Raw genomic sequence first — 72,089 nt, 5'->3', positions numbered from 1 at the left:
AAGCATGAAATTCTCTCCCTCACTTCACTCTAAATCAATTAAATACTTAACTAAAATACAACAAAAATCCAAAATTACAAAAATTATACATGTAACACCCCCATACTCCAAGTGCCTTACCAGGACCACTCAGGTATGAAGATATTACCATCTCGGTTACCCGAGGCATGATATTCATAAGACAATAACGAAACAACTTAAATGATATAACTTTTAGTGAAAAGTACAACTGAAACCAAATCCCACAATACGGGTACAAGTTCTTAAAACCAACTGTCTACTGAAATACTGAAATGTCATAAAACTAAAAGACTACAGCGGAAGACTTCTATCGTCAGACGGTGGCACCTCCCAGCTATCCCAGTACTCAACTCAAACCTGCTCATTCTCGCTCACCATCCCCGAATTGATCACCACGGGTTTACAAAACAACAACCGGGTCGATACTAATCACACAACTCAATATATATCATCAATAAGATAAAGCAGACCTTAACCGTCACACACACAACCACACCAATTCCAACAATCTCAATCACCGATGTCCACTTGACCTGGGATCCCGCCGCTGGGGACCGCAGCCGTACCCACCAAATCCCCGCTCCTCATAACGAGCGATAACCCTATCCATTAATGTGCACATCCCCTTCCGTGGCGGGTTCCACGAAGGGCGAAACTAGGGCGTGAAGTCACTCCCGCAAGTGACCCCACTCAGCCGAGGACACGCCTCGAGAACCAGAGACAAACAATCACAATCAACAACCGTCACAATACAATTACTATATTATTCAATCAACCACAACACATCAACAATAATCCCATTATGGGACTAATAATGAGTAGGAAATCCTACCTGAAAAGCACAACTATCAGACGGTCTCTACAGCTGAATCAAAAAGCTTCTTCTACGAACCCTCCTCCTATCATACAACATACAAATACTACCAAATCACAAACTACTCAAAAACCCCCAAATCCCTAGATTAGGGTTTAACCAACTTAAAGGAAAGACAACAAAAAGGGTACATAGATCTTACCCTTGACGAAAGGATCTCAACGGTATAACAAACGATGAAAACCGACCTTCCAAACTCCGGGATTTGCTAACAATGCGATTAAGATGATGAACGTACTTGCTTTCTCTCTTTGACAGTAAATTAGGTTTTGCAAAAGTGTTTAGCATAATGACGAAAAAGGTTATATATCTTAATCGCATAATTAACAAAACCCGAGAAAAACTCCCCGTAAACCGGCTACTCGATCGAGTACCCAAGGTACTAGATCGAGTACCCCCTTACTCGATCGAGTATCCTAGTTACTCAATCAAGTACCCAACAGGTCAGAAACTATTTTAAAATGCAACTCACCCTTACTCGACAGAGTAAGGCCTACTCGATAGAGTACCCAAAGACTCATAAATACGGAGTATTACAGTTTTCCCTCCTTAAAAAGAACTTCGTTCCCGAAGTTCAAACCACTACTAAACAAAGGTACTCTCTCAACACTTCCGACTCAACAACCAAAACAAAACTCTACATAAAACGTGTTACTAACCCAACTCATCCCGACACACATACCGACACAACATACAAAAAGGGTATGAAACTCTTAAAAACTCGTCGCGATCATCTCCTACCCCCGTAAAAGAAACAAGGTTACGTCCCCGTAACCATACATACCTGATCAAAAAGAAAAGGGTAACGCTCTTTCATAGCTTCCTCTGGCTCCCATGTAGCTTCCTCAGTCTCGTGGTTAGACAAAAGGATCTTAAGCAAAACTGTCTCACCACTCCTGGTCTTCCTAACCTTTCGGTCAAGAATCTGCTTAGGCACCTCAAGATATGATAAGGACTCATCTAGCTCTAAGTTCTCTGCCTCTAACACATGTGACGGGTCACTCACATACTTCCGCAGCTGCGATACATGAAACACATTATGTACTCTCTCTAGCGCAATTGTAAAGCCGACGATATGCAACTTCCCCAACTCGCTCTAAGATCTCATAAGGCCCGATAAACTTCTGACTTAGCTTGCCTTTCTTCCCAAATCTCATAACTCCACACATAGGAGACACTTTCAAAAGAACCTTGTCCCCCACTTGAAACTCTATATCCCGGCGATGTAGATCTGCATAACTCTTTTGCCTATCCTGAGCTGCCCTCATCCGTTCCCTGATCATCTTAATCTGTTCCACCATCTCATGCACCATCTCTGATCCTAAAACCACGCCTCAAAGACTATCGTCCCAACAAATCGGACTCCTACATCTCCTCCCATACAAAGCCTCAAACGGTGCCATACCAATACTAGTGTGATAGCCGTTATTGTAAGAGAATTCTATCAAGTCTAACCTCTGTTCCCAGCTACCACCAAAATCCATCACACAAGCTCGCAACATATCCTCAAGAGTCTTAATTGTTCTCTCAGTCTGTCCGTCTGTCGCAGGATGAAATGCTGTACTCATCTTCAAAGTTTTTCCCAACGATTCCTGCAACTCTTTCCAAAACCTTGATATAAATCTCGCATCTCTGTCAGACACTATGTCCTTAGGGACTCCATGCAACTTAAGCACGTTCTTTCGATAGGCCATAGCCAATTGTGCTTTAGTCCATGTATCTTTCATTGGAACAAAGTAAGCTGACTTGGTCAGTCGATCCACTATTACCCAAATCATGTTATTACCTTGTTGACTCTTTGGCAAACCCACGATAAAATCCATGGAAATGGATTCCCACTTCCACTCAGGTACCGTTAAAGACTGAATCTTACCTTGTGGTCGTCGCTGTTCCCCCTTAACTCTCTGGCATGTCAAACAACGGGCCACAAACTCAGCTGTCTCTTTCTTCATCCCAGGCCACCAAAACGTGTTCTTCAAATCCTTATATAGCTTGTCACCACCTGGATGTACTGAATACGGTGTGCAATGTGCCTCTGTCATGATAGTCTTTTTCAACTCCTCATCATTAGGAACACACCACCTACCGTCAAACCTCAAACTACCATCTGTGTGAATGGAGAATCGAGACACTGTCCCTTTCTCTACTCCAGCTCTCCACTCCACTATCTTAGGATCCAACGCCTGCTTACTTCGAATGTCATCATAAAACTCAAGCTGCACTGTCATATCACCCATGGCATCTCCTTTCTGCATCATATGTATCCCAAATCTCGCTACCTCATCTCTCAACCTCATCAAAGATTGAGCTGTATACAGAGAATGTACACTCTTCCTACTCAAAGCATCAGCAACTACATTGGCCTTCCCTTCATGGTAGATAATTTCCATGTCATAATCGCCAATCAGCTCCATCCACCTCCTCTGTCTCATGTTCAACTCCTTTTGAGTGAAAATATACTTGAGACTCTTGTGATCAGAAAATACCTTAAAGATTGCTCCATAAAGGTAATGTCTCCATATCTTGAGAGCAAACACCACTGCACCCAACTCCAGATCATGAGTAGGGTAGTTCTCTTCATAAGGCTTCAATTGCCTAGAAGCATAGGCAATCACTTTACCGTTCTGCATCAACACACATCCCAACCCGTTCTTTGAGGCATCTGTATAAACCTCAAAGTTCTCGATCCCTTCAGGCAATGCTAAGACAGGAGCTGTGGTCAAACGCTCCTTTAACGTTTGGAACGCCGTCTCACAACTCTCATCCCAACGAAACCTGTTCTCTTTCCTCATCAACGCTGTCATAGGTCTAGCTATCTTGGAGAAATCTTTCACGAACCGTCTCGTAGTACACAGCTAAACCTAAAACTCCCGATCTCAAAGAACATTCTTTGGTGCTTCCCACTTTGTCACTGCCTCAATCTTCGCCGGATCCACAGCTACTCCCTCCTTAGAGATCACATGCCCCAGAAAAGCAACTTTCTCTAACCAGAACTCACACTTCGATAGCTTAGCATATAGCTCATGCTCCCTCAAAGTTTGCAACACGATCCTCAGATGCTCCTCATGCTCCTCCTTAGTCTTAGAGTAGACTAAGATGTCATCGATAAACACCACTACAAACTTGTCCAAAAACTGTCTAAAGATCCTATTCATCAAATCCATAAACACTGCTGGTGCATTAGACAACCCAAACGGCATCACCACATACTCATAATGGCCATACCTCGACGTGAAAGCTGTCTTTGGTATGTCCACCTCTCTAATCTTCACCTGATGGTACCCCGACCTCAAATCGATCTTGGAAAAGACCGATGCACCACTCAACTGATCAAACAGGTCATCTATCCTTGGCAAAGGATACTTGTTCTTCACCGTCACTCGGTTCAGCTCCCTGTAATCTATGCACAACCTCAAACTCCCATCTTTCTTCTTCATGAAAAGAACTGGTGCTCCCCACGGCGATACACTAGGTCTAATGTATCCCTTCTCTATCAGATCATCCAACTGTTTCCTAAGCTCCTCCATCTCCTTAGGACCCATACGGTACGGTGCCTTAGAGATTGGCCCCGTCCCTGGTTTCAACTCTACTGTGAAATCTATCTCTCTTCTCGGCGGCAACCCCGGAATCTCCTCTGGAAACACATCCTCAAACTCTCCCACCACCGGTATCTGATCAACTGTCGGACTCTCTATCCGGTCATCTCTCACATGGCACAAGATCAAAGAATATCCCTTCCTCAGGTAAGACTTCAAAGTGACAGCTGCAATCAACTTAACTTTGGGTTTGACTGGAAACCCACGATAAGACACTAACACCCTTAGGACCTCTTAAAGACACTTTCTTTTGATGACAGTCTATCTTAGATTTATACTTTCCCAGCCAATCCATCCCAACTATCATCTCAAAACCGTCAAAAGGAAACTCTAGCAAGTCTACAGGGAAATCAACTTGCCCAACTATCATAGGTACATCCCTATATAACCTCCCACAAGATACAGACTCACCCGAAGGTATAAAAACTTGCTCACTTACAGACTCATATACCCTCAAACCCAACCGTTTAACATGACTCGAAGATACAAACGACTGAGAAGCCCCCGAATCAAACAAAACAAAGGTATGAATACCATTAACAAGAAAAGTACCGGTGATAACGTGTGCATCCTCCCTCACCGCTTTCTTCTCCATCATGAATAACTTTCCATCGGTCTTCCGTCCACCTCCCCTGGACAATATGGTGATGTGGTCGGCTTAGCACCCGACCCTTGATTATTGTTGTTGTTCGTTGGTGGTTTCCGATAAGAATTACCGCCGTTGCGGTTGCCTCCACTCGGTAGCTCGACTTCCCCGTTTGGCCATGACCCGGCCCGGTCTATTGCTCGCATAGCTCTGCGCAGGTCTCTGGAAAGTTCTCGGTGCACTTTTGCACTCATGTCTCTTGTGGCCTACACCACCACAACTATAGCAGGTCACTCCCCAACTACCACTAACACTTCCACGGCCACGCCCAAAGAAAGCCCCAAAGATCGAACCCCGACCTTAAGAAAACCCTTTAGATCGATTGTGGTTGCCTTTCTTGTGATTAGATTGGCCACCACCCTCGCTCTCAGACTTCCTTTTCTCACCACCTGACCTCTCCTGAGTCATCTCCACCAACCTCTCAGCTCTCCCAGCCCTCTCATAAGCTTCCTTAACATCAGTAAGGACTCCCACGGGTAACTTATCCATAATCTTAGGGGTCAACCCCCTCTCAAACCTCAGCCCCAAATTCTCCTCACTCAAACCCATATCCTCAGCATACCTAGACTTGTAATTGAACTGCCTGTAGTACTCGGCCACAGACATCTTGGCGGTCATCTTAAAACTGTCAAACTCTTCCCTCAACTTACTCCTCACATGCTCCGGTACAAACTCTTTTCTCATAGCCCTACGAAACTCTTCCCAAGGTATAGTATGTAAACCTTGGTTCACATACAACTCCTTAGCACTCACTTTCACCGTATCCCACCACTTACCAGCTGTCTCCCTCAGATAGATTGCAGCCTGTTCCACTCTTATCTCATCAGGACAGTGAACCAAATCTAATATGTTCTCCATCTCTCTAAGCCAGCTATCAAGAAGGTTCGGCTCCCCAACTCCCTTGTACTCTTTCGGGTTAAACCTCGCTATATAGAGGTTGATTTTAGAGTGATCAACCTCTTTCTCCTTATCCTTATCCTTATCTTTCCCCACAGTCTTTAAAGCCTCAGTAAGAGCATCCTTATGCTCCAACATCTTAACGATGTCATCTATGTTCATAAGCTCAGCTCTCGCATACAACGCATTCTTCTTGGGCGGCATCTTGAAACTATAACAGAAAAAGGGGTGGATATAAACATACGCGCCAAAACCTCAAAACACGAAAACAAGCTGCCCAGACCCTACTCGATCGAGTTCCGAAACATACTCGATCGAGTAATGTGCTACTCGATCGAGTGTCCACTATACTCGATCCAGTGCCCCAACCTCAGACCCCAAACTGACCTTCTGATCTCTAATATACTCGACCGAGTAGCTAGGCTACTCGATCGAGTGACCCCCTACTCGATCGAGTGCCCTAGGTACTCGATCGAGTGCTCAAAAACACGATTCTGGACTCAAAATCGTCAAAAACCCACCCGATCAAGTCAGTCCCACTCGATCGAGTCATGCTAACTCAGAAACGCTACCCGCATGCTATATCATATGCTAACATGCTAAAAACTTTATAAAACCAACATTATATCATAACTAAGCATATAATGCTACGCATCTTTTCATACGATCTACGAAATCATTATATCATGTTATTAAACGCCACATTGTAAACACCCAACATGTTTTCGTTCTAACTACAATTCTACATATATCATCAATCTTTCTTTCACATTCCCAACTTCCTACCGCAAACACCCAACAGTTACACACACTTCATCACATTCACACACCAGCTAACCAAACAACGCATTCGACCTTGACATACACCTCCCATGTGACCGGTTCAAAATTGTAGGGCGAGTTCGCGACTTCAGGACGTCTCCCAAGCCTTTGCATTAGCTCCTACAACCTTTATCCCGGGTTCATTTTAATTGACTCCCTATGTTCATTAGGTTCATTGGTTACATGTTTCAGGATCGTTGCTTTGATACCATTTGTAACACCCCCATACTCCAAGTGCCTTACCAGGATCACTCAGGTATAAAGATATTACCATCTCGGTTACCCGAGGCATGATATTCATAAGACAATAACGAAACAACTTAAATGATATAACTTTTAGTGAAAAGTACAACTTAAACCAAATCCCACAATACGGGTACAAGTTCTTAAAACCATCTGTCTACTGAAATACTGAAATGTCATAAAACTAAAAGACTACAGCGGAAGACTTCTATCGTCGACGGTGGCACCTCCCGCCTATCCCAAGACTCAACTCAAACTCGCTTCATTCTCGCTCACTATCCCCGAATGGATCACCGCAGTTTACAAAACAACAAATGGGGGTCGATACTTAATCACACAACTCAATATATATCATCAATAAGATAAACAGACATCTTAACCGTCACACACACAACCACACAAATTCCAACAATCTCAATCACCGATCGTCCACTGGACCGTCCCGCCCGATGGAGGACCGCAGCCGTACCCACCAAATCCCCGCTCCTCATAACGAGCGATAACCCTGTCCATTAATGTGCACATCCCCTTCCGTGGCGGGTTCCACGAAGGGCGAAACTAGGGCGTGAAGCCACTCCCGCAAGTGACCCCACTCAGCCGAGGACACGCCTCGAGAACCAGAGACAAACAATCACAATCAACAACCGTCACAATAAAATTACTATATTATTCAATCAACCACAACACATCAACAATCATCCCATTATGGGACTAATACTGAGTAGGAAATCCTACCTGAAAAGCACAACTATCGACGGTCTCTACAAATTTGAATCAAAAAGCTTCTTCTACGAACCCTCCTCCTATCATACAACATACAAATGCTACCAAATGACAAACTACTCAAAAACCCCCAAATCCCTAGATTAGGGTTTAACCAACTTAAAGGAAAGACAACAAAAAGGGTACATAGATCTTACCCTTGACGCAAGGATCTCAACGGTATAACAAACGATGAAAACCGACCTTCCAAACTCCGGGATTTGCTAACAATGCGATTAAGATGATGAACGTACTTGCTTTCTCTCTTTGACAGTAAATTAGGTTTTGCAAAAGTGTTTAGCATAATGACGAAAAAGGTTATATATCTTAATCGCATAATTAACAAAACCCGAGAAAAACTCCCCGTAAACCGGCTACTCGATCGAGTACCCAAGGTACTCAATCGAGTACCCCCTTACTCGATCGAGTATCCTAGTTACTCGATCGAGTACCCAACAGGTCAGAAACTATTTTAAAACGCAACTCACCCTTACTCGACAGAGTAAGGCCTACTCGATAGAGTACCCAAAGACTCATAAATACGGAGTATTACAATACAATAAAATCCGGGCTGCCTCCCGGTAGCGCTGGTTTAAGCTGTCCCGCACGACCGGATTACCTCATCAGCAAGAGGAATCAATAGTGAAGAGGTCGACAACCTCTATCACTCCAACGAATGCACCATCATAATAGATCTTCAATCTTTGTCCATTCACTTTAAAAGTCTCTCCTTTGTCGGTTTTCAGCGTAACCAACCCAAATTTGTTTACTTCAGCAACAGTAAACGGTCCTGACCACCTAGAACGGAGCTTACCTGGAAACAATCGTAAACGAGAGTTAAATAACAATACCTTGTCTCCAACATGGAATTCCCGCTGCAAAATGTGCTTGTCATGCCACTTCTTGGTTCATTCTTTGTAAACTAGAGCACTATCATAAGCATGCAGTCGAAACTCATCCAGCTCATTCAACTGCATCAATCTTTTCTCACCCGCCAGTGAGGGATCCATATTCAGCTCTTTAATGGCCCACATATCTCGGTACTCAAGTTCTACTGGAAGATGACACGACTTCCCGTAAACCAGACGGTAAGGAGATGTACCAATTGGAGTTTTAAATGCAGTTCGGTAAGCCCACAGAGTATCATCAAGCTTACGACTCCAATCCTTTCTATTCTTGCTAACTACTTTCTCCAAAATAGATTTCAGCTCTCGATTAGAAACCTCCACTTGCCCACTTGTTTGGGGATGATAACCCAATCCTCTACGGTGTGTAACGCCATATTTCTTCAACAAAGAATTTAGATGACGTTCACTAAAATACTTCCCTCCATCACTATTCATAGCACGAGGGACTCCAAACCGAGGGAATATAATCTTTTGAAACAGTTTTACAACTGCTTTAGCATCACAAGTAGGGGTGGCAACAGCTTCCACCCATTTGGATACATAATCCACGGCTACCAAGATATACTGATTCCCATGAGATGACGGGAACGACCCTTGATAGTCTATACCCCAAACATCAAAAATCTCAACTTCCAAGATCCCAGTTTGAGGCATTTCACGCCTTTGCGTAATATTACCCGTTCTTTGACATGCATCACAAGAACGGACGAAAGTAGTAGCATCCTTCAGAATAGTTGGCCAAAAGAAGCCCGACTGCATTACTTTAGCAAAGGTCCTAGACGGACCATGATGACCACCGTAAGAAGAAGAATGACAATGAGATAAAATAGCATATACCTCACTCCTTGGGATACACTGTCTATAAATACCATCAGCACATTCACGAAATAGATACGGGTCATCCCAAAAATACCGCTTCACATCATGCAAAAATTTCTTCTTCTGTTGATATGACAAGTCAGGAGGAAGAATACCCCCCACTAAGTAGTTGGCAAAATCAGCAAACCATGGAGAATTTGCGGTGATAGCCAATAGATGGTCATCTGGAAAAGAGTCATCGATCACATCTCCTCCGTCAAATCTCAACCGAGATAAATGGTCAGCAACAACATTCTCAGCGCCAGACTTATCCCTAATTGACAATTCGAATTCTTGCAGCAATAGAATCCAACGAATAAGCCTCGGTTTAGCCTCCTTCTTGGCTAGCAAATGCTTCAAAGCGGAATGATCAGTATACACAGTCACCTTAGAACCTACAAGATAGGCTCTGAATTTGTCTAAAGCATAGACAACTGCAAGCAACTCTTTCTCTGTAGTAGCATAATTGATCTGTGGATCATCAAGTGTCTTACTAGCATAGTAAATAGCGTTAAACACTTTATCTTTCCGCTGCCCCAAAACAGCTCCAAGGGCATAATCACTGGCGTCGCACATAACTTCAAACGGTAGATCCCAATCAGGAGACTGGATAATAGGAGCTGAAATAAGAGCTTGTTTAATCCTATCAAAAGACTTAACACACTCATCAGTAAACACAAACGGGGCATCCTTATGAAGGAGCCTCGTTAAAGGTTGAGCAATTTTAGAAAAATCTTTAATAAAGCGGCGATAAAATCCTGCATGACCAAGAAAACTATGCACACTTTTAACATTAACCGGGTACGAAAGTTTTTCTATTACCTCAACCTTAGCCTTATCTACCTCAATACCACGTCCGGACACCAAGTGACCCAGTACCACTCCTTCAGTCACCATAAAGTGGCACTTCTCCCAGTTCAGTACAAGATGAGCCTCCTCACAGCGCTGCAAAACCTTAGACAAGTTTCTCAAGCAAACATCGAAATCAGTACCATAAACACTGAAATCATCCATAAAGACTTCCATGATAGACTCTATGTAATCAGAAAATATGGCCATCATACAACGCTGAAAAGTAGCTGGGGCATTACATAAGCCGAAAGGCATCCTCCTATAAGCAAATACACCATATGGACATGTGAATGTGGTCTTTTCCTGATCATCAGGGTGTATGGGTATCTGAAAGAAACCGGAGTAGCCATCTAGATAACAGAAATAACTATGACACGCAAGTCTTTCTAACATCTGATCAATATAAGGTAAGGGAAAATGGTCTTTTCTAGTAGTGAATTGACTTCCCGTAATCTATACACATCCTCCATCCCGTCACAAGTCTAGTAGCGATTAATTCATTTTTATCATTAGCAACTACTGTAGTACCTCCCTTCTTAGGTACAACCGGATGGACTAACCCATTTTGAATCGGATATAGAATATATAATACCGACATCAAGTAATTTCTGCATACCTCTTTCCTTACCACCTCCGCATAGGAGGATTTAGCCAAATCTCGACCTTGCGCACTAGGCCTTTGACCTTCTTCCAAATAAATACGGTGCATACAAAAATCAGGACTAATACCCTGTAAATCGTCAATGCTATACCCAATAGCTTTCTTACGAGTTCTCAAAATAACCAACAAAGCAGAGAGTTGGTTTTCTGTTGGGCTAGCATTAACAATTACAGGATTCATCTCACAAGTATCCAGAAATACATACTTAAGATGAGAGGGAAGGGGTTTAAGTTCAGGTTTCTGTACCTTGGCAGCCTTTGAGGGGCTACCTAAGCTCAAAACCTTATTTTCTTTGCATTCCTCTCAAGTCAGCAACTTCTCTACTGCGAAAACTTCTAGACTCCATGAGCTCATCTCAATAGCTGGATTAGTCAGCAGGGCAATCTCCAGAGGATCCCTATCCAAGTTTAAAGAAAGAGAGTCATCAACAGTCAAATCAATAATATCAATTCTATTACAAGTTTCCTCAATCATGGGTTGCTTTAATGATTTTTCTAAATCAAAAGTGATCCTATCATCTCCTAAAACTATTGTCAGTCGGCCTCTCCCCAAATCTATAATGGCTCCTATGGTATGAAGGAATGGTCTGCCTAGAATGGTGGGGATGTGGACATCTTCAGCCATATCAAGAATAACGAAGTCAACTGGAATGAAATATTTCCCTATTCTAACTGGCACGTCTTCTAAAACACCTAAAGGGCGTTGTAGAGAACGGTCAGCCATCTGTAGAGTCATATTAGTGATATTAAGTTGACTCATATTAAGCTTTTTACATATTGAATACGCCATAACATTGACACTAGCTCCAGAATCACAAAGAGCTTTACTAATAGCTAAATGACCTATATGACAAGGGATAGAAAAACTCCCTGGATCCTTTAGCTTTGGTGGAATGGTAGCGTGCATCGCAGCTGTGCACTTCTGAGTGAATGCAACCGTCTCTACTTCATCAAAGGATCTCTTCCTTGTTAATATGTCTTTCAAAAACTTCGCATAAGCCGACACTTGAGTGATCAAGTCAGTAAATGGAACACTCACTTGCAAGTTCTTCACTACTTCCATGAATCGCTTCAGTTGCGTATCAAGTTTTGACTTCTGTTGTCGATGCGGAAAAGGTAGTGGAATAGTAATTGGCACGGCTTCCTTTGCAGAAATCGACGAAACATGCACATCAGGAGCTACATGAGACAAAACTCGATCGCGTTTATGGAAACTCGGTCGAGTTTCATCTGAAACTCCAGTGTCATGACCCATGGCAATTCCAGTAGCATTAGTGACAATTTGAGACGAAACTCGATCGAGTTTTTTGGAACTCTGTCGAGTTTTAGATAAATTAGCTTCTGCCTCGTCCTTCTTTTTCGTAGGAAGTGCTGTATCATTACTGGCATCTTTCTCATCGTCGCTCAATTCCAAATTCCCCAATCCTTTAGAATGCATAAATGGATGCTCTTCTTCCTCAACGGGCATTTTCGGACCTTCATAGGTAGTGCCACTCCTCAAATGAATTACATTTGCATGCTCATGAGCTTGCTTCCCTTATGGAGGAAGGGTACCGGGCTGTTTAGAGTGATTTTGGGTAGCCATCTGAGCAACTTGGATATCTAGAATCTTGTTGTGTGCTATGAGCTCGTTAATTTGAGATGCTTGCGTCTGCTGATTCTGTAAACTTTGTTGCAACATAGCTTTCAACTCGGCCATATCATTATTAGGAGCTAGGGGAGGAGGTTGCAACGGCTGAAACTGTTGTTGACGTTGATTATTGAATTGATTACCCCCTTGATTGAACTGATTTCCCCCTTGATTCGGCCTTGGATTCCCACGGTTTTGAGGAATAGTATATGTTGAATTTTGTTGTTGTGGTTGCGGGTTCTGCATATTCTAGCTTGACCATTGGAGGTTCGGATGCTCTCTAGTCCTTTCATTATAAAAATTAGAGAAAGGATTACCTTGCTTATAAGATTGGAAGGCATTGACTTGCTCAATTGTGCTTAAACATTCAGCAGCAATATGACCCTCTAAACCACAACGAGCACAAGATTCCTCTTGCTGAGTCATAGCATTAATCGTCTGCTTATTTCCCAAAGATTGGGTCGTCTGCAACTCAGCAATTGCAGCAGTTATAGTGTCTAACTTTGCAGCAATTGTACCATCAACACCAGTTCCTCGCGTGCTTCCCCTAGGATTTCCATACCTAGCAGTATGGGGTGGCAATATGATCAATTAACTTCCACGCATTATCATCATTGGTGTTGTCCTGAAACCTCCCATTAGCAAAAGAATCCAAAAGGGCACGATGATCATTGTACAACCCGTTATAAAACTGGTTGCAAAGAAACCACTTAGGGAAACCATGATGGGGAACTGATCGGACTAAACGTTTGAAGCGAGTCCAAGCTTCATTCAAATCTTCAGTAGCTCCTTGCTTGAAACTGGTAATTTGACTTCTCAAAGCATTAGTCTTTTGAGGTGGGAAGTACCTCTTGTAGAAAGCAAGAGCCAAGGAATTCCAGTCTGTAACTCCTTCAGTATCCATATCCAGATCTCTCAACCACTCAGCAGCCCCATCTTTCAGAGAGAAAGGAAAGAGCACGTGCTTAACCTGATCTTGTGTCACTCCAGCTGTTAATGGAATAGAACAGCAGTAGGTGACAAATTTCTCCATATGTGTCGCAGGATCCTCAGCAGCTGTCCCTCCAAACATATTTCGTTCCACCAAATTGATGTAAGATGGCCGAATCTCAAAAGTTCCATTGGTAGTAGTGGGCAGCTTAAATCCTTGTGGGATAGAAGCTAGGGTCGGTTCAGAGTGACTGGCTAGAGTAGGCATAATGGTAATTTCGGGAACAGCAGTTACGACTGGGATTTCGGGAATAGTAATGTCGTCCTCTTCAAAGGACTGATCGGAAGAGGGAATGTCGTCCTCTTTGAAAGACTGATCGGCTAACTGTGTTGAGCTCGCCGTCTCTACGTCAAGTATACTCAAGTCTTCTACTTGACCCACTTCTTGATTAAATTTCCGTCTGTAGCGAAAAGTCTTTTCTGGTTCAGGATCAAAAGGAATCACCTCGGACCTACTAGACCTGGGCATACACGGAACTAACAAGAGAAGTGTGAGAAACAGTCTCAAGGAACTGAAGTTCCCTGAGACAAAAGACAAACTAAATAATAAAACAAACAGGAAATTGTTGCCTCCCCGGCAACGGCGCCAAATTTGATAAGGGCAAAGTCGTCTTCCCTAAATCAAAGTAAAACCTATGATACTACTAACAATAGCTAGTGGCAAGAAAAGGTATCGAATCCACAGGGAGGCTGTAAAGTCTAGTTTGCTTACTAATTAAGTCCGTCTGAAAAGTAACAGTTTCTTGAAGATTTTGATTGTTTGTATCTAAGTGACTAATTAAGCAAATAAATAAAGTTTGTAAACAATAGAGATTAAAAGTCTAGGGAATCGGGTTCGCTAAGTTGATTATCCGGGGACGCAATTTAGTGAATTAGAAGGTCAACCAAGTTATCTAAGGTCACAAGATCTATCGAATCAATTATGCCCTTTATATTCAGATTAACATGCGATCGCTATAATTAACCTTTACCTATCTGATTACCGTAGCCTTTATGGAAGATAACCCGGTCGGTGAAATATCAATTCGCTATACTAATTAGAGATTCAGGCCTAAATCAAATAATTAGAATAAAACAATAATCAAACGATAACTTAAGCGGCCTTACTAATAATTAGTTCATTATTCCCCTTTTAATCAACCAAGATCCCCCTTCTCCCTAGATGAAGGATTTAGCTACGCATACTAATTAAAATAACAACAATAATAATTATAGAAGACATGATTGAAAGCAACAAAGAAAATAATAGATACTAATAATTGAACAGAAACTAAATTGATTGATAGTAAATAAAGATAAACAAAGTACCGTAAATTCGGATGCAAAGAATTCTAGATCTGAATGCTAGAAAGTTTTCTTACTGCTAAAAAGTTCTTCTAAGAGTTCCCCTGGTATGAAAAGCGTAACCTAAAATAATTCGTCCGAGTACATATTATAGAAATTAGGTAAAATAGAATATCCGGAAATAAAAGACACGTCAGCCGGTTCAGGCCGAAACTCGATCGAGTTTGGTGAAACTCGGTCGAGTTTGGCTTCTGTTCTTCGGTTCTTCGAACAAGTCCATGTCAAATATTGTCTTTATCTTCCTAGAAATCCGTGCCATGCAGCGTGTGTCCTATATGCCAGCTCCGCGGTGCTCCGCTATGCTCGTTTGCTCCACAAGTTCATGATACCTGCATTTAAACACCAAAACACGGTAGTAACTAGATTCTAACTTAATAAGCATGTAAATGACATAAAATAACACGGAAATCGTCTCAAATAATATAAAGGGGAGGCATAAAAGTGTATACAAAAGTGATTCATCAATAATAAAATAAAGTAAAAACCTTGAATTAATTGAAACAAGGAAGTAAGAATAGGGTGAAGGGAGCACGACGGCGGCTTAGGGCGACGGAGGGCGGCGGCGGCAGCAGTAGAGGGAGAAAAGGGAAATGGGAAAGAGAAAGGGAAAGGAAAAGGGAAAGAAGAAAGGATAGGGGAGAGAGGAAAGGGTGATCGGAGTGGGGTGGTGGTCGGAGTGGGGTGTCGGCGATATTTAGGGATTTTGAAAAATTTTGGGTAAAAATAATTGAAGAGAGATAGGGAGAGACGGGTGAAAACCCGTGTATAATAAAAGGCTGCGACGGAAATTCCGTCGCAAGGTTAAAAAAATATTTTATTTGATGTGCTGTAAAATCTGGCATTAAAAAAAGCTGCGACGAAATTTCCGTCGCAAAAAAAATAATATTTTATTGTAGAGACGGAATTTCCGTCACAGAATTTAATATTATTTTAATGTTGCGACGGAATTTCGGTTGCAGGCCTTCCTGCCATGTCAGAAACTTTGGCGGTCTGTGATATTTGGCTGCTACGGAATTTCCGTCGCAAGTCCGTCGCAGACTTAGTGGTCCCTCGCAAGGTCCGTCGCAGGATTTCATTTGCTACGGGTTAAGTGTCCGTTGCAATGTCTCCGTTGTATCGAAACTTTTTTTTGTAGTGTTATGTGGAAGCAAAGCATGCCCATTTCCTGAAACTTCCGGCAAGACACTACTACAGATACAGGTTATAACAACGGTCAAAAACCGTTGTTATATAAAAAAGCGGACGTTGTTAAAGCGTCCGTTGTTAAAGGTTGTAACAACGGTTGGTTTATCTAAGAAGCTCTTTGTGAAAACTATTAAGAACGGTTAAAAACCGTTGTCGTTACGAGACATTCATTGTGGAAAGTATGACTAGTTTTTGGTGGGAAAGTTATAACAACGGTTAGAATAGAAAAAACCGTTGTTATAACTAAAGACAACGGGTTTTTTTTAAATAAGCGTTGTTGTTGATTTTAAATAAAATAAATAAAATAAATTATATATTACTAGATGCATGCATTATTACTGCCCCTTTATGCTTCCGATGCATAATATGCATTATTATTGCCAAATCCCTGCATGTGAAAGGACACAATATATGGAATGAGAAGGGTTATAAGATTTGGCACAACTTCCTAAACATATTAATTAAAAAACAACTCAAACGACACATTATTAAGTATAAATTCATGCATTATCTGAATAACCATTCCATTATATCACTATCTCCATCCTAAACTCCAAACCCTAAATCTTTAAAACCTAATAAACTCCAAACTTCCTTCAACAATGAATGATACCGTTCGTAATACATGCATTATGACCGAGTACAACAAGAGTTTCATCCGCCGGTTGCTGGAAATCGAGAGGAGGTACAGGAGCTACCTTGAGGAAGCTCGGATCGCACTCAAGGACGCCAAAAAAAAAAGGCTTGTTAGAGCCACAGATAATGCAGCTATATGACGATATAGCATATGCGGAACGAAACCTCCAATTAGCAAAGGAGGAGAGGATGAATATCATAGAAGAGAATGCATCCCTATATGAACATCTAAGAATTGTATTTTTAGCAATGAAATAAGTTTATATGTATATATATATCAATTAATTAAGTTTATGCATTCCTCTCCATCATAATCTTCTTTGTTTTATTTTATTTAATTTGTTTTACTAATAAACGCAGAAAAACTAATTAAGCGAATAATAATTAGAGAAAGAACAATAATGATCGATAAAAACACATGCAAATAAAATAATTAGAGAAAGAACAATAATGACGGAGATGACAAAACCTAAAACCATAAAGTGATAGATATTTACCTGATAATTAGAGAAAGAAAGAGGCGATGACAACAACAGTGACGGAGATCATAAAGCGACGATGAGAAAGAGACGATGAGAAAGAGTGTGGTTGTGTGTTTGTGTTTGTGGCTATAGGTGATCTGTGTTTGTGTGGTATATATTGTGGAAAGTATTGACAACGGTTTTTACACATAAACCCGTTGTCATTAGAGAATATATTAACAACGGGTCCTTAGAAAACCGTTGTTAAAAAGTATTAACAACGGGTTTTAATATAACCGTCGTAATTACTTTTCACTAATTTTGCGCCAAATTATTAACAATGGTTATAATGTATTACAGAGTAAACTGTTGTTATTAGTTTTTATAATTACAACGGTTGTGCAAGTTTGACCCGTTGTTAAAACCAATAACAATGGTTAACAACACATAACCGTTGTAATTAAGTTTAGTAAAATTCGCGCCATCCATTCTACAACGTCTTATGGTGATTTTCGTGAATAAGCGTTGTTAAAGGGCCGTTGTGGTTGCCTGGATTTGTAGTAGTGAGAGCACTCTACCATGGTGTTTACGCAATCAAAAGTCACGTAATGAGTACTGCCGGAAACCCTGCAAGGTGGGTCAACACCATACAATAGAATTGAATCTTCGGTTGAAAGTATTTCGGCCCTTGTACCCATAGCCACGACAAACTCTTTCTCAAATAAGCGAAACAATTCAATTGTGTACACCTGAGAGGCATGTTGTAATAAGTCGACTAAAGGATACACGGAGGTAGGGGTTGACCTAATACAGTTGAACTCTTTACGCTCCTCTTCACCTCTCCACCGCTTAACTATCCCTTCATATATATGATAGAACTCGGTCAAAGATGTTATTTTGGTAGCCTGAAACCCCATAGCATGGTTGGTACTCTCGCTCCTTTGGGAAGATAGTATACCTGCAGAGAAGTACTCCTTATTCAATACGGTTGACCATTTCTCTTTTAATCCATACAATCTTTTAAACCACTCATTATTTTGCAGGCCATATTTTGATATCATTTTTCTCCAGGTTGTTTCAAATTCGATCTCACTATAGAAGCCGTTCAAAAATTTGTTGACTGTATTCTAAATACACGATCATGTTTTAACAAGCCAAAGTGAGAGATCGCATTCTGTTGGATGTGCCACTGGCATAACCTATGTCTTGATGATTTGCAAATCTGCAAGCAGCGAATAATATCGTCATGATAATGTCAAAAAAACGCCTACAGACAAATTGTAACCAATTCATGCAAGTATGTTGCTATTGTAACCAATTCATGCTAATATGTTGCCATTTAAAACGCAGTGAATAATATCGTCATCATAATGTCAAAAATGCAAGCAGCTATTACAACCAAATTGTAACCAATTCATGCTAATATGTTGCCATTTAAACAAAGAAAGGTACCTCCTCAATTGCATTCTTCATTACTAGGTTTTGATCGGTGAAAATAGAGACCGGTAGAGTGTCCGGGCCCATAGACTCATTGAAGACCTTGAACAACCACTCAAATGATACTTGTGTCTCCTTAGCCAAGAAAGCACACCCGAACATAACGTTTGACCAATGATTGTTTATACCAACAAATGCACCACAAATGAGGTTGTACCTATTTGTTCGGTACGTTGTGTCGAAAATCACAACATGATGGTATATAAAGTAATCCTCTTTCATCATAGAATCCCGCCAAAACATGTTACATAACCTCCCATCTTCACCAAACTGAACTCGAAAAAAAAAACTAGGGTCCTCCGCTTGTCTACTCGCCAACAAAGTCATTAGTGTTGACGCGTCACCACCCTCAATAGCTTTCATCTTAAGCACATGAACGAAGTTGATATGGTGTCTTTTTGTGTGGCCCCCCAAATCATCACCACCAGCCGTTTTGGCGGCGATCTTATATTGCACAGTAGCGGGGACCATAGCTTCGGTCATAGCCTTTATAAACTCACCCTCAACATCCGTAATTTTCCTCTCGGAACGATGGTGATGCTACCACTCAGATGGGGTTAGTGGATGATTGTGTTCAAGAACATGGCTCAACACTTCCCATACTCCCTTATCATTCACTTGGACCCTTACATTAGCTTTGCAGGAGCATCGTGTCTTAACATTTTTCTTCCCCTGTCCATTTGTAGAAAGACTTGCTTCCAACTTTTTCCCATTACCATGCTAACCTTCACAAGAGCACACAAAGTATCTCTAAAATTCAGGGGCTCCCAGAACGTTAGCCCTACGAAGTCCGCTTTTCCTAACGCTAAATCCAATTGCTTGAGAATGCTTTTTGTATAACTCGTATAAATCCTCCCACTTGTCAGCCACAACGCTCACTAAAGATCCTGAAGCATCAGTGACTGGATACAAAGACAAAATGGTAATATAATTACACAATATGTATACAATCAGGGTTCAACTATATCACCGAACAATTATGTTGTAACTGATGACATATGTTTGAAAGAATGCATTAAATGCAACAATTTAATGCAAAGAAGGATATTAATGCTCCAATTATTAGCGATCATCATAGTACAATCAGTACATTCATTAAATACAATATTGGATAAAATGGTAACATAATTAAATCTTTCTCATAATTAAAAGTTTCATAAACAATTAAAAGTTTCATAAACAATGACGCTTCAACTATTTCACCAGACATATGAGCCAAAAATGGTGACATATATTTCAAAACATGGATTAAATGCAACAATTAAATGGATTAACAATATTGATACTCCAGTCCTCAGAACATCATCGAATTATCGTCATCACATTGTAAATACAATTATTGTATAACAAAAAGTATCAATAAAAAAACTATTATACACATATTATCTGTACACAAATAAACCATAAGTGGCAACATGTTTTGAAAAATTCGATTTAATTGTTTATGAAATCCTCATTAAACACAAGTAATTCTAACAACACACATTCATTCATTCAAATTATTATTATACAAAGATTATCTGTACACAAAAAAACCATAAGTGGCAACATATTTAGAAAAATTTGAATTAATTCGTCACTCTAGGTTACGAGTTCAAATAAAAATTGCATGCATATTAACAACGTTACTCACCATCACTGCTACACACTTTGATCGCATCATCGCTATTGCCTCCAACATCAGAGTCCACTTGAACAACGTCAGATGGTTCGTTCTCTATGGTGATAATCTCACCCAAATCATTCAATTCCATTGAGTGAGCTTGGTTCTTTTTTTTTTCAATTATAAAATAAATTAATGAAACAAGAAACTAAGGCGGTTTTATGAAGACAGAGATTGTCATATGTGAACAACAATCTGATGAAAATGAAGAATTAAGTGTTTGATGAAAATGAAAATTGAGTGTTTGATGATAATTGTGATAAAAGAAGTGATAGACTACTGATGATCAATGTCGGGTTTGTAGAGATGCAGTTCATGGTACTATTTTTATTATAATATTAGGCAAATGGCAGACAAATACGGCTCACTAAATGCTTGGTCTACCCACTTTAATTTCCGCCTGATTTGTTTAGCCAATACGGGTGGGTTTGACCCGTCTTATTGTTTCAGATGGATACACTTGGTCTGAAATCAGAATTTGTGTATTACTAAACATACACTCAATATCACTAAAGATATACTCCATTCCCTTTCCATTTTGCACAAGAAATAAGAAAATGATTTTGGACTACACAAAACAATCTACCACACATACAATTGAATTTAGACCACACAAAACTTTCCAAAAAGGAAAGAGGGAAGAAAATCCAACTATCATGAAAACGGAAAGAGGGCGGAAATGAGTGAATAGGAGGGAGTATGTGCTTTCATTACTTATTGTCATTATACATCTAAAGTACATTAAACTTGATATAAATTACCTACTAAAAATTGCTATTATATTTATTAAATATTTGAATTACATTAAATCGGATACAAAAATTTTTTCACCAATTCTTGAAAAGAAATTTTGAAAAGACTTTTGATTAGTATAAAAAAAATTATAAACATTAAAAAAAATATTGTTACATAATAGTTTGAGATAAAATGGGAATGATTCGTTTTGAGTTTCGCAAGTGAATTATATATTTTTTTTTAAAAAAATAGCTATTTTATCATCAAATAATATAAAAGTTATATAAATTGTTGTTAAATTTAAAGTACTAAAATTAATATATTTTTTTTGTATTCATATTTAACATCATTTTATTAATGACGTATCGGGTCGAATAGGTCGGGTTGGATAGGGTTTCGACTCTAAAATAACGAATCATTTTACGTTCGTGTCGAGTTGTGAGTCAAGTTTTACGGGTTTTGACCTTGGAAATAACAGGTCAGGTTAATTTAGGTCAAGTCAAATTTTTATAGGTCTACACTGAACTTCAAAAATGTAAACACAAATATAAATAATTAATCAGTTTATTTAGACTCAAATATAAACGATTCGGGTTGGGTCAAAACTCAAAATTTGGGAACTCTATAACATGAGGCAAATTTGTAATATAAGTTACATGACGGGGACGAGTTACAGTCAGTAAACAAGTTAAGTAAGTTTATGGCGCTTTTATTTTGGCATTTTATTTTTACTGTAAATAACAAAATCCCATTTTCAAATAGGGAAGCTATTTTTATGAAAAAAATAATTTTCTATTAATACTTTAATAATAGTTGTGACTTATACTATATTTTATATTAAGATAAACTTATATTTAACCGGTCAGATATAGTCATATAGTGGATCGGATTTCGACTTAAGTTAATGGGTTACTTCGAGTTAATTGACATATCAAGCTTCACGAGTCAAGACCCAAGAGAAAATAGATTCAGTTGGGTTACAAGTACATGTTTTGTTGTTTAACTTTGTCAATTATAAATCTTTTAATAAACAAAATCACTAACTAATTTTCACACATATTCACATAAATTCATTAAAAGATGTTAATCTTCATAAAAAAAATCTCCTTTCATTTTATTTCCCAGCTTCTACCCAGTCTCTCGATTACTATGTTAAGTAGGTATTCATACTTTAACTATCAAGAGGACAAATCATAATTTAATCATTACTCGGACAATAAACCTAAGACATCATGTATTTTACGTCCCGTTTGAAAATTAAAAATATAATTTATAATTCAAAACAACATAGAAAACGTAATTATGTTTTTTTTATAAATTTTACTAATCTACAATATAAAATTACGTAATACTGTAGGACCATCTATACGAGACTTACTGCAAATAAAGTGATTTTACACACTACAAGAAAAACGCAACATAGTGACGGTCATACCGACGGAAAAAACAAGCCGTCAGAAAACTCGGGATACTGACGGATTTTTGACGAAATTTCTGTCGGTATCAATTACTGACGGATTTCCCATCACGATTAATTGGAGCGTTGACAAAGTCAATGCCGCTAAAAAACATGTGACGGAATATCCGTCAGTATTTCCAAAAAACTGACGGAAATTCCGTCATTGGCTGCCACACCCAACAGTGCATGACAGCTGTATGGCAATTGGGAAAACTGACGGAATTTCCGTCACATATTTTATTTTTTTGAAAAACAATGCATTACAGGCTGGCACAATAATTGAGACAGTGTCGGATATTCCGCCAGGAATTAGAAAAAACTGACGGAAATTCCGTCAGTTGTCCATATTATGTGACGTGTACAATTTCTGCATTATTGGTCTGATAAAGTTGGTCAGTGACGGAATTTCCGTCAGCTTTTTTTATATACTGACGGAATTTCCGTCAGGAATCCTATTTAACTGACGGAATTTCCGTCAGTCCTTCCTTTTATCTCAAACACGGGATCATTCCATATCACTTTCCCCCAAATTAAAAATCGCCAAACCCTCCTCCACCACCTTAAAACCTGACACCACCACCACCCTCCTCTACTTCCGGCGCCACCACCACCAACAACACCACCACGCCGTCGCCATCACTATAAGGTAATTTTATTTGTTTTTCTTCTTTTCTTCTTTCTCTTTTTCCTTTTCCTTTAATTGTTTTTAATTTTTTTTTTCTCCATAGCTTCCCGCCGCCACCTCCTACTGCCGCCCCTGCCGTCTCCTGCCGCCGCCACCCCTACCGCCTCCTGTCGCCGTCACCTTTCCTCTTTCTTATCCTTTCTTTTTCATTTTTTTCTTTGTGGAGCTAATTAGGTATTTCTCTTTTAATTTTTTTTGTTTAATTATCTTAATTGAATTAGAATATTAGTTATTGTTTTAATTATTGTTGATGTTGATGCATGTTGACTTAGGATAGAAGCCAATTTTGTTTAAATGTATGTTGTGACGGTTTTAATGTATGCATCTAATTTTTTTGTTAATTAGATTATTGTTAAATTTTGTGAAATGTTAATGTTTTTAAAATGATAATTAGACTAGATATGTAAATTGAAAAATTATTCATGCTAGTTTTTAAAATGATAATTAGACTAGATATGTAAAATGAAAAATATATCATGTTAGTTTATGTTAATTGAAAAAGTAGTCATTGTTGTATGTTTTGTTTTTAATATTGTTAAAATTATTGTTCATATTGACCTAGTACCCGTTCAAAAATTACTCACTAGGAGTAATTTTTGAATAGTCCCCGTTTTGGGACTGTCTTTGTACATTTTAAGTCACTTAGGTAGTAAACATGTGCTTGTGATTTGTTAATGAGAAAAGAGTTTGGTGACAATTCCTTTAATGTTCTCTAAATGCATATGTAGAGTAATTATTTATTCTACATTGTGTATTTGGAGAACGGATGGAAATTGGTGCCGAATTTTTTTCCTCATTAATAAATCACAAGTACATGTTTGCTAGTGACTTGAAACGTATATTGATGAGTTTAGGTTGGAGTGATCAGGACCCAATTCAAAGAAATACATTATTTATATTGGTTAAAATGTTAAATTATTGTGTATTATTCTTGATTTTGATTGTTGTTAGGTTATTATGTTTTTTAATGACATATATAAATGTGTAGATACATAATAACATGAAAAGATTAGAACGGCAGTGGATGTATGAAAGATTAGACGAAAAAAAGAAACCCAAGAAAGCATTTGCAGAGTGGGTGAAAGAGTTTATTAAATTCGCGGAAGGAAGTAGTGAGTACAAGAATTTAGGTGAAATGAGGTGTCCGTGTAAGAAATGCAAAAACCTAGGTTTTAAAAGGAAAGCAGATGTTCAAATTCATCTTTGGTCGTATGGTTTCGCCGATAATTATTATGTATGGACATATGACGGTGAGAAACTACCTAGTACAAATGCTAGTGAGAATCCTTACCGTGAGTTCGTGGAAAATGCATTGCGTGATACTGTTGACCAAATTTTGGAGGATCGACTTAATCCTGATGACCTTAACGATGAAGAAGTGCGTTATGAAACCCCGAACCCCCAAGTTTCTTCGTTCTTTAAAATGTAAGAGCAAGCCGAACAGCCGGTGTTTGAGGGAAGTGATATGAGTTTGTTGTAAGCAGCTGCTAGGTTGTTATCACTCAAATGTGAGAACAACATATCTCTTAGATGCGCTAATGGTTTTGTGTCGTTCGTTGGTGACATAATTCCAAAGGAAAATCAAATGGCGCGCAATTTTAATGAGATTAAAAATGTTCTGAAGGGACTCCAACTTCCCCATGAAAAGATTGATGCATGTATCAATGGATGCTCGCTTTTCTGGGAGGAAAATTCTAATCTTGAAGAATGTACAAAGTGTCGTGTATCTCGGTATAAAGGTAAAAATAATTCAAGTGGGAGGCGAATTCCATGTAAACCAATAACTTATTTCCCGCTTGCACCAAGGTTACAACGACTATATGCAACCAAGCACATAGCAGGTGAGATGAGTTGCTACTACAAAAACTTTCGATTAAGAGAAAGAGGAACAATGGCACATCCAAGTGATGGAGAAGCGTGGAAGCATTTCGATAGAGAGCATCCAGATTTTTCAAGTAAACCCCAGAATGTTAGGCTAGGTTTGTGTATGGATGGATTTCAACATTTTGGGCAGTTTGGGACGAAATACTCTTGTTGGCCCGTGATTGTGACTCCGTATAACTTACCTCCTTGGTTATGCATGAAGAGACAATTTCTGTTCTTATCTGTACTAGTTCCCGGTCCTAAAAACCCTAAGTCAAATTTAGATGTTTACCTCCAACCGTTGATCAAAGAGTTGAAACAACTTTGGGAAACCGGCGTGGACACCTACGATGTCTCTAAGAAACAAAATTTTCAATTAAAGGCTGCATTAATGTGGACGATCAACGCTTTCCCGACATATGGCATGCTTTCTGGTTGGTCCACAAGTGGATATCGTGCATGTCCTTATTGTCCAGAAAATGATCATAGATCTTTTTGGCTTAAAAATAGCAAAAAGGTTTGTTGGTTTGATTGTCGCCGTAGTTCTTAAGACCTGATCATCCTTTCTGCGACAATTGTAAGCATTTTCTTAAAAACAGAAAAACTGAGAATTGCATAGCCGCATCGAAACTAACGGGTGATGAAGTGTGAGAATCCGTAAAAGACTTGCCTAAAATAGTTGATGATTCTGATCAAGAATTGAAAAGATTGAAAGATCAGAATGAAGGTTGGTGGAAACAAAGCATATTCTGGGAACTTCCCTATTGGAAAACGTTGCTGATTCGACACAACTTGGACATTATGCACATTGAGAAAATTTTTTTTGAACAACTTATCAACACCATGATGGATGTACCATGTAAAACTAAATTTGGCCCTAAGTGTAAAGAAGACTTTAATGAACTTTGCTATAAACGGCCCAAATCATCTAGGTTTGTTTTATCAACCGCGGAGAAAAAGGCTCTATGTGACTGGGTTGCTAATTTAAAATTCCCGGATGGTTATGCTTCAGATTTGAGTCGGTGTGTTGACCATAAAAAGATGATGTTACATTCCATGAAAAGTCATGATTGTCATGTCTTTATGGAACAACTACTCCCTGTTGCCTTGAAAGAGTTGCTCCCGACAGGTCCTTGGAATGCAATAACTGAGATAAGCCAATTTTTTAGAGACCTGTGTACTTCTACGATTAGAGTTGATTTTATGGAACGTCTGGAGTCAAACATTACGGAGATAATATGCAAGTTAGAGAAGATATTTCCCCCCGTCTTTTTTCAGTTCCATGGAGCATTTGCCTCTTCACCTACCTTATGAAGCGAAAGTTGGAGGACCTGTTCAATATCGATGGATGTATCCATTTGAGAGATTTCTTAATCATTTAAAAAAAAAAAGATTGGCAACAAAGCTCGGGTGGAGGGTTCAATATGCAACGCTTTTTTGTTAGAGAAAATTTCAAATTTCTGTTCTTTTTATTTCGAAGATCACATTGACACAAAAGCAAAATACTTAGATGTTGGTGTAGATTCCGATGACCAGTTGAAATCTAAGTTACCTAAGTTATTCAATGATGACATGGGAACTACAACCGAGAAATGTATACAAAGGTACTTAACTGAGAAAGAGTATGAAGAAACTCATTTTTATGTGTTAAGGAAGTGTGGAGATTTTTTAGAGACTTATTAAAAGTAAGTTAATACTTCATCATTACTCAATTGTTTTTTAATTATCAAATTAGATCGAACTTATAGATAATACATAACTAAAACATGCTTTCCCTACTTATAGGGAATTTGAGACACATATCAAAATCAATTTTCCTGATGTCACATCCTTTGATGATGTTTGGGCATCACATGACAAAAGTTTTCCGAAATGGTTCCGAAATCAAGTAAGTGATGATACATTTTCTTTGAAATTAAACTACACATTTAGATTTCTTATTAGATATTGAAAAAAATATAACAACTTAATTAACATTTTTTTATTCATAGATTCATAGATTGAAGGATCATCTAATAATAGCTTTAGCATTGGGTCCTAGTAACATGGTGAACTCTTCGAGACGGTATTCCATCAACGGCTATAAGTTTCGAGCTTTTAAGGAGGGAGTTGATGTTTCGAAGTCTACGTTAAGCAATGGGGTTTCTGTGAATTCAACTGAAGGGTTGGACTACTATGGAACCCTAAATGAAGTAATTGAGCTTTCTTATTATGCCGAGCAAAGGGTTTATAGGGTTATATTGTTTAAATGTGATTGGCTTGATAATTCCCCACAAGGACTTAGTATCCATAAGGTTTATGGACTTGTAGATGTAAACGAGAAAAAGAAACTTCGTGGACATAACCCATTTGTGGCAGCTTTTCAAGTCGATCAAGTTTGTTATGCTCCTTATCCAACCATTAAGAAAGGTAATCACGGTATTCAGTGGTCCGCGGTTTTTAAAACCAAGGCAAGATCACAAGTTGATGCTCCTATTGAAGAAAGTGTCTTTCAAGAAGATGTGGTTGTGAATGATCACTCAATTTCACCGATTTTGTTGGAAGATATAGAGGATGAAGATGTATACGAAGTGGCAGTGGAAAGAGGTCAAGGGGAATATGACAGAGACGTCGGAGAAGAAGGGGATGAAGATGAAGTTGAAGAACTTATTAGATACGAAAATGAGGAATCAGAGGAAGAAGTAGGAGTGCTTTTTTCAGAGGATGAACCTGTTTTGATTTGTAGTGACAGTGATAGTGAGGAGGACTAGTTGTAATTGTAGAATTATTAATACATTTGTAAAAAAGTTTAAAGTTTAAACATTCAATAAAATTTGCCCTCCGTTTTTTATTACTTGTCGTTCTAGCCTATTTGGTTTTTTGTTTTATACATGTCGTTTTAGCTTAACATCAATAGTGTGTTTCAATTTCCAAGGTTTGGTTATAAGAAACCTCTCAATTCAACCAATAAAATGCATTAAAGAAGAGGCAAGTGGTAATTAGTTCACAGTTTTCCATTGGACACATGAACACCAAATAAAACAATAATGGTAAAAAGTAGTATAGTTGCAAATCTTAATTTGTGTGAGTCAAGTTAAAACGACATATACCATGTTTTCCATAGTTAGTGTTTGTTTCAATTGTTTATATATACCCTGCAGAAATGGTTGATTTGAACTAACGATTTTTTCTTTGAACTAACAATTTGAATTGTTTTCATGCAGTGATTATGCCGAACATTTTTCGCCGTTATTTGGAAGCAATAGTAATGCATCTCAACATGATCGGGAGGACGAGGAGGTTGAGGATGAGGAAGATCCTGAGCCTCCAACAACAAGACAGGAGAACATGCAGGTGACTCTCTCATCGGCCTGTGCTCGACCAGATCATTTTTGGTAAGTTTATGTTAATTTTTTTATTTTTAAAACTTAACATTTACAGTTTTAATTTCAAATATTTATGTGTTTTTCAGGTGTGATGACAAACCAATCAAGAAATATGTTACTTGGTCGTTCACCCGTAACACAGGAGATGAGTACTTCACTAGGTGGGGTGAATCGAGTAACGCACAACGTCAGAAGATGTGGAATTACTTTGCGGTAATTATGTTTTTCAATAATAATTTTCTTATGTTTATAATAATTTTCTTAAGTTTATAAGAATTTTCATAAGTTTTATATAACTAATTTCATAATTGTTTTTGAAACAGACTCATATAAGATCCATCGATCCTGGCTATGATCCTGTGCCTGAGTGGCAGTCGAGAGTAACGAGTCGGATTACCACTCTTATTAATGGATTAAAATATAATAAGAAAAAGCCAAAGTGGGTGTCTGTTACTTGGTGGGATAACCTTAGGAATAGACCAAATGATCCTACTTTTGCCAAACATTCGAAAATCAACACGGCAAATAGGAAGTCAGGTGGTAAAGATGGGAAAGCATTGGCACCCACACTCTTGGTCGGAAGAGTTGCTCCGATGCTTTCAAGGAATTGGTAAGTATTGTTTATATTGCTTTTAAAAAGTGGTTAATATATATGATTGACAAATATATACTTGATTTTACTTGTTTCCATACTAATTTATGGGTCAAGAGGCCACCCCCCACAAGTTGTTCACGAAGACGAAGAAAAATAAGAAGGGCGAGTGGGTTAACCCTCGAGCGGCTGAGATTGACGTAAGTTTTTGTATTAAATTTAATATTTATTTTTATTACAAAGAACGATAATATCTTTCTTATATATATATATATATATATATATATATATATATATATATTTATATATATATCATTTCTGACGATTTTCTTTTTTTTCAGCGTGATTTCCATGCGGAGATGAGCCAACCATTGCCACCTGAACAGTCTCCCGACGAGATTCGGGCGTACTACAAGGCTGTAGGAGGCTTTGACGAGAAGAACCGGATGTTTTGGACCGGAGATAAAGGGGCCGAAATATGGTATGATCTTCCTAATAACAAAGCTGCCCGGCGGTCTTTCTCTTATGCTCCTAGCATGATTTCACAGCTTTCCACCCAAATGAATGATGAGCGAGCCGCTCGAATTGCTCTTGAAAGACAGGTTCGTGAACAGGCTGAACAAATGGCGGCAATGCAAAAGGCTTGGGCTGATATGCAAGCATCTCAACCCCCAAACACGTGTTCACAATTTCCTCCACATAGGCGGGATGACTTTGGGGGTTGTGATCATGGGTTTGGAGGTAGTGGTAGTTTTATTGAGCCTATAGGTTAGAACCTTTACTTTGGTCAGTATTGTCGTCTAGTAGGGAGTATGAAAAACATGGTAAGACAATTCTCTTTCGTGTTTAATTAGTAAGACAATGTACGAATTTGACTATCTTTTTATGTAAAACATTTTTGCGTTCAATTCTCTTTTGTTGTCTATTGATTCCCGCATTAGCGGTCAACGTGAAAATGGATTCCCACTTGGCGATCGACAATTGTATGTGTTTTGCAGGTTTTGGTTATATTGGAAACGATGCAAATAGGCATCATGGCAGTATTTGAAACGATGCAAAAAATGCATCGTGGCTGGACAGCAGGCTGCTGTTTCCAGGCCTGTTTTTCCAAAATCCTGACGGAAATTCCGTCACAACCTACTTTCCTCATTTTCCCAGAATTAACTTGATACTGCCACGTGTCTCAAAACTGACGGAAAATCCGTCAGTGAAAAAGAAAAACTGACGGAAATTCCGTCTGTCCATCTTTTTAATGTGATTTTAAAAACTACATGGAACTGCCACGTGTCACAGGAACTGGCGGAAAATCTGTCAATAAAACCAAAAAGCTGACGGAAATTCCGTCACTTTTAAACTAGAAATAAGGACGGTTTCCCGTCAGTGATCCGTTAGTGTTTTGAATACCGACGGAAATTCCGTCAGGAGAGGTTTTTTACTGACGAAATAAGCTGACCCTGATTTCTGACGGAATTTCCGTCAGGAAATTAAAATACCGACGGAAAAGCCGTAAGTATGGCCTTAATTTTTCCGTTGGTATCCCACGTTTTCGTTGTAGTGACAATCTTATCTTATCTTAATAAAAACAAGAACATTTAAAGGATTTTTGTGCGTCAACGTCATCACAGCATGTCTTTTTTTTTTAAATCCTAAAATGCGGGTCCCACAGGAAAAAAAACTACGGAATTAATTTAAAAATAACACATGTGATGATGTTCTTTGCGAATTTGTTCGGGGCGTATTGATTTAATGATTGAGACGGAAATATGTAATTAAATGGAGTACTTCGTACATTACAAGTACAAAAAAAGATATACATTAAAAAATAATAAATTAGAGCAACTTACATTACAATAAATAACAACAAATTACAAATAGAATTTACAAATATATACAAAAAGAAAACAAATGCGTAATTAAAATGACAATAATTAAAATTCAAATTTTCCCAATAATAACAAATTCAAAGTTTTACTACAGTTTTCATAATAAAAAATGTTAATAATTAATGATTTAAATTTATAATTATACATGAATATACAACATAAAAAAAGGCAATTGTAAATAAAATAATTATGATAATCAAAAATATCAATAATCAAAAAGTTATTTGACGATAATTTTTTTTTGTAAAAATAAGTATTTTTATTAAAAATATCAATAATCAAAAAATTATTTGACGATAATTAAACGTATCTTTTAGCATAATTTAAAGAATATTGAAAATTATTTGACAATAATTTAAAGATATACATTTTATAAATAATAAAAATATTTTTTGACAATATAAATAATTTGTAAAAATATTATTTAAAATTTCAAATATTCACTAAAATATTATTTAACTATAAAAATAATTTGTAAAAATATTATTTACAATTTTAAATATTCTCTCAGATTTGGACAGATCGCCAATCATCACCGAGAATATAGTTGGAGCAAAAATATCCGGCAACTCTCTACCAGCCGCCATTCCGCTTAAGGAAGGTGACAATGTTAGGCTACCAAGAAATTTCCGCTTCAACAAGTCTATTTGTATGGTCTAATTTTCATCATAATAATTATTGTTAATTTCCTTGAAAAAAATAATTGACGATTACAATACCAATTCAGAAATGCGACCAACATCCATTCACTCCACATTCCGATGAGCCTTCAATTCTTCAGCATTAACAAACCATTACAGAATAATGGTTAAAGAGCAGTTGCAAAGATTGTGGAGGAGTGGAGTAGTGGTTTAGAGGAGTTACCAGCAGTTATACCCATTAATTAGGGAATATGTAGCTTATATAAAAGCAACACAACCCACCAGATTAGTGAGCCATATTCACAATCAAATAAACATCATTAACATGGCAAACCATGAAGGTTTCCAATCTCCTGCATCATTCAGAGTACGCCAAGGACAGAGTTAATCAAGGTGCGGGTCATTCATATGTGTCTGAGAACGTCGGATAAGAATCCAACGGTGGTACAAGGGGTGGAACTCATTCTGGCCGACCAGAATGTATGATGAGCTCTTCTTCATTTTTACAACTTTTTAATGCACGTTTTAAGTTTAATTTAAGAATCATTTCAACTAAAATAATATTGTGGTCGACAGGGAGATACTATACAAGCATCAATTAAAAAGAATTTGGTGAAACTTTTCCTGGAATTGCTGAATGAAGGTGACACATAAAAGATAATAAAATTTAATACTTGATCCAACAGACTTGGCTACGACATAGCTACCTTTCATCCATGCAAGATCTGATTCGAGTACAGTACAAGGGTCATACCAGTTTCTATTCCAGACATTCCACTTTCTGTGCATACTTTTTACACATTCAGGGAGTTTGCTATTGGAGCTATGCCTGACAAACTCTATGTTGGTATGCATCTTTTACTTTATCTCCACCTAAATTGCTAAAAAAATTCATTTGAAGTAACACATGTGTTAACTTACAGATGTTATTGGGAAACTAGATCGTGTCTACCCATTCAAACTCAACGGAGATGGAACAAAGAGGATGACAATCATTCTAGGAAACAATGAGTAATGCACTTACTATTTATTTAGTAGTGTGTGTAAATAAATTTCATCTTTATAAAAATCAGCATTAGTATCTTATAAACACCATTTTGTTTCAGGAATCAGCAATTGGTTTGTGTTCCTTAGTCTCGAATTTCTGGGATTATGAAGGGAAGGTAGTGATTTTCCCATTTTCGAGTTAAAACAAAAATTATGTCCAGATTAAACGGTAGACTGCCTTGGGGATGGCAGACTGTCGTGGTATTGGCAGACTGCCAAAATGCCTGTTTCACAATTTTTTTTCGTTGGCTAAATTTTGGAATTGCACCAATTTTTAGCTAACGAATCTTCACCCATTCTTTAACCTTTCTTGCTTCTTCATTAATCACGTTCCCAACTCGAATTTTTACTCTTTTTCTGTTACTCCATCACGTGTCACGCTTCCCGCGATAGTGCAAAAATCTACTCCAAGCTCCACAAAACGATTAGTAACTTCATGAAATTTGATGCAAAGCAATTTATTCTTTCCAAATTGCAATAAATAACGAGTATTTAAAGCTAGTCTAGAATGCAATAAATCTACACTAAGGGATAGAGTATGTACAAGGGTGCCTTGTTTAAAGTCGATGGCTCGACTTAGTCATTGGAGAAGAGGGCTAATCTTGGTAAATCGGATCTTCCACAAGAAGATCCTCTTCACCATGCAACTCAATTCCCTTGAAGTAGTGCTTCAACCTCTGTCGATTGACTTTGAGCACATTTCCCGATGTTGGGTCTCCCACTCCACCGTCCCATGTGGAAAATTTTTCCTAACTTTGTAAGGTCTATACCATCTTGACCTTAACTTGCCCGGAAAATTCTTAAAACGGCTTTGGAAGACCAACACCACTTGTCCTTCTTCAAACACACTTCGAGTCTCCATCTTGCCATGCCATCTTTGTGCTTTTTCTTTGTAAATACTTGCATTGTCAAAGGCGTTTTGCCTAAGCTCTTCTAATTCTTGAATTTGAAGCTTCCGGTGCAATCCCGCTTCATCAATATTTTGATTAAAGGCTTTTATCGCCCAATAGGCCATGTGTTCAACTTCTACGGGGAGGTGACAACCCTTCCTATAAATGAGCCTATATGGGGACATATCAATGGGGGTCTTATAAACCGTCCTATAAGCCCATAGAGCATCATTAGGCCTTTTGCTCCAATCTTTTCGGTCGGAATTGACCGTTCGCTCCAATATTCGCTTAATTTCTCGATTGGACACTTCCGCTTGACCGTTTGTGTAACACCCCCTCATACCAAGGTGCCTTACCAGGACCACCCTACCATGAAAGTGTGTTACCATCTCGGTTGCCCGAGGATAGTACATATCAAAAGCGTCTGAACTGAGCACATTTATTAAAGTACTGCAAGATATAAAGTTTACAACATCTCAAATCCAAATACTGATTTAACCAAAATGCAACTCCAATGTCTGACAATAAAAGAAATCTGCTAAGACTCAGACGGTGATGCTATGACTGGTGATGACAATACTCCCATGACTTTCCCCAAGCTCACACTAGCAATACCTGTCAAGCCTGCTCACCATCCCCGAATGGTTCACCGCAGATTCCACAAACAACAACGGGGTCAGTGTTACTCAAACATTATAAAACAGACCAACAAGTAATCAACTGATCATCTACCAATTCCAATCTCTATTATCACACTGTAACCGACTACACACCAAAGTGTGTGGCCCTGCCAGATTACCCATCGCAACAGGTAATCCTCGCCGCCAGTGGGTGACCGCAGCCGATACCACCTAGTCCAACTCCTCAATGAGCGACAACCATCCCTGTCCCTTAATGTGCACATCCCCTCCCGTGGCGGGTTCCACGGAGGGCGAACTAGGGTGTGAAGCCACTCCCGCAAGTGACTCCACCACAATCACAATCACACGACATCACAGCCGTCTCAATACCCTCACACCAACATCGTCACAACAATCTCCATACTCCGATGATCAACAGATAACAATAATCACAACAAGCATGTCTTACAAAGAGTAGTAAACTGAGTAGGGAAACCCTACCTTAGCAATCAACAGTAGCACGCAACACGGACAATCAGAAAGGCTCCTCTACGAAGTCTTCTCCTATACAATAATCATATAACACAATTACACAATGCACAATCCCCCATATTCCCAACTCCATATAGGTATACAGTAACCCCAAAGAATACAAATAACATAAAGATAGAACTTACCAACAGTAGAATGAGGGATTATACGCAAGAACTCCGACGATTACACACACAACAATGCTATGGAATGATTATGAAGTGCTTAGGGAGATATTAGGGTGATCATAGAAATGATGAAGTTTGAAAATGCTCTTTTAGAAACTGACGCGGGATATAAAATACCCTAAACATTCCCTAATCAAACCGTCAAAATAATACTTCGCCAGACCGAATACTTGGTCGAGTAAGTGTATACTCGGCCGAGTATCCTCTACTCGGTCGAGTATCCACTATACTCGGCCGAGTATTCCTCGGCAGAACCGAAACAATTTATACCAATAACACTACTCGGCCGAGTAGGCTCTACTCGGTCGAGTAGTCACTTAAGAAAATCCGTTGTATTACAGTCTTCCCCCCTTAAAAAGAACTTCGTCCCGAAGTTCACACCGCATTCTAAACCAGGCACAACACAACGCAACAAGACTATACTAACCACATATATCAACACCAAAGAACTACACAAGTCACCACAAAAATTCACTAACCCGACTCAAAACAAAACAGCAAAATAAGACAAAACACAACCGCGACCATCTCCTACCCCCCTAAAAAGACAACGGTTACGTCCCCGTAACCAAACATACCTGGTCAAAAAGGTTAGGAAAACGTTCTCGCATAGCTTCCACGGGTTCCCATGTGGCTTCCTCCACATTATGATTAGACCAAAGAACTTTGAGTAAGACCGTCTCACCATTCCGTGTCTTACGAACCTTGCGATCAAGAATCTCCTTAGGAATCTCGGCGTAGGACAAGGATTCATCAAGCTCGATGTTCTCCATCTCAAGGATATGCGATGGATCGCTCACATACTTCCGAAGTTGAGATACATGAAAAACATTATGTATCCTATCCAAAGCTGGTGGTAACGCTAACCTGTAAGCTACCTCGCCAACACGGTCTAAAATCTCATAAGGGCCTATAAAATTTTGGCTTAGCTTACCCTTTTTCCCAAATCTCATAACACCTCGCATAGGTGACACTCTCAAAAGGACCTTGTCACCTACCGCAAACTCAATGTCCCTGCGGTGTAAGTCGGCATAGCTCTTCTGACGATCTTGAGCTGCTCTCATCTTTTGCCGAATTAACTGGACTTGCTCAACCATATCTTGTACCAGCTGTGGCCCCAAAACCACTGTCTCAGAACTATCATCCCAACAAACTGGACTTCGGCATTTCCGGCCATACAAAGCTTCAAAAGGTGCCATCCCTATGCTTGTATGATAACTGTTATTGTATGAAAACTCGATCAGATTAAGCCTATCTTCCCAACTGCCCCCAAACTCCATAACACATGCCCTCAACATGTCCTCTAAGGTCTTGATGGTCCGTTCTGTTTGACCATCGGTTGCCGGATGAAAGGCTGTACTCATCTTCAAAGTAGTACCCATCAACTCTTGCAGTTCTTGCGAAAACTTGGATATGAACCTCGCATCACGATCAGAAACGATATCTTTAGGTATACCATGTAACCGAACCACATGCCTCTTGTAACCCAATGCTAGCTGCATCTTAGACCAAGTATCTTTCATGGGAACGAAATGGGCTGAATTGGTTAACCGATCAACAATAACCCAAATCATGTTGTTACCCTGCTGTGACCTAGGCAACCCCACAATGAAATCCATAGAGATCGACCCCCCCTTCCACTCAGGTACTTCCGAAGACTGTATCTTACCTTGTGGTCTCCTTTGCTCACCCTTGACCCTTTGACAAGTCAAACATCTAGCCACAAACTCAGCTACATCTCTCTTCATGTTTGGACACCAGAAGGTCTTCTTAAGATCCTTGTAAAGCTTATCACCACCCGGGTGAACTGAATAAGGAGTACACTGAGCCTCCGTCAAGATCACTCTCCGCAACTCTGCGTCCTCAGGAACACACCATCTCCCATCAAAATGAACACTCCCATCTGTATGGATAGAAAACCTGGAAACTGTTCCACTCTCTACCCTTGACTTCCACTCCTGAATCTTAGGATCAAGCTCTTGCTTACTCTTGATGTTCTCATACAACTCTGGCTCGATTGTCAAGTCCCCGATGGTATCGCCCTCTCGAATCATAAAGATCCCCAACCTAGATATCTCATCCCTCAACTTTAGCAAGGACATGGCGGTACATAGTGAATGAACACTCTTCCTACTTAAAGCATCTGCAACAACGTTAGCCTTACCCTCGTGATAGATGATCTCCATATCGTAATCCCCGATCAGCTCCATCTACCGTCTCTGTCGCATGTTAAGCTATTTCTGGTTGTAGATATACTTTAGACTCTTATGATCAGAGAACACCTTAAAAGTTGCTCCATAAAGATAGTGCCTCCAAATCTTAAGAGCGAATACAACTGCACTCAGCTCCAGATCATGAGTAGGGTAGTTCTCCTCATATTGCTTCAGCTACCTCGAAGCATAAGCTATGACTTTCCCTTCCTGCATCAAAACACAACCAAGACTATTCTTTGAAGCATCGGTATATACCTCAAAGTTCTCACAACCCTCTGGCAAGGCTAGGATAGAAGCTGTGGTCAAGTGTTTCTTTAAGGTCTGAAACGCCGTCTCACAACTCTCATCCCAAACAAACCTGACTTCCTTCCTCATCAAAGATGTCATAGGCCGCGATATGGTAGATAAATCTTTCACAAATCTCCTGTAGTAGCCGGCAAGGCCTAAGAAACTCCGAATCTTAGCAACATTCTTCGGCGATTCCCACTTGGTTACGGCCTCAATCTTACTAGGATCCACAGATACTCCCTTCTTAGATATCACATGGCCTAGGAAAGCCACTTCTTCTAACCAGAACTCGCACTTAGATAGCTTGGCATAAAGCTGATTTTCTCTCAAGGTCTGCAAGACTACCCTCAAGTGCTCCTCATGCTCTTCCTTAGTCTTAGAATAGACTAAGATATCGTCGATAAAAACAACCACAAACCTATCCAAGAACGGTGTAAAGATCCAGTTCATCAAATCCATGAAAGCTGCTGGTGCATTGGTCAACCCAAACGGCATCACTACATACTCGTAGTGACCATATCGAGACCGGAACGCTGTCTTAGTAATATCCTCATCTGCTATCCTTAACTGGTGATAACCCGACCTCAGATCAATCTTGGAGAACACCCATACTCCACTTAGCTGATCAAACAAGTCATCAATCCTAGGCAACGGATACTTGTTCTTCACTGTAGCACGATTGAGCTCTCTGTAATCAATGTACAGTCTCATACTCCCATCTTTCTTCTTGACAAAAAGAACTGGAGCTCCCCACGGTGACACACTAGGCCTGATGTAACCCTTGCCTAGCAACTCATGTATTTGCTTTTCCAACTCTGCCAACTCTTTAGGTGCCATACGATAAGGTGCTTTAGATATAGGACCCGTTCCCGGCTTAAGCTCCACGCTGAAATCAACATCCCTCTTGGGAGGCAAACTCGGTATTTCTTCAGGAAAAACATCTTCGAACTCTCTCACCACAGATATCTCAGAAGCTGTCGGTGACTCTACTCGGTGGTCTCTCACATGATAGAGAATCAAAGGACACATCTTCCTCAAACATGACTTTAAAGTCATCACAGCTATGAACCTACACTTAGGCTTTACCACAAACCCTCTATATGACACCATAACACCCTTGGGACCCTTTAAGGACACTCTCTTTTGCCGACAATCTATCCTGGCATCATACCTACCCAGCCAATCCATCCCGACAATCACCTCGAACCCATCCATAGGAAACTCTAACAGGTCTCTTGGTAAATCTACACCTCCAACTACCATGGATACCCCCTTATACTGACTTGAGACACGACACAGACTCCCCGAAGGTATGAATACATCATCTTTTACAACTTCAAACTTCCCCAAACCCATAGACACAAAGATGACTCTTAGACACAAAAGAATGTGTAGCCCCTAATCAAACAAAACAAAGGACGGTACATTATGAACAAGAAAGGTACCGGTAACTACATGAGCATCATCCTGTGCTTCCTGCTTGTCCATCATGAAAAGCTTTCCACTGTTTTTCTGTCCTCCACCCTGAACTAAAGCGTTGGAGGTACTTGGCTTGGCTGCCGAATCCTGAGTGGTGTTGTTGTTCTAGCGCTGATAAGATCCACCACCACCGCGGTTGTAACCGCCCTGGTTGCCCTGTCCACCTCTGTTGCCCCATGAACCTCCCGGTCGGTTACTAGCAAAACTCGAGTCGGCCCGAGAAAAATTCCCCGACCGAGCTCCCGAACCAGTGCCGGACTTGTAGCTCGTGCATTCCCGTCTTTTGTGGCCTATCCCACCACAGTTGAAGCATGTAAGGTTAGAGTTGTCACTCACACTCCGACCTCCATTCTTTCCCAAGCCACGAGATCCTCCCGAAAAACCAGCTCCCCTAGAAAAAGCCTTAGCATGGCTGAAGTTCCCTTTATTGTTGGCCGACTGACTGTTGTTTCCACCATCAGCCTTCCTCTTTTCAGTAGCAGTCCTCTCATCGATCTCTCTTGATAGATCTACCATTCTCTCAACTTGACCCGCTCTCAGGTACACTTCCTTGAGGTCAGTAGCAACCCCAGCTGGCATACGACTCACGATATTAGCAGATAAACCCCTCTCAAAACGGAGAGCCAAACCTCTCTGTCCTAGCTGCATGTCCTCCACATAACGAGATAGCTCCAAGAACCGATGATAGTAATCAGTGACTGTCATCTCCTCAGTCATGGTGAAGGAATCAAAGTCGGATCTCATCTTGTGTCGGATATGCTCCGGCACAAACTGCTCTCTCATAGCACTCTTCAACCCAGACCACGGAATAGCTCCTTCCGCCTGGTAAAAAGCTCTAGCATCTTCCTTGACGTTTTGCCACCAAACTGCAGCTTCACCTCTCAGGTAGTATACTACCTGCTCAACGATCATGTCTTCGGGACACTTAACCATTTCCATGAGAGCTTCAATCTCACGGTGCCACTTTTCGAGTAGCTTTGGTTCACCTACCCCATCATATGTGGGAGGGTTGAAGCGAGCAATGATGATGCTGAGCTGAGTAGCATCCATCGACTTCTTGTTCCCCTTTCCCACATTCTTGAGAGCTTCAAGGAGAGCCTCTTGTTGCTCAATCATGCGAGCAACCTCATCAAGAGTCATCTCAGAAGCTTGGATCTGCGCGGGAGTTCTTTTGGGCGGCATTTTGAGCTGATAAGAAACAAGGAAACGTAAGCACAAAAGCCTACGACTCAAAACATAACAACCTTCCGCCAAAGGAACACTCGGCCGAGTATACTACCATACTCGGCCGAGTAAAGACTACTCGGTCGAGTATCCCCCCAGATACTCGGTCGAGTATCGACTCCAGAAGCAAACATCAAAAATCCAGAAACAACACTCGGTCGAGTAAAACAACACTCGGCCGAGTATACTTATTTACTCGGTCGAGTTGTCACATACAGTAGCGATTGCTACTTACAATCAAACAACACTCGGTCGAGTGCTTGGTTACTCGGCCGAGTACCCCATACTCGGTCGAGTACCGCCCGCTCGCCGAGTCTCACTATAGACAATTATACGAGTATAAGGTTTTCTATCATGCTCACTATTCCCGCAGCAAACACATCGTATCAAGAACTTTAATGCCACGTTATAATCATACAGCATACAATTCAAATATCAAGAACTTTAATGCCACGTTATAATCGTATCAGCATACAATTCATGCATATACTAAATCCAACATGACAGACATTCACAAACCCATCACATCCACCATTTCTCCCATCACCACACTTACAAATTTCAACTATTACCAACATGCATCTTCACATACATGTACATACAAAACCTAACTCTCATCACACTTCCCCATGTTACCGGTTCGAGTTAGTGAGGGCCAATTTGCGACTCCGGGACGTCTCCCGAGTCTTTGCGGTAGCTCCAAACAACTCTCCCCGGGTTCATTTTATTTAGACTCCCTAGGTTCATTAAATTCATTTGTTTAGGTGCCGGAATCTTCGGCTCTGATACCACTTTGTAACACCCCCTCATACCAAGGTGCCTTACCAGGACCACCCTACCATGAAAGTGTGTTACCATCTCGGTTGCCCGAGGTTAGTACATATCAAAAGCGTCTGAACTGAGCACATTTATTAAAGTACTGCAAGATATAAAGTTTACAACATCTCAAATCCAAATACTGATTTAACCAAAATACAACTCCAATGTCTGACAATAAAAGAAATCTGCTAAGACTCAGACGGTGATGCTATGACTGGTGATGACAATACTCCCATGACTGTCCCCAAGCTCACACTAGCAATACCTGTCAAGCCTGCTCACCATCCCCGAATGGTTCACCGCAGATTCCACAAACAACAACGGGGTCAGTATTACTCAAACATTATAAAATAGACCAACAAGTAATCAACTGATCATCTTCCAATTCCAATCTCTATTATCACACTGTAACCGACTACACACCAAAGTGTGTGGCCCTGCCATATTACCCATCGCAACAGGTAATCCTCGCCGCCAGTGGGTGACCGCAGCCGATCCCACCTAGTCCAACTCCTCAATGAGCGACAACCATCCCTGTCCCTTAATGTGCACATCCCCTCCCGTGGCGGGTTCCACGGAGGGCGAACTAGGGTGTGAAGCCACTCCCGCAAGTGACTCCACCACAATCACAATCACACGACATCACAGCCGTCTCAATACCCTCACACCAACATCGTCACAACAATCTCCATACTCCGATGATCAACAGATAACAATAATCACAACAAGCATGTCTTACAAAGAGCAGTAAACTGAGTAGGAAAACCCTACCTTAGCAATCAACAGTAGCACGCAACACGGACAAACAGAAAGGCTCCTCTACTAAGTCTTCTCCTATACAATAATCATATAACATAATTACACAATGCACAATCCCCCATATTCCCAACTCCATATAGGTATACAGTAACCCCAAAGAATACAAATAACATAAAGATAGAACTTACAAACAGTAGAATGAGGGATTATACGCAAGAACTCCGACGATTACACACACAACAATGCTATGGAATGATTAGGAAGTGCTTAGGGAGATATTAGGGTGATCGTAGAAATGATGAAGTTTGAAAATGCTCTTTTAGAAACTGACGCGGGATATAAAATACCCTAAACATTCCCTAATCAAACCGTCGAAATAATACTTCGCCAGACCGGATACTTGGTCGAGTAAGTGTATACTCGGCCGAGTATCCTCTACTCGGTCGAGTATCGACTATACTCGGCCGAGTATTCCTCGGCAGAACCGAAACAATCTATACCAACAACACTACTCGGCCGAGTAGGCTCTACTCGGTCGAGTAGTCACTTAAGAAAATCCGTAGTATTACAGTTTGTTTGTGGGTGATAGGCCGTGGAAACCATGGATGACTCCATACTTTTGAAGCAATGCCCCAATCACTTTGTTGCAAAAATGCGTTCCCCTGTCACTTATGATGGCCTTGGGAAATCCAAACCTTGAGACTATGTTGCTTTGCACAAAAGCACTCACCGTCTTAGCATAATCACTTTTTGTGGGAATAACTTCCACCCACTTGGATACATACTCCACCGCTAGAAGGATGTAAAGATACCCATTGGAGTTGAGAAATGGCCCCATGAAATCTAATCCCCACACATCAAAAATTTCCAAGTAGAGCATGGGTTGTTGAGGCATTTCATTCCTTCTTGAGATGTTGCCAAACTTTTGGCATCTATCACAAGTTTTGGTGAAGACGTGGGCATCCATGAATATTTTGGGCCAATAAAACCCACACTCTAGTATCTTCCTTGCCGTTCTTTGGGGTCCAAAGTGACCTCCACACGCATACTCGTGACAATGCTTAAAAATGGATGGTATTTCAACATCCGGCACACAACGGGGAATGACTTGATCTTGGCAGATCTTCCACAAATAGGGGTCATCCCAAATGTAGAACCTAGCATCGGCTTTGATCTTGTTGCATTGACTCGATGACAAAGAAGTTGGGAACTTCTTAGTCACCAAGTAATTGACCAAATTAGCATACCAATGTTCTATTGTCTTCAATGCATAAAGTGATTCATGTGGTAAGCTCCCATCCACTACACCCATTCTCCTCATTTGGTCTTCACCAAGGTGCAACCTACTAAGATGATCGGCCACTACATTTGCCACCCCTTGTTTCTCTCCCATTTATATGTCAAATTCACTAAGAAGGAGAACCCATCTCATTAACCTCGGTTTTGTGTTTTTCATCTCCACAAGTTGTCTTATTGCCTTGTGATTGGTGTAGATGACCTTGACACCCAAAAGATAAGATCGAAATTTTTCTAGAGCATAAACCACCGCCAAAAACTCTTTTTCGGTGGTTGAGTAATTCTTTCGGGCATCATTAAACAATGAAGAGGCATATTGAATAACGTGAGAAGATTTTCCTTCTTTTTGGCCTAGAACGGCCCCAATTGCATAGTCACTAGCATCCGTCATTATCTCAAAGAGGAGTTCCCAATTTGGAGCTTGAATAATGGGGGCGGTGCCTAGCTTTTCCTTCAAAGTGTCAAATGCTATCTTGCACTCTTCATCAAATATAAATTCCGCATCCTTATGAAGCAACCTACACATGGGGTTAGCAATCTTCAAAAAATCTTTAATGAAATGACGATAAAAACCTGCATGGCCAAGGAACGACCTCACATCTCGAGTATTAGTGGGATAGGGTAAGGTTTGAATCACTTTCACCTTTGCCCTATCCACCACAATCCCTCTTTTCGAAACCACGTGTCCTAACATTAGGTCACTCTGTACTATTAGATGGCATTTTTCGGAGTTCAAGACCAAATGAGAGTCAATGAATCTTGTTAGGACCGTGGTGAGGTGGTCCAAGCATGAGTCAAAAGAGTTCCCATGGACGGTGAAGTCATCCATGAAGATCTCTAAGGTCCTTTTAACTAGGTCGGAAAATATACTCATCATGCATCTTTGGAACTTCCCCGGAGCATTACATAAGCCGAAAGACTTTCTCCGATAGGCAAACGTCCCAAAGGGCCATGTGAATGTTGTTTTAGTTTGATCTTCCGGTAAAATGGGGATTTGAAACAACCTGGAATAACCATCTAAAAAACTATAAAATTCTCTTCCCCCAACCTTTCTAGCACTTGATCTAGAAAGGGCAAGGGGAAGTGATCCTTGAGGGTGACCGCATTGAGGCGACGGTAGTCAATGCACACTCTCCATCCCGTTTGTAGGCGGGTAGGGATCAATGACCCTTATGCGTTTTTTACCACCGTAACTCCACCCTTCTTGGGCACCACTTGGGTAGGGCTTACCCATTTGGAGTCACTTATTGGAAATATTATGCCCATTTGCAAAAGTTTAATGATTTCTTCCCCTACAACTTTCATCATAGGTGGGTTAAGCCTTTGTTGTGGTTGTCGGACGGGTTTTGCATCCTTTTCCAAATGAATTTTGTGCATGCAAGTACTTGGGCTTACCCCTTTTATATCCGCTATGCTCCAACCAAAGGCCTCTTTGTGCTCCTTAAGCATACTCACCAACATTTCTTCTTGGTTAATTTTTAGTTTGTTGGAAATTATGAGGGGAAGTGTGTCATCCTTTCGTAGAAAAATATATTTGAGGTGAGTTGGAAGGGCTTTTAGATTGTTTTTGGGGGGCTTGATTGTATGGGGAAGTGGTCTTTCAAGCGAGGCATCAAGAGGAATGAATTTGGAAAGTTTAGGACTTATCTTTAAGCATAACATTTGGTTGCGGGGCAGGGGATTTGGCAGACTGCCGTGAGGATGGCAGACTGCCGCGGCAGACTGCGGTTTGTCCGGCAGACTGCCAAAATCACTGATTCTGACTTCCTTTATCTCCATTGCGGCTTCCTCTTGGTCATCTTCAAGGGTGACTTCTTCCTCTAGCGTGTTGACATAATCCTGCACATCATTTGACAACACAACACGCAACCCTTCTTGCTCTACATCGTTAGTTAGGGTCACCTTAAGAGGTTACCTTTGACACAAATTATACACTTGATTGACAATTGGTTCAATTGTGTTTAAGAAGTAGCATGAATGTGAGTCGTTGGGATGTTTCATTGCATCGTAGATGTTATACATCAACTGTTTCCCTCCAAATTCCATGGTAAGGTTACCATTTGACACATCAATTTTCGTCTTTCAAATTTTCATGAAGGGTCGCCCTAGCAAGATAGGTGTTGCCCTAGGGTCCGCTTCCATGTCGAGAACATAGAAGTCAGCCGGGAAAGTGAGGTGATCAACTTCTACCAAAACATCCTCCACCATTCCCTTGGGGTAGATGTTAGACCGATCCGCTAATTGGATCACAACATCGGTCTTGGTCAAAGAAGATAATCCTAGGGTCTCATAAAGAGTGTAGGGCATGACATTAATTGACGCACCTAAATCTAACATGGAATGTTTGAAACTCTTACCCCCAATAGAGCATGGTATAGTGAATATCCCTGGATCGTCGCACTTCTTAGGAAGTGACCTTTTGAAAATGGCGGAGACGTGCTCACTCACCCTTACCTTTTGAGTGCCTTTCTTTGAGTTTCTCCTAGGCGTGCAAAGTTTCTTTAAGAATTTTGCATATCTCGGAGCACTTTTCAACAAAGTAAGTAGAGGAATATTGACCTCACACTTTCTAAATGTCTCATAGAGGTCGGCATTATGCTCTATTTTCTTAGAATGTGTGAGGGGATGAGGGAAGGGTACCTCCAGGGTGTATTCCTTGAGAATGTCTTCAATTGATTCATTGGGTGTTTCCCTTGCATTTTCCTTAATATCCTTGCTTGATGTTTCCTCACTTTCTTTGTCTTTACCCTTGCTTGATAAAGCATCTTTCACTTCCACAATGAGTTCTTCTTCAAGGTCTCTCAAATCCCCTTCATCTTCCTTAGCTTTTGCTTTTCTCTTTTTCTTGGGAGGGGTATTTAGGGTACTCCCTTTTATCAAGGTCATAGCACTCGCATTTTCCCTTGGAGGAGGAAATGTTGTTGAAGGAATTAAGGAGGAGTTCTTTTAATTGTTCTTGGCAAATTCTTGAGAGATTTTTTTTTGGGGGAAATTTAAGCATTTCATTAATAATAGAATAAGAGTCCCAATATTACATCACACTTTGTAAGACAATTGCATTTTGTCAATTACATCAACTCGTCTGAATGAAATCAAGCCACTGTAAAACTCTACCATCTTTACTAGACATCTCCACCTGTTTCATTCTTCTAATGCTATCCTGTTTAACACTCAACACCAGTCTCTCTGGTCTTTGGACACAACCATCAATCCTGCAGACATTTCTGGCATGCTAAATCTGGTACATAGTGCACGCCAAAATCAGAGCAACAACTTTCTTCCTACAGGCAGACCAGTGCCTCCATTCAACCTACCACTAAATGCAACTGGAGGTAGGTAAATCAACCAGACACCACTTAGCAATCATCTAAATGCATTGCTTGCTGAACACACATTCGAAGAATAGGTGCTGATGATTTTCCTCCTGCACTCCACATAAGTAACAAACATTCTCCTGTATCACCTTCATTTTGATAAGTCTGTTCTGTGTAAGAAGCCTCTCACGAGCCACTAACCAGCACAAGAAGCTATGCTTAGGAACAATCTAATTATTATGCATCCATGGGTACCAAGGCACTACCTCACCAATAGGTTTCAGCCGTTGGTATCCTATCTGAATACTGTAATCAGAGCCAGGAGAAAAAATGTGTTGCTTAAGGAGTTCTTTTACTTGATAAATCTTCCTCCAAGTCCAACTACTACCCATCCCAGGTTTATAATCCTCCCAATGAGACTGTTTGATATAGATTATATGAACCCATTTAACCCAAAGATGGTCCTCTTTATTAGCTACCCACCATACATACTTACCAATCGTAGCAACATTCCAGAGATGTAAATCTTTGAATCCTAATCCTCCCTGTTTCAATGGTTGACAGATGTGCTCCCATGCAACAAGAGATGGACTTTCCTTCTGACCAGTGCCATGCCGTAAGCCCTGCATATGGTTTCAATCTTCCTCATAACAGTTTTAGGCAAGATAAAAATTCAAGCCCAATAGCTATGAAGAGTAGATAGGACTGCTTTAATGAATACTGTCCTGCCTGCATAAAATAATTTTCTAGCACCCAAACCTCGCAGCCTATCCACCACCCTTTCAACCAAACAGTTACAATCAAGAATAGACAGTCTTTTGGGGAGACACATACCCCCAGATATTTAAAAGGTACTGCCCCCCTCTTCATACCAGAAGTAAGCTCAATTTCCTTGATTAGTTGCTCATCAATCCCATTACAGTAGAAGTTAGACTTGTTCCTATTCATAACTAACCCAGTTGGTTTTGAAAAGTAATCAAAAGACTTCAGCATCATTTCAATAGAAGCTCTATCCCCTTGCAAAATAGAACTAAGTCATCTGCAAAGCAAAGGTAAGATAGCTTAATCCTGTTGCATAGAGGGTGAAAATGAAACTTCTCATGCTTCTGAATCACCATAAGAATCCTGCTGAGATAATCCAGGTAGAGGGTAAACAAAAGAGGGGAGAGTGAGTCTCCTTGCCTGAGGCCCCTCCTTCCCTTAAAGAAGCTAAAATTATCCCCATTCAGAGAGATTGTATAAGAGGGGGGTTGTGACACATTGCATCAGAATCATTTTGAACTTTGGTGGGAAGCCTAAAGCTTGCAGTATCTCCTCCAAGAAGCTCCACTCAACAGAATTATAAGCTTTTTGAAGGTCAAGTTTCATCAGGATTCTTGGAGAACAGCTCTTTCTCTTGTACAGTTTGATCAGATCCTGGCAAATAAGGATGTTACCTACAATATCTCTCCCTTTTACAAAGGCACTTTGTGAAGGGGTAATTATCTCAGGCAACACTTTACCAAGTCTGGCACATATAACCTTGGATAGTCACTTGTAAATGGTGTTACAGCAGGCAATAAGCCTAAACTGTTGCACACTTTCTGGCAACTCAACTTTAGGGATTAAGGTAATAGTGGTAGCATTACATTGTTTCAAAAGTTAACCGGACTGAAAAACTCCCTTAACTGCAGCAATGATGTCAGGACCAACAATACTCCAGTTGTCTATAAAAAATTGACTACTATACCCATATGGACCCGGGGCTTTAGTACCAGGTATAGCCAACATTGCATCTTTGATTTCCTCAGCTGTGACAGTAGCATTCAACACATCACAATGCTCCCTAGTCAAACAGCTACGTAGCTACTAGCCTTAACAATCCTAGTGTTAATCTTGCTTACATCATTGGAGGTGCCTAATCAGAGAGTATAGTAGGATTCAAAAGCCTGTTGAATTTCCTCAGGTTTAGTACATAACTTATTATTAGAGTCCCTGATCTGAAACACTCTATTCTTAACTCTTCTCCTTTTGATGTTGGCATAAAAGTAATCTGTATTATCATCACCAAGTTTCATCCAGTCACATTTGGCTTTTTGATTAAGGTACAGATCCCGAGCTTTAATCAAATCTTCCAACTCCTTAGCACATTCTCTTTCAGAATTACACAAGGCCACATTCATGGGGTCATGAATCAACATTTCTTGGAACTGCCTTAAAGATATCTCTGCAATATAGGTCAGGTTTTCTATATCCTCAAACTGATGCATGTTCAGTTGCTTCAAATCATATTTAAAACTTTTCAACTTTTTAACCACTTGAAACATAGCAGTCCCTTTAACCTTCCTTTGCCACCCAGTTCTAATGATATTATCATAATCTAGAGACAAATACCACATATTAAAGTACTTAAAAGGAGCACCTATTCGTTGGGTTTCCTCTTCAAGCCAAACAATTGCAGGGCAATGATCAAACATCCCCTCAGACATGTAATGAACATAGCTATCGGGGAATGTGATTGCCCACTCATCATTAACCAACATCCTGTCAATTCTCCTATAAACCTTGGACCCTATCTCATGTTTATTTGTCCAGGTAAAAAAAGCTTCTCTAGCCCCTAAGTCAGCTAGTTCACAATCCCGCACAACCTGTAATAGTGGTCTCATCTCAGCATTAGTAACAGGTGCTCCCCCAATCCTCTCATTTCTGGCAATGATTGTGTTAAAATCACCCCTCACTATCCAAGGACCAATAACATTATTGTGATAATGTCTCAAACTATTCTATAAAGGCCCTCTTTCAGCTGCTTTATTGAGCCAATACACCACAGTGAACCAGAACTTTTGTTTCCTAGCTCTATCAACAATTGTAGCATGAATACACTGAACTGTAATATCAAGAATATCAACCTCAAAAGAGCTGGGATCCCATATGAGCCAAATCCTGCCTCCTTTATGCAAGCTCGAATTAGTACATATGGCCCAGTCCTCACACAATGTACATCTAACTTTATTCCAATTTTTATTCTGAATTTTTGTTTCTAAGAGTCCAAATAATCCCACTTTATTCTGATAGAGGAATTTTTTATTTCTTTTTGTTTATTAGGATTATTTAGACCTATAATATTCCAAACACCATAGCTACCCATGATCAGTGGTTGCCTTACTAGTTTCCCCTTTTTCCACAGTACAATGTTCAAGCAGTCCAAGCCTAGACTTCTGCAGTGAATTGGACAAACTCTCCAAAAATGTTAGACCCCAGGAGTAAAAGTTCTCCTTCCTCCAGTCTCATTCCTCATTAGTCTAGTGATAAACCTCATGGGAAGAGAGCTCTCCATCACTGGAGTTGTTGGAATCTTTACAGGAGTCATAGCAATTGCAGGTGATAGGACCTTCTGTTTCATCCTCTCCTGACTCTGAATAGGAGCCACCTGTGGTGGCTTATCAGGTGCAGGCTGAGGACGCTTGGGGATTCTAGGTCCCTTGGGTCTCCACACTCTTTTAACCATTGGTTTAGCACCCACCTTCTTACAATTCTCAGCTAAGTGTCCCAATCCCTTGCAAGCTGTACATGTCAGTGGTAACCAATCATAAACAACCTTTAAGGTTTGGGTATTACCATTTTCATCCAGGAAAGTAATGACATCAAGAAACTTTTGGCCTATGTCAACCTCAATCATGATACGGGCAAACCCTAGAAAGTTCTTATGAAGAGTAGTATCATCACAACGGATGAATTTTCCAACCACTTCACATATTTTCTTAAGGCAACCCATTCCCCAATACTTCACATCAAGTCCAAAAATTTTCATCCAAATTGGTATCCTCTTTACATCATGTTTTACCAACCGTGTCTCAGGCATCCACTCTTTGATAATGACAGGCTTATTATCAAAGAGCAGATGACAATTATTCAAAACAAATTGTTGTTTTTCCTTCATTTTAAACCTCACAAGAAAGATACCATTCGGCATGAATGAGATTTTATCCACCCTCAGAGCGTGCCACACCCTTCGAACAAACCCAGACAGAACAGAGCTCGGAGGGTTCGCACCAAGTACGTAACAAACAACAGAAGTAGACCAAAATAGAATCTCACCGGCTACCTTCTTTTGTAATATGAATCATCAGAGTATTCACCGGAATACTCACATGTTAAGCTACCGCTTCCACCTCAGGTTCGTCATGGTCCAATTCATCATCTTCCAGTATAGAATGAAGATCAAGTTCCAGCTCCTGAGATGAAAATTGTAGCTGTCTTTGATGCGATTTCCCTTTATTATGTGAATTAAAACTTAAATCAACTTGTTTTTGTGAGTTTTGTGAATTTTTTTGAGTAGAAGTTGGAGTTTTCTGATAATTTTTTGTTGATTTTCTGGCTCAAGCCATTGCTTGATCAAAAAGCAAACAAAAAATGTTAACCGCTTCTCTCTCTACGTTTCTCTCTCTTCAATTTCTTGAGAGATTTGACCAAGTTGAATTTCAAGATTTTTGACCCTTGCATTATTTGAGAGCTTATCGGAATCCATCTTCTCAAGCCTTCTAGTTGTATCGGCTTGCCCCGTTACAAGGAGTTTCAACATCTCTTTGGTGGACATGTCATCATCCCCTTGAGAGGAGGAACCCCCTCCTTGTTGAAAGTTCTTGTTGTTCCCTTGGTTCCCATATTGAAAAGAACTCCCTTGGCCTTGGTTTTCAAAATTGGAGTTTTGATTCCAGTTTTGGTTTGGAAGTTGGAGTTTTGATTCCGGTTTTGGTTTTGGAAATTTTGAGGTCGATTTTGTTGATTGTAGTTTTGGTTCTTTAGATGGTTGAATTGCCCATTCTCAAAACTGTTGGATTTGTCACCACCCCAACTAAGAAGGTCTCTATTACCCACGTTGTAATAGCCTCCTCTATTAGGATTCCTAGAGTTATAATTCCCATGACCTATGGCACTCACATTTTCCACCCCAATTCCCTCTTCTTGCATTATGGGACATGCCTCAATAGGGTGAGGTCCTTACAAAATTCACACTCAATGTAGGACCCTTGGTTTCCCTCATTATCTTGGTTGTTGTTCATTAAGCTAGCCACTATTAGCTTGATTTGACTCATTTCACTTTCAAATTTTTGAGTAGATGATGATGAATTACCAATGGAGGAAACATTTCTTTAGCCACGATCGTTCTTCCTCCCATACTCCCGTGTACTCGCGACCATTTTTTCAATTATATCGTTTACTTCCGCAACACTAAGATTGTCTTCCCCCCCCCCCCTCCGGTGGCGGCATTCACAAGTCTTCCATTAAGTTGGCCCAAGCCTTCACAAAAGTGCACAAGAAGGTCATCTCCACTCAACCCATGGTAAGGGCATTTAGCAACAAGTCTTTTGAACCTCTCCCAATATCCATATAAGGTTTCATCATTTTCTTGCTCAACCGTGGTGATTAACTTCTTTGCATGATTGTGCCTTGAATCCGGGTAGTATTTTTCAAGGAAATATTTCTTCATGTCCTTCCAAGTTGCCACGGATTTTGCGGGAAGACAAAATAGCCATTCTTTCGCCGCATCATGCAAAGAGAAAGGAAAATCTCTTAGTTTGAATTGATCTTCCGTTACCCCATTTGGAAGGGCTCATTGACATATCATGTGAAACTCAAAGAGGTGTCGGTTTGGATCATTTCCCGCTTGACCATGGAACCTTGGAAAATTATGGATGAAAAACCCTTTTAACTCAAAACTAGCATCCTCCATAGGTGGGTATGTAATACATAAAGGTTGTTCATCGTAATTTCTTGCTCTAATCTCCCTTATGGTCCTTGTGTCATTTGCCATTGTTTGTGGTGGACGAATATTTAAAGGTGTGACCTCAATAGTTTTCGGTCCCTCTTCACTTGATTACACTCTTAGTTATCTTTCTTCTTCACTTGAGTCCACTCTTGACGGTCTTTGATAGAATGGGTTTGTAAAGAACCAATCGTTTGTTTCCCTTGCACTTGAGTCTAGGTCTTGATCACTTAATTCCCCTTGAGAACTAGGCATAAAAACCTTCACACTAAACAAGACAAATTAAAACTACCACTTACTTCTACTAACAAAAGTGAATAAAGAACAACAAAGCATGAAAATACACAACTCAAGCTTTAGCTATGTTGCCCTTCTCCGGCAACGACGCCAAAATTTGATAGGTTTGAACTAGATGTCGTTAAGTAAACTAATTAAACTATCAAAAAAACAATTTATAACCTTAACTTGACTCTACTAACTCTAAAAAACACAATAGTAAAGCGGAAGTAAATGGTCAAACCCAAGAGAAGGACCTTTAGCTAAAGACTCTATTTTTAACCACAAACTAAAATACTAATGATAATTAGGACTCAACAAGTAAAACTAATCACAAACAATGATTATTAACAAAATACAAAACAAGGATTAACATGAATAGAGAGGTTTTCATATGAGAAGTTGACAAACATTAACTAAAGGTATGAACTTTGCTAAAGAGACAATATGACAAACACTTAGAGGGCAAGAAATTAATATATAAAGAGAAATTTGGTGTAATATCTTCTTAGTAACCAACAAATGATAAAGCTTGACTCTCTTTTACTCTCTTAATGTTATCCACTCAATACCACAATATCAAGATATTAGCACACACAAATTAAACCATCTATGTGTCCCCTTCAAGTTTAGTCAACAATTCATTAAACCATGAAAGACAACTAAACATGAGTATTAAGAACTTTACCAAGATATTCAAGCTAGGATCAATTCTCACAAGATTAAACCATACAAATGAGAAAAGACATAAATTTTCCTACTTATTATGTGACCTTTAAACCAAATCAACAAACAACAAGTTTGCTTCAAACAATCCTAAATAGATTAAACCGTTTCTCTAGAATTTGCAATAGTCAAGTAAACAAGATACAAGGATGATCAAACCACACATTCATTCACTTAACATAAGAAATTAAGCACAAGGAAAGTGTATTAAATAACTTTAAAAAACATTAGAGAGTCTTACAACACCAAAGTTTAAAACTTTAAATGAAATTACACCAAGTTAAGGAAGATTAGCCTTCCATAATCAAATTACAATCCAAAGTTTGAAGAAAGATTGACATAAATTAAAGAGAATTTTTGTCTTAATTATTACAAGATTAGTTCTCCTTTTAATCTCAAATATTGGGGTATATATAGTGCTGCACGAAATTCTAGGGTAAGCCCGGAATGGGCCTTGATTTACACAGAAGGCGGAAGTACAAGTCTTGAGCCAAGCGTTTTGGCAGACTGCCGGTTGAGTGGTAGACTGTCGGGGTATATGGCAGTCTGCCAAATTGCCTGGAAGTTTTCTTCCAAAGTTTGCCTTGGTTCTTGTCTTGTTGCTCCTCCAAAGGTCCTTCTTGTCTTCCCTTGACTCGTGGCATATCCCTCGGTTATGGTCATCTTCAACTTCATTGTAAGTTGTCTCTCTTGATCCATTTCGGGTTTGACTTGCCTCCGTGCTTGACTTTATAGCACTCCCAACTCCTAGTTAGTCCAAAAACACCAAGATCATAGCTGCGATAAATGAGAATCACTTATTATCATTGGTGTACTTAAAGGCCCGTATTAAACACATGAGTGATGCTAAGAACACTCACTTGACTCGACTCTATTTGACACTATCAAGTACTCCTCCGTTATTGGAATATATAAGGAATTTAATTCCTTTTTATATTTCAACATCCGTCCCGGTTAATAGTATGCATTTGTTTTATTTCTCCTTCACAAAACAAAGCAGTGTAAACTATTCATCAGAACAGGGGGATTAACAAACAAGGATTTCATGTAATCGTAGCTTAAAAGGACAAAAATATACGGAGTATACAAGAACGTACTTACGTAGTATGAATAAACAAGCGACAAAATTGAACGATAATGGGAAGACTTATGGGGGCACTGGCACTGGGCCGGGCAGCAAGGTGAGACATTCGAACGAAATTTAATTCAATTCCCCTATATACTAAGAGAATAAAGACTTGTTTGGTTGCCCATAAAAAACATATGAATTGTAATTTATGGGAAGTGTAAAAATAGCTAGTTGTTTGGTTGCCCCAATTCACTTGGAACTTCCTAGAAACTCTAATTCCTCCATAATGGAGGAAGTTGCTTACCTATGCCCCCTAGGTAAGTGGAAGTTCCTGTGAAATTGGAGTTCCCACATGCAACCAAACAATTTTTTCAAATTCACATGAAATAGAATAGCATAGTAATTGGATCTTCCTGGACTTTGCAATTTCCCATTGTGAACCAAACGACCCCTAAAACTTCTCTAAAATATTCCCTCCAAAGTGTTATAGCTTATATATGGAAACGAATTAGATTTCATTTGTTAGAGTAATTTTTCATTTAAAAATAACTTTTTCATCATTAAACTTAAAAATATAATCTTTTAACAAAAATAAAACAAAATTGGTATAAAACTATAATCTATACATAAATTGTTACTCCTATTATTAACTTCATGAGGAAAAAAATAATTTATTAAAATAATATGTGGTAGTTAAAATATTTTCATAAAAAACACACTTCATAAAATTACTCAATTCTCTTAATTAATTTTAAGATTAATTTTTGTTTTTTAAAATTTATGAAATATAAATCTATAATCTATAAGTATTATAGTAAAAATTAAAAGGTCTATATATACCACGCATTTGCGTGGGATCTACACTAGTTAAGTATTGATAGGATATCTCGAGAGTATCTTAAGATGTATCGACATTAGTAATTTGGTACTTGATATATCAACCTATTATGTGATATTTTTTTTTTTTTACAGAAGGTGAATAACTTACATTATTGTAGCCAATACAAAGTAAGCTACTCGACTAGGTAGAACCAGACACTTTAAACCTAGATTTGATGTGATTTGATGTATATGTAATTATGGTAGGTAGATATTTGGTATAAACTAGTTGTTGTATCACGCACTTTGCACGTGATACCCCAAGATATTGTGAATTACGGGTTGTTGCTTGTTAGCGGTGTATCTTAACATGTTCAAATTTAGTAACGATAAAAGTAGTTTAAAGATAGTAATTGTTGGTTAACATCATCAGTAGTTTGAAACTAGTAGCTTGTTGAACCATACTAGAAAAAAAAGTAGACTAATGTCTAATGACGCCTAAGCACGTACTCCATAAACAAAGAGTTTTAATTGTAAGATGAATACAACTGTTGATTTTAGCAAGAATTCTAAACCCTTAATTATTTCATGAGAAACAAAAGGTCTTATTACAAAGAAAATCCAAAAATGAAATTATATTTTCATCCATCCAAATATATACATTTTTTAATCTTGCCATCAACACATGGGTGTATTCTACATTTGTTACTTATTGCGGTTTTGTTCAGGGGATCTAAATACATAGAAAATTAGTTTGTGCAAGAAAAAAATATCAAATCTGCTAAAATATGACAAAGCCATCATAAGCAAATCTGCAACTAACGTTACCGCTTCACTTAGCGACATTACTGAACAATGATAGTTAATACACCTTATTGGCAAGGAACCAAGCATTAGAATTGAAATGTTTAATCACATTTCTTACTCTAACATAACTAACATTGTTTTATTTTTTATATTCAAACTAATCTAACTTTACATCACAAATTACTAAAGGGAAGATAATTGTCTTTTAATATTTTGAAATGATTTGTCTTCTAAAAATAAAGTTAATGGGTTAAAATGAGATCTCAATCGCTTTTGCTGGCATCTCTCTCTCAAACAAAATGAAGTTAAGGAGTGAAAATGAGATTTCGTTTACTTTTGCTCACCTTCCTCTCCTCTCTATCTATATCGCTCATATATTAGCCTCTCATACTACAATCTAAAAAAAAATAACAGAATTATTTTTATGGAACTATGATCATCTTGTCATTGTACTCACAGCGGTAATGGAGTCAAAAAACATTTTTTGGTGTAAACCGGGGTATCCACCGTCGACAACAGTGTATAATCCCTTCGCCACGGGTGCTCTTACAAAGAGGTAAACGGCTGGCCAAAGAGTTTGCTCCACTCCCATGGGCAGGGATCGAACCCCTGACCTCATGGTTAAGGGATGAAGTGAGCAACCACTACACCAAACACATTTGGTTAATGGAGTCTAAATGTGACAAGGGTACATTACCCCTTTAGAAAACGGGTCTACTTTTTTTGCTTATACTCCCTCTTATTCACTATTTTCTTCCCTATTTTCTTAAACGGATTATTCAGGTTTTCTTCTTCTTTCTTATTTTGGAAACTTTTACTCTTATTTTATTCATCCCTCTCTCCTATTACCAAACTCCACCCCAACTTTTACTTTTATTTTAATCATTCCTCTCTCCTATCACCAAACCCCACCCAACTCACAATTCCTTATTTAATTCCTAATTATTCATTCCTCTCTCCAATTCACAAACCCCACCATCTTCCTTTATTTATTCTTTAATCATCTCCTAAAATTTTGTACCTACATCAAAGGGGAAGAAAACTCCGAATAGGAGGGAATAACATGCATGGATAACCGGTCATAATTGAATCAACAAGGCACAAGCAGAGCATCTCCGGTAAAACTAATAATCAAGCTCTGTATCTCATGAAAAACAGCTTCTTTTATTAGAAAAAGATGAATAACAGCTTCTGGTAATACTTAGTTTACATACATAAATCCAAATGTATATGCGAGATATGCTTTAAACATATTCGATAACAATTAAAAAACAATTGATGGGGCATATTCTGCACCCGCTGACCGAGTCAACACATTGAGCAAGGTCAAAGCCAAAAGACAGCAAGTCAACGTATTAGACAGCCTAACCGACATAGCCTGTCGGCGTGTCACTTGGGTCTCGGTCTCGGCAACTAGCCGGCCGAGAGGCATATCCGCGTACTCACATCCAGTCCCCTCGGCATGGAGTCAACCAGGCCTGCCGCCCCGGCATGGGTCCCTCGGCCGAGGGTAAGATAGTCTTTCCACCTGCTAGCCACTTGGCCACTTGGCCACTACGTGACAAAAGGTGAAAGTTTATAAATACTCCACTTCTCTCTTTGAGAAAAGGATCCCAAAACTAACCGAAAAACTGGTATAAACTCCCTTATCTCTCTACAATATACTTTGCCAAGTTAACACACAACTTATCTCTTTAAGTTTACTGACTTGAGCGTCGGAGTGAGTACGCTCGGTACCAAGCCGAGCCCTCAGTTTGTTCATTTTTACAGGAGAGAGCGAAAGGAAGAGACAAGCAAAAGACGTCATTCTACAAGCTTAAGTGGTCATAAATCCTGCTCCGGAATTACACCCGGAACAATTGGCGTCGTCTGTGGGGATAGATACTATAAGCTAGTCACCTCCCTTACAAAAAAAAAAAACAAAAAAAAACAAAACCATTCAAAGAGCTAAGAAGATGTCAAAACAACAAGAAATAATTGTGAGTGACGAAACTGCATTCTACCAGGATGACGCGTTCCCTAATTCTGAGATCGGGCAGTCCCCAACCGGCCGAGTCATTGAGCCGGTGAAGTAAGGGATGCCAAGAGAGCCAGAAACACCGCTGCCGACCGGCCAAGTCACTGTCATGGGACATGTGGTCGATGCGGCCAAATTGAAGCTATTCCTGGACCTGATGGGTGGTACGCCGGTTACCCCTGTCACGACGACAGGGGCGACAGCGCCTCCACAGGTGACCAGGGCCCATAAAGTGACTCCGAACAACTTGACCGAAGTAATACAAGGAGCTGGGTATGCTAGGACGCCGACGGAGCCCGTGGTGCCAGTGGCAGACCAAAGTCCTTCCCCCACTCGCGGGAGGACAGCGTCGCCGCGGCAACAACGAGGCCCGCCCCGAAGAAATGAAAGAAGTCCGACTCTCCAAAGTCGGACAACAAGAAGCCCTTCCCGCCAGATGGAGAGAAGCCGGACTAAGGTTGCGAGGAGCCGATCGCCGTGTGTCATTCGACACGTGGTCAGACAGCCCCTCAGTGCCTATGTCCTCGAAGTCTCTGTACCGACCAAACTGAAGCTGCCGCCCCTATCATACAAAGGGGATAACGACCCAACCGACCATACCGAGGCTTTCGAGTCGTACATGTCGGTATGGGAGCAGCCTGATGAGGTATGGTGCCGAGTCTTCCCAACGACCCTGCATGGGATGGCCCAGAGTTGGTACAAGGGGCTGCCTAATGGCTCGGTATACTGTTATGCCGACCTGAGAGACAACTTCATAGCCCAGTACGCTTGCAACAAGAGAAGGGCCGTGGAAACCTCGGATCTCCTAACTATCCGACAGGGGGAGGACGAGTCCCTCCGAAGCTATGTGAAGAGGTTCGACGCTAAGGTTCAGCAGATCCGTGAGCTGAACACCGAAATGGCGACCTTCGCACTGATGAAAGGCCTCCCGAAAGGCGAGTTCAAAAACGAGCTGATCAAGTGCGAGGACCTCAACCTAGACACCGCCAGAAAGATGGCCGACCGAGCCGTAAAGGTGGAGGACTATTACAAGACCTGGGTAGGCCACAGTAAAGCTGGGCACCCAGAAAGGAAGAGCCGCCGGGACAACGTTGATGAAGGTCGCCGTGACGTGAATAGGTCACGGCCTGAGAGATTTAATAAGAAACAGAACTCGGCGGGCGCCGGGGGGAGTTCCGGACCATACACCCAGAAGCGGTACAGTAGTCTCACCCCCTGGTCAAATCACAAGCCGAGGTCTTTACCCTAAGCAAGAATGAAGGGCAGAAATGGGCAACGCCCCCCAAGGCGAGGGGGGACGGCGACCTTAGCCAGTTTTGCGATTACCACGGCCAAGCCGGCCATAAGACCGACAAAACAAGATCATCGAGGAACGCCATCGAGGAGCTAATCCGAAAGGGGGCCCTCAGCAAGTATGTAGCTGGAGGCCCAGAAACAAGCTCCGCCGGGGCGAATAGAAAATCAGTATTCCAGCGAATGGGAGTGATCCAGGTTGTCATCGGGGGGAACGAGAACGGTGGGTCAGCTAATGGGCACAAACGGCACCTGAATGAGCTATAACAAGCCATCAACTTTGTGCCCAAAACAGCGATCCCCGCTTCCACAATCCCCGATATAACCATCGGAAAGAAGGACTACGAAGGAGTCGTTGCCCCGCACAGCGACCCGCTCGTAGTCCACCTAGACATAGCCAACCACTTGGTCAAAAGGTGCCTGATTGACACAGGCGCCTACACAAACATCATGTTCAGGGAGTGCTTTCTCAATCTCGGTCTGAAAATTGAAGACCTGAGCCCCTGCACCAACCCGCTATACAACTTCTCCGGGGCCGGCCTGGTACCCCTGGGGTCAATCAGACTGCCGGTGATGTTTGGCCAAGCCGATGCGGCTAAAAATGTTTTATCTGAGTTTGTGGTTATTGATGGTTCGTCCGCCTACAATGTTCTCATAGGCCGGGTCACTTTGAGCGAGGCCGATGCAGTGATGTCCATCCGGGCCCTGACATTGATGTATGTCTCGGACCGGGGGGAAGCACAAAAGCTTGTCTCAAAGGACGAAAGAGATGAAATTGTCAATGTCCAATGGCGAAAAAATCAGAGAAAGGGAAGAGCCCATCCTTACAGAAGGAGGGCGATCCGATGCACACCAACGTCTGCATGGTCGAAGGAGCCGAGACCGAGGAAGTGGAAATTGACCCAGGGCGCACCGTAACTGTCGGTGTTGGCCTGGAGCCAAAATTCAGAGCCGATCTCCTAGACCTGCTGAGGAAGAACAAAGATGTCTTCGCATACTCAGCCGCCGAGATGCCAGGCGTGAGCCGGGAGGTGATCATTCACAAGCTGAACGTACTCTCCACCGCTCGCCCTGTCAAGCAGAAGATGAGGAACTCCTCGGCCGAGAAGGATGAGGCCATAAAAGCTGAAGTAGACAAATTATTAGAGGCGGGCTTTATCATGCCTTGTACTTACCCTGAGTGGCTAGCCAATGTTGTAATGGTGAGGAAATCGTCAGGGGCGTGGAGGATGTATGTTGATTTTACCAATCTTAATAAAGCGTGCCCTAAAAATTGTTATCCCTTGCCTCGAATAGATAGTTTAATTGACGCAACGGCAGGCTACACCATGCTAAGCTTGCTAGACGCCTTCTCAGGATATCATCAGGTGTTTATGGCCGAAGAAGACATGCCTAAGTGCACATTCATCACCGGTAACGGCACATACATGTATAAAATGATGTCGTTCGGTTTAAAGAACGCTGGCGCAACTTACACTAGGCTGGTGGACAAAGTTTTTCAAGATCAAAAAGGGCGAAACATCGAGGCTTACGTCGACGATGCTATTGTAAAAAGCAAGTCTGACAGCGAGCACTTGGCCGATTTGAGCGAGACATTTTGTTCACTAAGGAAATATAAGATGAAGATATAAGATGAAGCTTAACCCAATGAAATGCAACTTCGGTGTCCGGGCCGGCAAGTTCCTCGGCGTGCTTGTCAGCGCCAGGGGAATTGATGCCAATCCAGAGAAAGTCCAAGCAATACTAGACCTGCCGGAGCCGAGAAATCGAAAAGAGGTTATGATGCTGACCGGAAGGATGGCGGCCCTCGCCCGCTTCATCTCTCGGTCGGCCGACAAGAGCACTCCTTTCTTTAAAGTGCTGAAAGGGAATAAAGACTTTAGCTGGGGGGAGGAACAGAGCACGGCTTTCAAGCAGCTGAAAGCCCACCTTCTAACACTTCCGACCCTGTCCAGGCCAACGCTGGGGGAGACGCTATATCTATACTTGGCAGTTACCTCGGCCACGGTCAGTGTCGTAATCGTCAGGGAAGAAAACAAGCAGCAACACCCAATTTACATTATCAGCCATACACTGCTGGCCGCCGAAATAAATTACCCGCTAATCGAAAAAGCAGCCCTCGCCGTCGTCGTTGCCGCGAGGAAACTGAAACCCTACTTCGACGCGCATCCCGTGACGGTCTTAACCGACCAGTCATTGGAGAAAGCGTTAGAAAAATTCGAAAAATCCGTCAGACTTATCAAATGGGCGGTGGAGCTCTCCGGCTTTGGCATTCAGTACAAGCCGAGGCCCTCGATAAAGGGGCAAGAGCTTGCAGACTTCCTGGCTGAGTGCACATATCAAGAAGAATCACAGCCAGGCGTGTGGGAAGTGTATACCGACGGGTCCTCCACGGCGAACAGCTCAGGAGCTGGCATCCTTATCACCAGCCCTAACGGGGACGAGTTTGAGTACGCCTTGAAGTTTACCTTCTTGGTCTCAAACAACGAATCCGAATATGAGGCGGTGATAACTGGAGTCGAGTTAGCTAGAGCTGCCGGGGCGGAGCATATTGTGTTGAAGACAGACTCGCTCCTAGTGACTAATCAAATCAGAGGAGAGTATGAGGCTCGAGACGATGGGATGGTGAGGTACCTGGAAAGGGTAAAAGCTGACACCTCAAAATTGAAATCTTTCCAAATACAGTGCATCCCCAGGTCTGAGAACAACCGAGCCGACGCTCTCTCAAAACTTGCGGTTCAAACATCAAGAATGTCGGTCGAACCGTCTTGGGGGATATCGGGAATGCTAAAAGCATCACCGATACCGTCGACATGGTGGGCGACATCAGCCGAGATGACGTGGATGACTCCGATAATGAAATACAAACTGACAAAAGAGTTACCGGAGGACCGTCTCTCTCTCGAGAAGATAAGAAGGATCGCCGCAAGGTACTTGGTGTTCGAAGGAGAATTATACAGAAGGTCCGTGATAAGACCACTCTTGAAATGTGTCGGCCCCCCGACGCGAGCTTATATACCGACAGAGATTCACGAAGGCATCTGTGGACACCACATGGGGCGCGAGAACGCTAGCCCACAAAGCTCTCCGAGCCGGCTACTTCCGGCCTACCATGCTTTGAAAGATTCGGGCAAAAACCAAGAAGTGCAAGAATTGTCGGATGCATGCTCCGTAATACATGCACCTTCCCGAGACCTGCAGCCAAGATTAGTCCCCTACCATTTGCACAATGGGGGATGGATTTACTAGGACCATTTCCGACGGCCTCCGGAGGAAGGAAGTACCTGATCGTCGCCGTTGACTACTTCACCAAATGGGTCGAGGCTGTCGCGGTACTGCCAAGACCACGCGGCCGTAAGAAAGGTGATTTGGGAGAACATCATAACTCGTTTTGGGTTACCCCAAGTCATGGTATTTGACCACGGCCGAGAGTTTTGGAGTGACATGGTGATGAACTGGCTGGAAGAGCTCGATATCAAATTCGCATACTCCTCCGTCTGCCACCCTCAGAGCAACGGGCAGGCGGAGGCAGCTAATAAAACAATATTGAACGGGTTGAAAAAGAAGGTTGAAGATCTAAAGGGAAGATTGGCTAATGAACTACCCGGCGTCCTGTGGTCACTTCGAACCACGGAAAAAGAAGCAACATGGTACAGTCCATTCCACCTAGTCTATGGGTCTGAGGCCGTCCTGCCAATTGAAGCAGCGGTGCCGACATTTAGAACGCAAACCTTTGACCCAGTCGAAAATGAGGAAGGCACGAGAGCCTCCTAGACCTGGTCGAAGAAAGTCGAGATACGGCACGGCTCAACTTGGCAGTATATCAAAACCGAATGAGAAGAGCATACAACCGTAGGGTCCACAAAGGGACTTAAGAGTAGGAGATCTAGTCCTAAGAAAGTCGGCCGCAACAAACAAAGGAAACATCCATCGTAAAATGACGGCCAACTGGGAAGGACCCTACAAAGTGGTTGAAGAAATGAGGCCGGGGACATACCGGCTGACAGACATGGAGGGAGTGCCTCTAATGAGCCACTGGAACACAGACAACCTTAGAAAATACTTCATATAGCGGCGGAGGTGTCCGAGACCGTTGTGGGCACCCCAACGCATGATTATATCTAATGAAGAGTGATCCAAGTTTTCCATCAAAATGAAGAGTCCCCTCCGTAGTCGTACCAAGGTAGACGCCACGGCCAAAGCCGGGTAGTCACCGCAATGGCAGTTGATACTCGCGAAAGCGACCAACATGCTTAGTAGACGCCAGCCGGGCAGTCACTACAAATGCAGTTGATACTCGCGAAGGCGACCAACATGCTTAAGAACGTATGAGTACAGTTGAGAATGCAAATCTGACTGCCCCGGCCAATCCGGGAGTGGCAGAGGAAGCGATCAATATGTCTATAGATACGAAGTATTTGTCGAGCCGTAACCTCGATTGCCTCGGCCAAAGCCGGAAGTGACGGGGAAACGACCGATACGCTAACATGTTCAAAAAAGTTAGCGAGTTGGGAAGCGCAAATCTGACCGCCTCGGCTAAGACCGGGAGTGGAGGAGGAAGCGACCGACATGCCAACATGTTTAAAAACGTTTAAGTACAGTTGAGATACGCAATCTAACTGCCTCGGCCAGGCCGAAGGTAAAAACGAAAAAGCGCTCAATATGTTAAAAACGTAAGAAGACAACTCAAATGAGAATGAGATCAAAGCCTCGGCCAAGCCGAAGGCAAATAGACAAACTTTATTAAAAATGTTTACAGGTGGGGTAAAACAAAGTCGACGGCCGTCCCCATAGGGATAGCCTAAACACAACCTACCAAAGTTTATCAAAAAAAAAGAAGGTACAACAAAAGGTTACAAACATAAGACTTGAAGCGCCAAAAGGATGGCAGGGAGGAAAGGCTCAATAGTTGGCCCCCGAACAGCTGAAGCTGTCAGAAGGGCCGGGTGAATCTGGTGACGACCGCCCGTCTCCCTATACTTGTTGCTGCTCGCCACCGGCAGCAGTAGCAGCATCACCAACGGTGGGCGGCCCAGAGGAAAGCTTGGCAGCTTCACTTGCCTTTGCCCTCTCAGCCTCCTCTCGAGCCTCCTTCACCTTAGCATCCCGGGCCGCCTTCTCCGCAGCCTCCTGAGCGGCCTTCGCCGCCTTCGCCTCATCCGCAGCCTTGGCCTCCGCAGCAGCGGCCTTCTCATCCAGAAGCCGGTTAAAATCTTGCCACGGGAAGGAGCCTTCAGAAACGAGCTCTTTAATTGCATCCCTGGTAGCATCTTCAGCTTGATCCTGGTACCGGGCACACATGTCAGGGATGATGACGGTCTTCAGCGTCTCAATATCCTTCTCCCTCTGAGCAAGGATAGCCTTTGTGCTCTTATTCTCCTTCGCCTCAGCCGAATGCAAGGTCTTCCATCTCTCCTTCTGCTCAACCACGGCCTTATAGCCTCCCTTAAATTTGTCCCGCTCCTCCCGCAGCTTAGCGGCATCAGCCAATGCAGCCTCAACCTTGGCTCTCTTGGCTAGGACCAGCTTCTCGGCTTCCTCCTTAAGCTTTTGCTCAGCAAGGAAGTCCTTCATGGCGGCCTGGAACTCCTTCTTCGTCCTCTCGGCCTCCTTCTTAGAAGCAGCAAGCTCGAGCCTAAGCCGTTCAAGCACAGGGTCAGCTTGAGCCATGACCTTTTCTTGCTCCATAATATGATTGTCGGCTAGTTCAGTCCACTTCACCAGCCTCTTGGACAACCTTATGCCTTCCGCCCTAAGCTGAGCGGGGGAAACCTTCTGGGATGAGGAGTCGACGGTGACATTTTGATCGCCCGTCTGCACAGGCTGCTTCTCCAATTGCCGTTCAGTGAGAACGACAGCCGGCGGCGGCTGATCTACAAAAAATCCAGACAAAGCATCCATGTCAACATTCATCGACATATCAGAGAGCCTGTCATCAGGAATGCCTAGGGAACCTACTAAATCCGAGCCATGGGTTAGATCCGTACCGGTCCTAGCTTTCTTGGGCAGAGGGCCGGCTGACCCTTTCTCTTTCCCTGCCTCGGTAACAGCAGCAGCAGGCGTCGTTTCCTTCCTCTTATTTGAAGGAGGAGGATCCTCCAGAACGGTGACATCCTCGTCAACATTGACGACCACCTTCTCCTTTTGGACTGCGGGGAATGAAGATTGAGTGGGAGTTGGCGCCGTAGCCGTCGTAGACGTTGTTTTTGGTCTCCTGTGCGGCACCTTACCACCGATCTCCGCTTGAGTCGCCGCCACATCCATTGCCTTCGTCGCCTGCTCCATAAGTTCGTGAGGGGCCGGTATGCGATCACGTGGCGCGGCCTTAGGATGTAGCTCAACAACTCTCCCGTCCTGGTCGAGTCCCAACTTCTTTAGAATAGAGACAGGGAGATCACGGCCAAATCGATCTGCAAAAAACAAAGCAAGAGTTAAGTAAAACAAGTAAACCAAGGCTCAAAAACGGAAGCATAAAAAGCAAGGGTGGGCCTCACACCGACCCCACTCACCCTGGCCGAGGGCCGGTATGAGGCCGACGTGGCAAAGCAGCTCGTCTTGGAGGACGATCTGCGTCGGGGGCATCTATCCCTTCGGCGTGGCATCCTTCTCAGCCTCGAACAGGCTCATTGCCCGCTCTTCGTCCTCCTTAAGATAGACCTTCTTGGCGTCCATCTTAAGCTTATTCCAGGAGACATATCTATCATGCTCCCCCTGGTTCTCACACTGCAAGTTGACGCGGCTCTGAAAGGACCGGGGCAATAGATAGTCCTCCGGCACCTCAACATATACCCACCGCCCCTTCCAGTCCTTGCAAGATGTCAGCTTGGAAACAGTGACGAAACCCGGCTCGGTCTGTATACTATACCACCCCGAGCCGCCTAGGGTAGTCTGCCGAAGATGGTGGAGCCGGCGGAAGAGGTTCACCGTTGGGGCCTCCTCTTTGAAAAGGCATAACCATACAAAAACCAATAATAGTCCTAATGGCCAACGGATGCAGTTTTGCCACGACGACGTTCATAGCTTTGATTATGGCGGCGACGTGTTCATTAAGAGGAAATCGGAGCCCATACTCCAGATGTCTGATGTACACGCCGATACAACCTTCGGGAGGGCAACAGACCACCTGATCACTCTCAGGGATAACAATTCTATACCCCCTACCGAAGGAGTAATGGTCTTCAAAAAGATCAGGCCCGGAACAGCTAGCGAACTTGTTCGTCCAAACACGATCAGGATTGATCGAGCAGGCTTCGCCGTGCCACGAATAACGCGGCCTCTCTGAGTCGGATTGGGTCTCTTCATCATCATCATCATCGAAACCCTCCAAAAATTTCTCCTCAATTTCAGGAGAAGGCGACTTACGGCCCCCGAACCCTATCGGGGTGACAACCAGTGGCTCCTGCTCATCAGGATGCGACGGTTCGCCCCCCGGCGCAGAGGTACTAGGCATAGCATCAGCAGAAGACATAGTGGCAACAATTACTTAACAAGAAAAAAGATTGAGGAAGAATTTGTTTGTTTACCTTGAAAGAAAGTGTTACGCCGAGTAACGCTTTGAAGACTAGAGAGAAATTTCTTCGAAAAAGCTAAGAGAGAGGAAATTTTTTGATAAAATGAAGTTTGATGGCCAAAATGAGGGGCTAACTGCTCTATTTATAGAGCAAAACCCATTCAGTGGACCAATCAGAGCAAAGCCCATAAAGCGTCCACCAATCAGCACCAAGCCACGTGTCAAGCATGCAGCCACGGAAGGTCAATCGACATACAGTGATGAATCTTCTTCGACACGCTCCTTGGTATCTACTTCCTAACGGCCAGCTGATCAACCAAGCTTGGCAGCACCGGCCGGGGGCAATCAAAAGCAGACGACACTCTCAACCTTGGTCTCGGCCAGCGCCATTTTCTTTTCCACATTGGATGTCCATTACACAACCATGTGGAGGGGGGGATATGGTACGGCCTGAACAGAACCAAGCCGAGGCAGAAGATCGACATGCGCAGAATACGCTCAACACTCATCGAAGGTCCATACCACGGCATAGACTACGCTGGGGGCAAATTGATGGGGCATATTCTGCACCCGCTGACCGAGTCAACACATTGAGCAAGGTCAAAGCCAAAAGACAGCAAGTCAACGTATTAGACAGCCTGACCGACATAGCCTATCGGCCTGTCACTTTGGTCTCGGTCTCGGCAACTAGCCGGCCGAGAGGCATATCCGCGTACTCACATCCAGTCCCCTCGGCATGGAGTCAACCAGGCCTGCCGCCCCGGCATGGATCCCTCGGCCGAGGGTAAGATAGTCTTTTCACCTGCTAGCCACTTGGCCACTACGTGACAAAAGGTGAAAGTCTATAAATACTCCACTTCTCTCATTGAGAAAAGGATCCCAAAACTAACCGAAAAACTGGTATAAACTCCCTTATCTCTCTACAATATACTTTGCCAAGTTAACACACAACTTATCTCTTTAAGTTTACTGACTTGAGCGTCGGAGTGAGCACGCTCGGTACCAAGCCGAACCCTCAGTTTGTTCATTTTTTACAGGAGAGAGCGAAAGGAAGAGACAAGCAAAAGACGTCATTCTACAAGCTTAAGTGGTCATAAATCCTGCTCCGGAATTACACCCGGAACAACAATGTTCCTTCAAGCTTAAGTTGTACCTCCATACAACTTGGATTTTTGTTGCAACAAAACCATCTCCAATATGGAGATTCATATCTGGTTGGAAGGATAAAGATTAACACACAAATGATAAAGAAAAAAAAAGATAAGACCATTTGTCCAATGTACACACAAAATATTATTTCTGATACATACTATGCCACAGTCGGGTAATTTTGCTTTATAGTGAGCGCACATCGATTGAGATAAATACAGGCTAATTTGCTTAATTAAACAATCAAGCGTAACATAGAAGTGGAAAACGATATTGATCGCTTTCTGTTGTTCCTCACAAAATGGAGTTTCGTCATAAACAATTTCCTTGCTCTTCTTATACTTCCTCATTTTAAATAAAGCATTGTTGGCTGGAAAATGCCTCAACTGCTCCCACCAGTTGTAGAGCAAGAGCGTTAATGCAATACACTGCATCGAGAATTGCAAAGACCAACTACTACTTAACAATACAGTTATGAGCGTCATTATTTTTATTATTCCATTACGCTATAAAGCTAAATAATAGTGAGCCATTTCCCTTTGTATAAAACTCTTATAATAATCATAATAATAGTTAACCTCTTTTTTCCTACTCGTAAACATAAGTATTAGTTCGCAGTAACACTTGAATCGATAAAAATAATTTGGAGTCGGCTGACATGAATCATCTTTTGGAATCGTCCATAGGTGAACGCACATCTCAATGCGAAAAAAATAGAAAAGAAAAAGTAAAAAACAAAAGGGGAGGGAAACATAATATAAAAGTTAGGTAAACTTATAGGTTTTAAAATCGAAGTCCGGATTTGTTTTATAAAAACTTAGAATTTAAATCGAGAATAAAGATTAAAACGATTTTGAAAATCGAAGTGAAACTTAAGGGTCCATAAATACCTTAAAAGTGAACCAAATATTAATATATAAGAAAGTTGGCAAAAGGGTGTAATAATCCGAAAAGAACAAATAGTTTTTTTTTAAAATTAAATAAAAACACCAAATATTCTCAAATAACGTCAAATACTAAAAATCCACATGTATCCTTGCCCTCCACTATGCCCTCTCCGTCACCATTCCCTCATCCAACCCGAGAAATCTCATATCATGTTGTATCACTCTCAGCCATGTCTATTTTGGTCTCCGTAAATACCTTAAGACTTTCTTTGACATTTTTTCAGACTCCTTTACCTTGGTTGTCATTTTGTGATAGTGACAAATGGTCCAAAATAGACCAAACCAGAGAGGCAGACACCTCACAAGGAAAAGCCTTGTACTATACGCGCCTCACAAGCTAGATACTGCCACATAAATATGTTTCTAAAAGCACACTCACGCTCATTCCCAACATCAGAAGATCTAAGCCTATCTTTATTACTCAAACTCACATGATTGAAGGAAATTGGTACTTATCCATGACATTTCTTCTGTGTTTTAAAGAAATAGATCCATGTTCCATTGCAAGAAAAATGCAATTGAAGTATTGAACATTCGAAAGTACTTCGTCAATAATGAGCTTACATAAGCACATACCTTATAGCTCCTTGAACTCTTGGGTTTCATAAGAACCTTGCAAATAAGCTTGTGACCTCTTCGAGATCCTGCTTTTGCTTTAAGAATGATTGCTTCCACATTTGCTAACCATCTCACTGTCCCCTGGAAATATATAAGATAGTGGGCTAGACTTGGAAAGTTGAGCTAGAAATCTAGGGAGAAAAAGAAAATGGAACAAGCTATTGATTAGGATATGATAGGTTGGTCCTTGAATTTCTAAGTTAAGATTTCCTGTTGGTGTCAGAATATTATATATATTCATGTCGTAATGCTATTGTCGGCCTCTCACAGATTCTTCTCATGTACAATTAGAGCACCATCAAGTTCAACTCTGCAGTTCATTCATCTTTTATAGAAGATATTTCCTTGACTGCATTTGACCATGACACCGTCGTAAATATGATAATAGGGACATTAGTAATACTAATATTGTTAAGGTTCAAACGAGTTATAGATGGTTAGTCATCCAATAATTATTAATTTTAACTTTGTTTTGGTAAAGGTTAGGTCATACAGTACTAATATTCAAGCCTAAGTGGTGGAATTAGTTATTTACTTTGTCATATCCTGTGCTTGAATTCTTTCTGGAAGCCTCAGTGAGATGTATAACAAACATGCTTGGCATAATGCAATTAATCCTCTTGTCTTCACTAACTCAGATTCAGCTTCTATAATTTGTTGCCTCAATTGGGTTAATATTCCCACACTTCCATATATCGGGTCTCGAACTCGCGATCTGGCTTCTACTACCATGTTATCGGCTGTTTCTTCTCTTCTGCTCTCAGGAACTTGCTGCATTATTCTAATAGTTATTATCTCTAGCTGTACCGTTTTGATGATTTAGGCCCTGTTCTTTTGGACTTCAAGTCACTTAATTTAAGTTAACTTCAGATCCTATAAGTTCGATTCGATTCGATTCGAGATCCTATAAGTTCGATTCGAGATCATATAAGTTCGATTCGATTCGAGATCCTATAATTTTAGTTCGATTCGAGATCCTATAAGTTCGATTCGAGATCCTATAAGTTCGATTCGATTCGATTCGAGATCTTATAAGTTCGATTCGGATCCTATACTCACTTAATTTAAGTTGATTCGAGATCTTATAAGTTGATTCGATTGATTGAGATCCTATAAGTTTAGTTCGAGATCCTATAAGTTCGATTAAGTTGAGATCCTATAAGTTCGATTAAGTTCAGATCCTATAAGTTGATTCGAGATCCTATAAGTTCGATTCGATTCGATTCGAGATCTTATAAGTTGATTCGATTCGATTCGATTCGAGATCCTATAAGTTTCAGTCCAAAAGAACATGGCCTTAATACGTACATAGATTTTGGGTTACGTTACTTGTTATGAATGACTCGATCGATATGAACTTCATTATCTTAAGTTGATTCTCAATGGTTTTATAGGAATGGTCTAACCAGCAACTAAAACACAATGCAGAATATAAAATAAACATGGCATGAAGTTAATGTCCAAAAAGAATTCAAGCACAAGATATCCCTCCATAAAGACAAAGTAAATAATTATTTCCACCACTTAGGCTTGACACGATAAAAGTCAAGATAGAAAGATTTGATTATAGCAAAAGCTTAAGTCAAAGTCATCACAAGTCGAATTGAGGCCAAATACAAATCAGAACTGATTTATTTAGTACTCCATCCGTCGAGTTATTTGTCTACCAATTTCATTTCAGGTGTCTCACTCATTTCCCATTTTTATCTTCACATTCTCTGACTCCTTGCGTCTAAAACATTAAAATTCATACACTTCTAACGCATAAAACCATTTGCTTATTAGCATCTTAGAACATAAAACAAAAACTATAATATAAGAAATTACCAAGGGCAAGATCCTTGTCAATGTGCTCATCATTATCGCATCGCCATCCTTATGGTCGTCCTGCTCTACATCCTCAAAGCCACAGTAATAACAAATCAGAAATTTATCAATCAATTAAAAATTTTCCCCAAAAATGAAATGAAATTAAGGTAAAAAAGATTGATTACCTTTTCTTTAAGAACCTTGCCTTCATCGACATGAGTTTGAATCGGTCGACAACAACAGGGTCTTGTATGAATCTGGTGAATAAATGTATGAATTTGTTAGATGTATACAAATCCATAAATAAAAGGATTATTTGATAGATGTATACAAATCCATAAATAAAAGGATTATTTGATGGTAATACTCCAAACTATTGAGCTGCTTCTCAAAATACTCTAAACTTCATTTTAACTACCAATATACTCAACTTTTATACCCTTCTCTTTTAATAGAAATTGATCATTTATTAACCTGTAGTAGCAGGTAAAAATTAGAAGCGTGGGTCCCACCTTTCTCCTTATACCATATCTTCATCTTCCTCCCCCTTCCAAAGCTAGCCTGTAACTTTTTAAAAAAAAAAATCCAGATCTCAACATATATTCTCGAATTCTTGCTACATCGTCCATTTTTCCGGTCTGACAAAATAAATCTATTAAAACACCATATGAATGAGCATCTGCCATCAACTCCTTTGTCAACTGATAAAACAAACTCTAGGCTTCACTTATAGTACCTTGCTTACAGTATCTCTTCATCAATGCATCTTTTGCCATTCCTTTATCATTCATCAAAATCAACTGATTTAGCTCCTCTCATATCTGCTTGTTTCACTTTCCCATTCATCAAACTATGATATTTCACAAC

The 72,089-nt window shown here is 40.9% G+C and overlaps 1 protein-coding gene across 1 annotated transcript; it reads right to left on the bottom strand.

Moving 5' to 3' along the window:
• Positions 1–46,195: 46,195 nt before the first annotated feature.
• Positions 46,196–48,206, bottom strand: LOC141629441 (uncharacterized). The gene is made up of 4 exons (XM_074442442.1): positions 48,083–48,206; positions 47,271–47,452; positions 46,692–47,059; positions 46,196–46,334 (listed from the first exon to the last, which is right to left on the bottom strand). The coding sequence occupies exons 1-4, from the start codon at positions 48,204–48,206 to the stop codon at positions 46,196–46,198; spliced, it is 813 nt and encodes a 270-aa protein (XP_074298543.1).
• Positions 48,207–72,089: the final 23,883 nt, after the last annotated feature.

This window comes from Silene latifolia, chromosome Y, assembly GCF_048544455.1.
Source record: "Silene latifolia isolate original U9 population chromosome Y, ASM4854445v1, whole genome shotgun sequence".
Taxonomy (NCBI): Eukaryota; Viridiplantae; Streptophyta; class Magnoliopsida; order Caryophyllales; family Caryophyllaceae; genus Silene; species Silene latifolia.
The sequence above is the reverse complement of the archived record's forward strand: the minus strand, read 5'-3'. Positions and strand labels throughout refer to the sequence as shown.

Excerpts from the sequence above, each read along its gene's own strand:
- LOC141629441 (XM_074442442.1), bottom strand. The coding sequence starts at position 48,206 with ATGTTGGCTATACCTGGTACTAAAGCCCCGGGTCCATATGGGTATAGT. Across the intron at positions 47,060-47,270 it reads TACCTTTTAAATATCTGGGG|GGCTTACGGCATGGCACTGG; the intron begins GTATGTGTCTCC and ends AACCATATGCAG. Across the intron at positions 46,335-46,691 it reads ATTGGTGAGGTAGTGCCTTG|GATTGATGGTTGTGTCCAAA; the intron begins GTACCCATGGAT and ends AAATGTCTGCAG.